The sequence below is a fragment of the Artemia franciscana genome, chromosome 2 (assembly GCF_032884065.1).
Source record: "Artemia franciscana chromosome 2, ASM3288406v1, whole genome shotgun sequence".
Lineage (NCBI taxonomy): Eukaryota > Metazoa > Arthropoda > Branchiopoda > Anostraca > Artemiidae > Artemia > Artemia franciscana.
In genome coordinates, this window is record NC_088864.1 from 24515954 (window position 1) to 24588042 (window position 72089).

The 72089-nt window shown below is 34.5% G+C and overlaps 1 protein-coding gene across 1 annotated transcript; it reads left to right on the forward strand.

The window, feature by feature from the left end:
• The first annotated feature begins 3862 nt into the window (after positions 1 to 3862).
• On the forward strand, positions 3863 to 56218 carry LOC136039202 (catalase-like). Its single transcript, XM_065722729.1, has 4 exons — positions 3863 to 4035; positions 38472 to 38707; positions 49849 to 49984; positions 55984 to 56218. The coding sequence occupies exons 2-4, from the start codon at positions 38478 to 38480 to the stop codon at positions 56089 to 56091; spliced, it is 474 nt and encodes a 157-aa protein (XP_065578801.1). The 5' UTR covers positions 3863 to 4035; positions 38472 to 38477; the 3' UTR covers positions 56092 to 56218.
• Positions 56219 to 72089: the final 15871 nt, after the last annotated feature.

The following is a 72089-nucleotide window of genomic DNA, read 5'->3' on the forward strand; positions in this document are numbered from 1 at the left end:
ACAAACATGCATATATACAACTTATTTTTTATATATATACTAACTAGGTGGGGCGCTTCGAGCCCCCAAGCCCCCTCACGCGCATAAGTCGTTGCGCGCCATATTAGATACGCGCCATTGTAGTCGTGTCCCTATGTCCCACTTGTGAATATAGATAGATTTATTTTCCCTGTGTCCCGGTCGTTATTTGTGTCCCGATGTCCAGTCTGTAATTTCTCTTTGAGTGTCCCAGTCGTCATTTATATTCCCTGTGTCCCGGTGTCCTAGTCGTCATTTGTGTCCCGGTCTGTAATTTCGTCAGTTGATAAACATGACGTCCATCGACAAACAACTTCATGACGACATACAGCTCAATCCTTATAATGACGTCAGTCGACAAACATGACATCAGACGACACACAAACATGACGTCAGTTGACAGACAGACACACAAACAAACAACTTATTTTTATGTATATACTAGGTGTTGGGGTGGCGCTTTACGCCACCCTAACACCTAGTTGGTTGGGGCGCTTGGCGCCCCCCAAGCCCCCCCCCCGCGTGCGTAATTCGTTACGCGCCATATTAGTTACGCGCCATTGTAGTTTTGTACCTGTGTCCCACTTGTGAATATAGATAGATACATATATAATATATATATATATATATATATATATATATATATATATATATATATATATATATATATATATATATATATATATATATATATATATATATATATATATATATATATATATATATATACATATATATATATATATGATATACATATATATATATACATATATATATATACATATATATATATATATATATATATATATATATATATATATATATATATATATATATATATATATATATATATATATATATATATATATATATATATATATATATATATATATATATATATATATATATATATATATATATATATATATATATATTTATATATATATATATATATATGTATATTATATATATATATATATATATATATATATATATATATATATATATATATATATATATATATATATATATATATATATATATATATATATATATATATATATATATATATATATATATATATATATATATATATATATATATATATATATATATATATATATATATATATATATATATATATATATATATATATATATATATATAAATAAGTTGTCTGTTTGTCTGTCTGTGGATCAGGTGACGTCATGTTTCTGTGTTGACTGACGTCATGAAATTAGGAATATAAATGACGACCGGGACACAGGGACACAACTACAACGGGGACGCCGGGGGGCACAGGCGGGATATATAAATGACGACCGGGACACAGGGATTGTTCGAATAGAAATTACAGACCGGGACACCGGGACACAAATGACGACCGGGACACCGGGACACAGGGAATATAAATGACGACCGGGACACTCAAAGAGAAATTACAAACTGGGACACCGGGACACAAATGACGACCGGGACACAGGGAATATAAATGACGACCGGGACACAGGGACACATCATTAGAATAATGAGGTATAGATCTGAATACGGATTGTTTTTCCCATGGACAATTATATGTTGCATGTTCAAGAGTCAGTAAACCTGACAATCTATTTATATGCACAGACAATGGGACAGCGAAGAATGTTGTATATTCGCATGTTTTACGTAGTTAAAAACATATATTTATATCTATCTCTATTCACAGGTGGGACACAGGGACACAACTACAATGGCGCGTAACCAATATGGCGCGTAACGACTTACGCGCGCGGGGGGGCTTGGGGGGGCGCGAAGCGCCCCACCAACTAGGTGTTGGGGTGGCGCGAAGCGCCACCCCAACAGCTAGTATATATATATATTATATATATATATATATATATATATATATATATATATATATATATATATATATATATATATATATATATATATATATATATATATATATATATATATATATATATATATATATATATATATATTTGTTTTTAACTACGTAAAACTTGCGAATATACACCATTCTTCGCTGTCCCATTGTCTGTACATATAAATAGATTGTCAGGTTTACCGACTCTTGAACATGCAAACACATAATTGCCCATGGGAAAAAACAATCCGTATTCAGATCTATACCTCATTATTCTAATGATTGCACTTGAGCTTTGTTGATGGTGATTGCTAATCAAACATTCCATGTGTCCCCATCGTCATTTATATATCCCCCTGTGCTCCCCCGGCGTCCCCGTTGTAGTTGTGTCCCTGTGTCCCAGTCGTCATTTATATTCCCTGTGTCCCGGTCGTTATTTGTGTCCCCGGTGTCCCAGTCTGTAATATCTCTTTGAGTGTCCCGGTCGTCATTTATATTCCCTTTGTCCCGGTCGTCATTTGTGTCTCAGTCTGTAATTTTGTCATTCGACAAACAGCTTCATGACGACATACAACTCGAGTCCCTTATAATGACGTCAGTCGACAAACATGACGTCAGTCGACAAACATGACGTCAGTCGACACACAAACATGACGTCAGTCAACACACACGTCCCAGTCGTCATTTGTGTCCCGGTGTCCCAGTCTGTAATTTCTCTGTGTCCCGGTCCTCATTTATATTCTCTGTGTCCCGGTCTGTATGTACATTCGTTTTTGAATTGGTATATGATGAAATAAATTTTTTGTTTTTTCTTTTTTCTTTTTAGTTTTTTTTTTGGTTTTTACCTTTTTTCCGCTTTTTTAGTTTGTTTTCTTTTTTTCTTTTTCATTCAAGTTTTTTTTTGTAGTTCTTACCTTTTTTATTTTTATTTTTATTTTTTTTTAAGTTTTCTTTTTCCTCCTTTATTTTTCATTTTTTTCCTTTTTTTAGTTTTTTTTCTTTTTCAGTTTTTAGTTTTTTTTTTTAGTTTTTTTTTAGTTTTTCTATTAGTTTTAGTTTTTTTTTCTTTTTATTTTTTTCTGTAGTTTTTACCTTTTTTAGTTTTTTTTAGTTCTTTAGCTTTTTTAGTTTTTTTTTAGTATTTTTTTTTTAGTTTTTTTTTCTTCTTTTGTGTTAATACTAAAGCCAAGGTTCGAACCTGGAACCTCTCGGACCTAGAACTTGGAACATAACACTTTACCAACTCAGCTACTTCGGCTTGAATACATTCGTTTTTGAATTGGTGTATGATGAAATAATTCAGCGTCATATGCGGACAGATAGACAAACAACTTTGAGGTCTGAGAAAATACCTTAAGAGCCTTTAATTTTGGTTTTGCAAATGACGTCATGTACTTTGTTAGTTCATTATACAAGTATTTTTTATGGCATCATATAAGCAATTTTTAAATAATTTCATGCATAACATAAATAAGATTATCGAGTTTCCAACTCATCACGTATTTTCCCAAAAATGAAAATTTGTGATTGCAGTTACTATAAATGAAGATTCTTTGGAATCAACGTCTGAACTATCAAACATGATAAGATGTGGAAATTGACAACCTGGGTCATCAATTGTGACAATAACAATACGGGAAGCTAAAGCAACGGCAATTGCTAAATTGTCTGAATTAATCAAAATCCAAAAACTTGTCGAAAATGAAAATGAAGAGCAAAGACAAAGGTGGTGAGAAGATACACGAAAACGACAATTAGAGCGTGTCAAAAGTGAAAATGACAATTTGTAACAATTGATTTTAGAATTCTGGAAGCTCTGCACTTGATATCATGATTTAAATATTTGTAACCATTAAAGAGTTACAAGTCAAATCTTGTATCTAGATTATGCTCTAGTCTTCTTATTCAGTCGGAAATGTTGCTATTTTAAAAGAAACAATAGTGAGTCACCTAGAATATGAATTTAACGTTCTAGTTTTACGTATTTTTTTTAGGTGTGGTCACACGAAGAATTTCCCCTAGTAGAAATTGGAAAGATTACTCTTGATAAGAACCCAAAGAATTTCTATGCTGAAATTGAACAACTAGTTTTCAATCCAGCAAACTTGCCACCTGGAATTAATCCATCACCAGACAGGATTTTACAGGTATGAAACTTGTTCGGTTATTAAGAAACCTCATTTTAAAAAATCTCAGTAAAGAAAAAATTGTGGGCAGTTGAAATATATATTCAAAAAGTGTGGAAAAAATTAATAGTTATGTCAAGATGTTGCATAAACATGTAAGGAAAGGAATAACACATAACTGAGTCTATCAAAAAGAGGAGCTTTTTTTATCACAGGATCAAATGTTATTTTTAGTTAAAGGTAAAATTCAGGTTCTTGAGCCCTGAAGCTGGTGTTTAAGTAGCAAAGGAGAGGTACCTCAGCAAAAAGGATAGAATATCTTTAAAACAACAAGTTTTACCTGAATAGGGTCAAAATACCAAATGGCAAAAATACTGAGACAGCTAGTGGGTTTGAAACTATTTACACATCTTGTATAAGAATTCGTAAAAAACTTAGAATTCTTAGTTCAATAGCATGTAATGTTTATTTAGGAATAAATTTGTTCCAAATAAATGCAGGTGAAGAGGTGTTTCTGGGTAACGAGTCAATCAAACAGATAGTTTTTCTTACCTTCGTATTACTATTAGTGAAGATGATGGATGCAGCGAATGTGCAAAAAGTAGAATAGCCAAGGTCAAAGATTTTCTTTCAAAATTGAAAAAAAAAGTTAGGAATAATAGCAAAAAAAGTATGTGAACCAAGATTAGAATTTCGGAAGGTACGATAATTACAACCATCAAGCTTGGTTCTGAAACGTGAGCAGTGTGAAACGCAGGGAAAGATTTGTTCAATATTTCTTAAAGGAATCCTCCACAGATAGTTTCAGGTACTGATTTAACTGACCGCATGTCAAACAAAATGCTGTTTGAAAGGTATGGTTCTATCCTTCTTTCTATGGCTATAATAATAGAAAGATTGAGATAGCTAGGACAGATTCTATGGATGAGGAATGAAAAATTCTCAAAGATTGTTCTTTTTGGTCATCCATCTGAGGCCAAACGAAAGTCAGGTTGTTTCCGAATGGGATGGGAAGGTCTTAAGGAAGGGTAAAAAAATAGAGCTTCATGGGAAGGGTAATGAATGAAGCTTTGAATGGATATGGGAGAAGCGTGCTATGTTGGCCTCAGGTGGCTTGATGCCACAGTGAGTTGTTAGTAGTAGTTTTAGTAGTAGTTAGTAGTAATAGTTAGTAGTAGTCATTTTAGTTCCTAACTTAAGGTATTTTGGTTACATTGTCGATCAATTTATTTAGTTGAATAATTGAAGTTTATCCGGAAATGTGGCAGTTGCTCCAGGAGCTTTTCTACACAATACCATAACCCTGCAAATTGTTGCTTAAATTTTTGCAAAAAAAACAAACATTTATAGAAGACATTAACTTATGTTGACATAAAAGCTAGTAAAATTGATCATTGATGGAGTTTACGGATAATACCTACCTTAGCTATTTGTTTTTCTGTATGAACCTAGAATCTTTAAAAGCCATATAAAGAAAACAAGCTCAAATGTCTATTCAAAAGTCATCTCCCTATATCTGATAGCCATCGGTTGAAGTTGATCATTTCTGTGAAAAAAAAAAAACAAAATAAAAAAACAGAAAAACACACAACGTCACCTCCAAAGGAAAAAAATTAAACGTTACAGTTTTCAAATTTAGAAAGCTATACCTCTGCATTCTGATTTTCAGATATATGGAGTTTGATAGTACAATACTATCAGGACACATTACTTTTTGGAGGGTTTCTTCACCCAATTAGCCAGAATTATCATATTCCCATACTTTACTAGCTTTTTATAGGCAAGGCCCTGCATGATATTTGCAATCTTTCGATGCATAAATTATTTAAAACCTCCTTTGTTAGTGTTCTATTTTACTAGTTGAATAGGGCACAAGAAATCAATATATAATTTTGAAATAACATTTTATGTAATTCCTCTGATTGTTGCTTTGATGCGATAGCCCCCCCCCCCCGCAGAAAAAACCTCATGAAGATCCTAAGGAGACACCAAATTGGTGATTTTTTGGTTATTATCTCGAATCTTTCAATGACGTTGGCTGATTTGACAACCCGAATAGGGGAGGGAGGATGAAATTAACAACTTCCTTTACCCATTTGGTTTGGTCAAGCGTATTGTAGTAACACGCTTAAATCTCTTGCATTCAAAAGTTTTTCATAACAAGAGAGAAGCTGCCGTCTATCATGACCTATTTACACTTTTGGGTCTAACTTATAATATTCCGTATAAATATTCCTGTCAATAAAGGACGTTTAATGTGTCAATTATTGAAGCCTCGGAACGTTCATGTATAAACCCATTCTTTCCAAATTTCTGTTAGAGATCCCTAAGATTAATATTTTTTTTTCGGTTCGACGGTATTTAACCCATGATCTACCTTCGTTTGAACGAATATATTTTAAAGAAATGTTCAATAGGGTAATAAATGACCCTCTTGCGGAATAAATTTCAATTTAAAATGGAAGATAACTTTCATATGCGTGTCTGCATAGAAATGACAGGGCGAGGGCATGTAAACAAGAAAGAGATTTATATATATAAAAAAGGTCTAATTTCCCCGTTGAAAAAGTAAGCAAATCACCTGTCAATTAATTTTTCGCATATCAAGCCAAAGGAATATTTCTTTTTATTCATTTTTTTAGGGGTAAGAGCCAACAGTTGTTGAAACTAGAAGACACTAAAATATATAAGAGTGCTATTATTGATTCCAAATTAAAGGTTACTATTTATTAGTGTCTACGGCTAATCTAAATTTCAAATTGAGGAACTATCCTTTAGGGAGTTTTGACGTTGGTGGGATCCCTGGTGAGAATTTGAGAGGAATTTTCCAGGGAAAATCGGATATCGAACTGAAGAGTTTAAAATTTGACAATGTAGAAGATGGATGGAATAATTTTCAAAATTATTCTAAGAAAACAATTTTCAAAGCAGAGGAGGGTGTCTTAGGGAGGAAAGTTAGAAACGATATTAGGAATAGTTGCGAAAAAACTTTTAGCTTTGATAGAAAAGAGGAGAGGTTTTTGAAAGTTTTAGAATGATAGATAGATGAATTAAGGAGGTGTGATATGGATAGAATTACCAAGACATAGAAAAAGGAAACCAGACAATACAAAATATTTTGTTTGCATGTTAGAGATTGAGGAATGGGGCCTCAATTAGTAACAAGGCAAGTGTTAAAGAGAGATGGGTTGAACATTTTGAGAATGTATTAAACTTTGATCAGGCTGTAGGAAATAATATAGAAAAGAATGGAAAAAATTTTGCGAGGAAGAATTAGAATTTATTTTGCGGGGAAGAATTAGAGATTGTGTTAAAAGGATTAAAAAGATGACAAACCCTCAGGTGCTGATAGTGCAGTTAATGGGATTTTAAGATATGGTTGTTGTGAAGCTGGAGATAGATTCTTGAAGACAATGAACGGAATTTTTTTAAGGGGAGTGCACCCAGTGATTCAGCCTAAAGACAAAAGATCAGAGGTAAAATTAGCATTCCTCAGGATGTTCATTCAATGCTAAACAATTATGAGAAGTTTCATTGTTTTTAATAGTGACTTAAAAATTCTCATGCATTTTGAATTTCATTTCATAATTCCCGGGAATATCAGACCCCATTTTCGGGGGAGTTCTTTTCCTCTATCTAAAATTTTACTAATTTTACATGTGTTAACATTAATGATGAGCAACTTTAAGGTTAACACACTTTTCACATTTAGAATCAGCATGAATAATATATTTTGTTGTTACATATATTATAATCGAATATTTCCTTTTTAGAGTTCGGGTGTCTATTAAAAAGAGCTGCTCTTTATTTACAACTTGTTACTGAAAGGTGCTTGATCCAAGGCTCCCCTAACTACTGTCCCCAATTTCAATCCCCGTCTTATATATTAAAGTTGAATATTCGATTGACAGTTCTCTGAGACTGACTATCTTTCCTGAAAAAAAAACACCACTCTGAATGATTACTCGGAAGGGGGGGGGGCAAGTATAAAAAAAATTATAGGGCTATCATTCCACGCTTTTAAAGACGAGTTCTTCGAACACGCTTTCATAATGACCCTCTCCTGCTCACCTTTTTGCATTTTGGAGCGCTAAACAACACAGAAAAATATTGTCTATACTAAAAGGTGCGCTAGCACCCTGCAGCACCAATATTACAAGTACCAATATTACCAATAATACCAATTGCACCAAGTACAAGCACCAATATCGTGATTACCAAATTTTGGTAATAACGGGGGATTGTAGATTAATTTGTACTCCTGACTCAAGCCTTTTTTTATTTTGCCTGATGGCTCAATGAAAGGTGGGAAGTCTGGGCGCAACAAACCAGTTTTAGGGGTCAACTGAACTCCCCTTATCTACACAAAAACCGAAAGTCCTTCCTTTATGATGGTTGGTGTGCAATTGTATACTTCTGTGCATAACTTTACCAAATCTCAACTTTACCAAATGTACTAACTTTACCAAATCAACTTAGTTAAATAAAGCATTAAGATAAATGTCTATATGAACTGTTTATTTTGGATGGACCCCTTCCATCTCTAGGGATGAATGCACCACAGCATGTCATTGCTGCCTTTGAATCTAGAAAGCTTTATATATATATATATATATATATATATATATATATATATATATATATATATATATATATATATACATATACTAGTTGTTGGGGTGGCGCTTCGCGCCACCCCAACACCTAGTTGGTGGGGGCGCTTCGCCCCCCCCCAAGCCCCCCCCCCCGCGCGCGTAAGTCGTTACGCGCCATATTAGTTAAGTGCCATTGTAGTTGTGTCCCTGTGTCCCACCTGTGAATATAGATAAAAGAGAAAAGATTTCTCTTTTCGGTATAGATATATATATTTTTAACTACGTAAAACTTGCGAATATACAACATTCTTCGATGTCCCATTGTCTGTGCATATAAATAGATTGTCAAGTTTACCGACTCTTGAACATGCAACATAAAATTGTCCATGGGAAAAACCATCCGTATTCAGATCTATACCTCATTATTCTAATGATTGCCCTTGAGCTTTGTTGATGGTGATTGCTAATCGAACATTCCCTATGTCCCGGTCGTCATTTATATTCCCAGTATCCCGTTCGTCGTTTGTGTCCCAGTGTCCCAGTCTGTAATTTCTCTTTGAGCGTCCCGTTCGTCATTTATATTCCCTGTGTCCCGGTCGTCTTTTGTGTCCCGGTCTGTAATTTATCATTGAGTATCTCGGTCGTCATTTATATCTCCCGGTCGTTATTTGTATCTGTGGGGCACGTTATAGTGCCCCAGTCTGTAATTTCTCTTTGATTGTCCCGGTCGTCATTTTTATTCCCTGTGTCCCGGCTTTTAGTTTTCTTTTTCTCCTTTATTTTTCAGTTTTTTCCTTTTTTAGTTTTTTTCTTTTTCAGTTTTTAGTTTTTTTTAGTTTTTTAATTTTTTAGTTTTTTACCTTTTTTTTTTAGTTTTTTAGCTTTTTTAGTTTTTTGATTCCTTGTGATTCCTCGGCACGCTTTCTTTTCTTACTTTCTCTATCAGCAGCAAGTTTTTTGGCATAGACTCTTTGAGCAGATTCCTCGGCTGTTGACATTGTAGGTTCTTCAGTAGGTATTGTATTGGTATTGTAGGTATTTTCCTTTTATTTTTTTTGTAGTTTTTACCTTTTTTAGTTTTTTCTTCTTTTGTATTAATGCTAAAGCCAAGGTTCAAACCTGGAGCCTCTCAGACCTAGAACCTGAAACATAACGCTTTACTAACTCAGCTACTTCGGCTTGAATACATTCGTTTTGAGCAGCTTCCTCGGGTGTTGCCATTGTAGGCTCTTCAGTCATTTTACAATTAAACATTTTTTCCGTCCACGATCTTCTTACAATTAAAAATTTGTCTTTGAACGGTTTTCTTAAATACTTTCAGCTTTCACTTTCTCTTTTAGCAGCAAGTCTGGTTTCGCGTTGCTCTTGTGATTCCTCGGTACGCTTTCTTTTCTTACTTTCTCTATCAGCAGCAAGTTTTTTGGCATAGATTCTTTGAGCAGATTCCTCGGCTGTTGACATTGTAGGTTCTTCAGTCATTTTACAATTAAACATTTTTCCGTGAACGAATGTCTTAAATACCTTTAATGACGTCGTCGTCATAATGACGAAATGACAACCTGATGACATGACGTCACTCGACACACAGACAACTTATTTTATATATATATATATATATATATATATATATATATATATATATATATATATATATATATATATATATATATATATATATATATATATAACTATTCAATAATATCGAATTGAATAACTGTCTTAGAAACAATACTCGATGGCTTTTTGACACCCTTTCGGGCCAAAATTTGCTATTCTGTGCCACAAAATGGCAGAAAATGCCACTTCGCTATGCCAAGATATTTTTTACTACTTAAAAAGGGCACTAATTTTTTAATTTCTGATCGAGTGGACCTTTTTCTGATTTTCTAGGACAATTGATTCACCGTGAACGACCCTGGATAAAAAAAAACGAACAAAACTTTCATCCTTGATATTTCATTCTTGGAAGAAAAGAAAATTCTACGAACGATTTTATCAGTATTGTCAATTCTTCAGTAGGGTTCTCTGATATGCTGAATTTGATGGTAAAATCAAACACTTCATAGTAACAAACTGTTATTAAAGAGCGACCCGGCTCAATAGTAACCGAAACTCTAAAAAATGGAATTTTGATACCAATAGTTACGTCAATAGAATCATTTTTTTTTACGCTGATTCTAAATACATAAGTTTCATCAAGTTTAGTTTTACCCATCAAATGTTACGAGCCTGAAAAATTTACCTTATTTTAAAAAATAGGGGGAAACACCCCTGAAAGTCAAAGTATCTTAACGAAAATCAAACCATCAGATTCAGTGTATCAGAGAAAACTACTGTAGAAGTTTCAAGCTCCTATCTACAAAATATGGAATTTGAATTTTTTCCCAGAAGACAGATCATGGATGCGTGTTTGTTTGTTTTTTATTTTATTTTTCTTTCTTCTTTTCACCAGGGGTGATCGTATCGACCCACTGGTCCTAGAATGTCGCGAGAGGGCTCATTCTAACGGAAATTAAAAGTTCTAGTGCCCTTTTTAAGTGACCAAAAAATTGGAGGGCACCTAGGCCCCCTCCCATGCTCAATTTTTTCCCAAAGTCACTGTATCGAAATTTTGAGATAGCCATTTTGTTCAGCATAGTCGAAAAACCTAATACTTATCTATTTAGGGACGACTTAATCCCCACAGTCCCCGGGGGAGGGGCTGCAAATTACAAACTTTGACCATTGTTTACATGTAGTATTGGTTATCAGGACGTGTACAGACGTTTTCAGGGGGGCTTTTTCATGTTAAAGGGGGGTCGAGGAGGGGGTCACGTGAGAAGATCTTTCCCATGAAAGGGCCGCAGGATTTTCTAGCATTATTAAAAAAAACAATGAGAAAATAAATACAAAAAAGTTTTTTTAGGTGGAAGTAAGGAGCAGCATTATAACCTAAAACGAGCAGAAATTATTATGTATACAAGGGGGTTTGTCTCCTCCACCATACGTCACTCTTTACGCTGAAGTATTTGTTTTTGCAATTTCAACTATTTATTCTACGGCCTTTGTGATTCAGGGGTCATTCTTAAAGAATTGGGTCCAAATTGAAGCTTTAGTGTAAAGAGCGAGATATTGACGAGGGGGAGAACCCCCTAAAATACATAATAAAAATATACAAATATAGAATTTCGTTACGTAAGTTCGTTTGTAAGTTATGTATATATATTACTTATAAAATGTTCATAAAAAAAAGTTCTAGTTGCCTTTTTAATTAACCAAAAATAGGAGTGTAACTAGGCCTCCGCCCACACTCCTTTTCATTGTTAAAATCGTACGATCAAAACTATGAGAAAGCCATTTAGCCAAAAAAAAGCAAATTTCATTTTAATTATTCATGTGAGGTGAGCCAAAATAAAAACATGCATTAATTAAAATACTTTCCGAAATTAAATAAAAAAGAACAAGTTTTTTAACTGCAAGTAAGAAGCAACATTAAAACTTAAAAGGAACATAAAATATTCCGTGTATGAAAAGGGTCGTCCCCTCCTCAACGCCTCGCTCTTTACGCTAAAGCTTTTTTGTTGTTTTAAAAAGTAGAGTTGTGAGAAAGAGTCAGACTTTAGCGTAAAGAGTGAGGCGTCGAGGAGGGGACGACCCCTTTCATTTACGGAATAGTTTCAGTTCGTTTTAAGTTTTAATGTCGCTCCTTACTTGCTGTTAAAAAACTTGTGTTTTTTATTTAATTTCCATTCGGATCACTTACCTTTATGGGGGTGTTTTGGGTTCCCTTTTCAAAAATGGAGTAAATTTATGCAGACTCGAAGCTTTTGGTGGGTAACCTCAAACTTAATAGTTTTAAAAGTTCAGAATCACAATAAAAGACCAATTCTATGAGGTTTATGTTATCAAAATTCCTTATTTGTGCTTTTAGTTACTACCGTATCACTTCCTACTTACCAGTGCTGCAATAAGTACTCCAAATTTTTACTTAAGTATCAAGTATTAAATACTCATTGTTATTTTACTTAAATATCAAGTAATAAGTAATTCCCAATTTCTTACTTAAGTATCAAATATCAAGTACTTGCCAAAATTGTACTTAAGTATTACTTCAAGTACTACTTAAAGTATTTATTCTATATATATATATATATATATATATATATATATATATATATATATATATATATATATATATATATATATATATATATATATATATATATATATGGGCTTGATATATTTCTGATATCAAGCCCATACTACCTTTTTTTAAAGCCATTCTGAAGGCATCTTAGCCCCTTCCCTTGCCTACAATATGTCCCCTGTCATTCCTGTCTTGGAAATCTTAACCAAGAAGCAGAATTTCCGTTTTATCGTTTTTAACCGTTTCCCTTATTCGGCTGGTACATACCCAATGAAGTCCAAGAAAATAATATTAACCAATTTTCAACACATCGGCTTGAATGGAAAAGACTATCAAAACAATTAAGTGCAGTCAAAAAACTCTTGATTAGATCAGACATATCACATGACAGGATTAACACAGTACATGTAGAGTTGAATTTCTGGCCATTAGTTTTCAAACAAATCTGGTACGTTTGAAAAAATACAGGGTTATTCTGAAACATGTGGGACTGATGAAAAAAAATATTGAAAGTATTTTTTTACCATTGTTTGGCTCGTACACACCCAACAAAGTCCAAAAAATAATCTGAACCAATTTTCAACACAACGGCTTGAAAGCAAAAGAATTTCAAAAAAATTAAGTGCAGTCAAAAAACTCTTGATTGGATCAGACAGATCACATGACAGGATCAACAAAGTGCACATAGAGTCGAACTTCTGGTGATTAGTGTTCAGTCAAATCTGGCACGTTTGAAAGAATACAAGGTTATTCTGAAACATATGGGAATGATAACAAAAATATTGAAAATATTGTTTCCCTTGTTTGGCTGGTAGACACCCAACGAAGCCCAAAAATAATCTCAACCAATTTTCAACACAACGGCTTGAAAGAAAAAGACTATCAAAACAATTAAGTGCAGTCAAAAATCTTCTGATTGGATCAGACAGATCACATGACAGATTTAATACAGTGCACATAGAGTGGAACTTCTGGCGATTAGTGTTCAGTCAAATCTGGCACGTTTTAAAAATACAGGGTTATTCTGAAACATGTCGGAATGGTGGAAAAATATTGAAAATAGAAAAATAAACTTTGGATTGGCTTTAAAACGGATAAAAGGTAATAAAGTAGTTCATTCTCTGATTCAATAAATAAAAACCTTAGCAGCAAAAAAAACTCAGATTTAAAAGTAAGGACTTTTTTAATAAGAGAAATCAAAGTTCAATAGTCAAAAATCAACTGATGGCATGTCTCGCCCTCGGCACCTATAAAAGGAAGCTGCCTCAAGTTTTCAAGTTAGATTTCAGACACGCTATGAGAATGTATGGCATCTATATCCTTTGGCTGGTTTTCACTCAAGCAAGCCGTATGCCGTGTAGTCAATTCAGATGGTCGGTAAAACTCCCTACAAACGTATATTATAAAATCATGGGCCTGCAGCAAGCCCGCTGATTCAGACGCATTCCATACGGCTGGTCAAAATGCAGAATGAATGAATGAACTTTATTATCCGTAAAAGTATAAAAAAACACAAAGTACGGAGTATTATAAATAAACAAAAACAAAAACGATAAACAGCAAGAAAAAAAAATTCAAATTAACAAAAGACAACATGGACTAATTAACCAGTATCAATATGGAAAAAAGGCTGCAGATGATCGTAAACGTGAATAGAGTAGATAGTCTTTTTACATAAATCATCACTGGAAGACAAAATCCAAGAAGCCATATCTATTAAACCAAATTGAGCAATTATTTTTCTGTCTTGGTGCCATCTAGGAAGCCGAAGGAGGAATTTGCAATATCTGAAATAAGCTGCACGTAGAGTATGGCGATTTTTCTTGCGAAACAGATGAGCCATGCCTGATAAAAACAAAAGCACAGGGGCGCAATAAGGGTTATAAATCATGCACAAACCGTTGCGGTTGTAACGGCTTTTGTTTGGGGATATTTTTCCATAAACGACGCCTAGGTTTTTCACGGCTTGATTCACTAGGGATGAAAAGGTAGTGGAAAGTGTTGGACCAAAACACAGACCAAATCAACTAACTAAAGAAGAACATGGCAGAATTGCAGTCCCAGCAACGGATGAAGCGACCGCATAAGGGCTATTAAAACAAATAAACTCGCATTTAGACGCATTAACTGACAATCCAATCTCAGATAGTTCCTTGGTTAAGATAGTAAAATTGGAAAGCAATCCACGGCGAGTCCGGGCAACAAGAGGAACGTCGTCTACATATGCAACAGAAGACAAACCAATATTACCGTAAGAAACAGAACTTTTAAGGGGACGCAGGCACAATGCAAGCACACACTTAAATATACTAGAAGACCATACGGCAGAAGTTGCATCCTATCTATTTATAGCAGCAGTTTTCACAGCATGAAGTGGCAAAAACCATGAGACTAAGTCGAAAATCTTCTGAGAAAAAAGGAATAAAACAAGAGCCAAGAGATCATATGGCACTTGTGACGAGGTCGGAAGAGCCAAGAGCTCATATGGCATGAGCTCTAGCAAAAATTATAAGAATCAATAGATTAATTTAAAAGAAAAATCAGAGGCTTAATGCCGGTCGGCATTTAAAATAGGAGCTCTGAGACACAAGGTCCTTTTAAATATAAAAATTCATTAAGATCCGATCACCCACTCGCAAATTAAAAATACATCATTTTTCTAATTTTTCCTCTCCCTTCAGCCCCCCTAGATGGTTGAATCAGCGAAACCAACTTTATCAAGTCAATTTGTGCAGATTCCTGACACGCCTACCAATTTTCATTGTCCTAGCACGTCCAGAAGTACTGAACTCGCCGAAGCAATGGACTCCCCTAACTACCCCAAAGAGAGTGGATCCAGCCCGGTTCCATCAATCACGTATGTACGACATTTACTTATTCTACCCACCAAGTTTCACCCCGATCTCTCCACTCTAAGCGTTTTACAATATTTCCGGTTTCCCCTCCAACCATCCCCCAATGTCACCAGAACTGGTCGGGGTTTAAAATAAGAGATCTGAGACATGAGTTCCTTCTTAATATCAAATTCAGAAATACCTCACGAACGGTCACCCGCTCTTAAGTTAAAAACACCTCAATTTTTGTAATTTTTCTGAATTAACACCCCCTCCAACTCCCCAAAAGAGAGCGAATCCATTTCGGTTATGTCAACCACGTATCTACGACTTGTGCTTATTCTTCCCACCAAGTTTCATCCTGATCAATCCACTCTAAGCGTTTTCCAAGATTTCCGATCCCCCCCCCCAATCCCCCCAATGACACTGGATCAGGTCGAGATTTAAAACATGAGATCTGATTTACGAGGTCCTACTAGATATACCTTATTTTTTCTAATTCTTCAGAATTAACCCTCACCCCAACTCCCCAAAGGAGAGTGAATTCGTTCTGTTTATGTCAATCACGTATCTAGGACTTGTGCTTATTTTTCCCACTAAGTTTCATCCCGATCCCTCCACTCTAAGCATTTTCCAAGATTTTAGGTTTCCCCCTCCAATGTCACCTGATCCGGTCATAATTTAAAATAAGAGCTCTGAGACATGATATCCTTCTAAGTATCAAATTCAATTAAGATCCGATCTAATTTTTCCAAATTAACCGTCCTCCTACGCCCCCTCCCCAAATGGTTGAATCGGGGAAACAACTATTTCAAATTTAATCTGGTCTGGTCCCTGATACGCCTGCCAAATTTCATCGTCCTAGCTCGTCTGGAAGTGCCTAAACTAGCGAGACCGGGACTGACAGACCGACAGACCGACAAAATTTGCAATCACTGTATGTCACTTGGTAAATACCAAGTGTCATACAAAGTAATTTTTCTCTGGGGATGGAATATTATGTTGAAGGTTGGCTTCAGTATGACTTATTTTGGAAAAAGGGTTATTTCCAGGCTTTGGGCAAGCCAAGGGTGGAAGTAGTTATAGGCCCTACTAAACTGAAGGAAAAATCGACTTTCTTAATACTTGAAACCCCCTCCCCCTCGCCCTGTTTTAGATAGGGCTTGTGATATCAGAGCTCGATATGAGCCCTGATCCTAGTCATCTTTGGTCTAGCTTTCATTTGGATCCATTGCTCCATTCGAAAGTTATACTAAATTAAACTAAAAGCTTGACTTTTTTCTGCACTTAAATCCCATTTCCCCTCCTTCTATTAGAGCTAGGGTTTTCATCTCAAAACATGATGCCTGTCACGGTCTTAGGCGTCTTTGGTTCAATCTTCACTGAGATCCATCAATCTCTCGCAAGTTACACTGAATTAAATGTAAAATTTAATTCAGCACTTTTTTTAGCACTTAAATCCCCTCCCCCTAATTAATATAGGGTCTTCATCTTCAAACATTATGTGTCTTATGGTTTTGGCATCTTTGGCTTGACTTTCATTGAGATCCATTACTTCATTCGCAAGTTAAACTGAGTCAAACAAAAAACTTAACTTTTTAAGCCCTTAAAGCCCCCTCCCCCTTGCCCTAATTAGGCTTGGGTCTCCATCCCAGAACTTAAAGCATATAATACTCTTAGGCATCTTTATTCAACTTTCATCGAAATTCATCTCTCCATTTGTAAGTTACAGTGAATTAAATGAAAAACTCAATTTTTTTTTAGCATTTAAAGCCCCATCGCCCTAATTAAGTTCAGTTTTAATCCAAATAGTTCAATTTTAATACAAATCTGACTGCCGGTTCTCCCGCTATACTCGATTGCACAGACGGGCGGACAGACAGACAGATCTCAAAAACCTATATGGATGAATATTTTCCACTATCCAAATAGGTGATGATGCCTGGATGATGATATGCTATTGTGTTCCTTTTTTTGGATCCAATGAGCCAACATGGCTACCTAAGATGTTGCAAAATCCGTCCGTCTGTCTGTCTGTGTGTCCGTCCGTCTGTTTAATCACGTATAGGGGTAGAACCGCTGGTTGGATTTGAATGAAAATTTTGATGGCCAGATTTGGTGCCAAGGATCATGAGACACATCAAGTTGAAAGATAAAGACCCTAGCTAAAATAAAACAGGGGGGAGGGCTTTACCTGCTAAAAATAGTTTTTCGTTTAATTCAGAGTAACTTGCAACTGGAGTGATTGATCTGAATGAAAATTGAACCAGAGAGCCCTAAGACCATGACACATCAAGTTTTGAGATAAAGACACTAGCTCAAATTTAACAAGGAGGAGTGGGTTTTAATTCCTGAAAAATTTCAGTTTTCTGTTTAATTTAGTATAACTAGCAAATGGAGTAACGGATCCGAATGAAAACTACACCAAAGATGCCTAAGATCAGGGCTCATATCAAGTTTTGGTATCACAAACCCTATCTCAAATAGGGTGAGGGGGAGAGGGTGTCAAGTCTTAAGAAAGTTGAGTTTTCCTTTAATTTAGTAGGGCCTATAACTTATGAATGGAGTGACAAATCTGAAGTCAGATTCGTCTGAATACCTGAATCTGCTGGAACGAGTTTGACAAAATACCACTGCATTGGATCCAGCTAGAATTGCCTAGACTTGTTTATTGCAAACAACATTTAGATGGACAAAGATTCATAGCTTCAGTAGTTTTACCAATAATATGGTCCTGAAGATGATGAAATGGTAGAAATCTGGTTCAGTTGACGAGATGACAAAACTTGAACATTAATGTCAGAAATATAAGCCCAAATGGAGTACAGTATGCAACATTTAGCACAAAACAAGGGATTTTAGCTCACTGTCGACCAGTGAATTGTGAAATAATTTATGTTTTCTTTGTTATATAACTTTTAAACAAAAATTAAACTAAGTGCTAATCCTATTATAATTTCTTTTTCGTTAAATACAAATACCTTATTTCATATCCAAAAATAAGGCATGGAGCTATATCTGAGTTTACTCTAAATCTAAAGGGTGATGTTTTCTTGTACATTGCCAAAGCGCACACACACACAAAAGCTGTATCTGAGTTTGCTCTAAATCTAAAGGTGAGGTTTCTTGTTCATTGCCAAAGCGCACACACACACAATTTTCGTGTCAAAGGTAAAGTATTTGAAAAACAAGTACATTAAAAGTATCTTAAGTAATAAGTATTTTGTAATCTTACTTAAGTATCAAGTAATAAGTACACCCTAGAGTTTTTACTTAAGTACAAGTACAAGTAATGGAAAATTTTACTTAAGTAGTACTTCAAGTAAAAGTACTTCAAGTAAATGACAGCACTGCTACTTACTATTCATTACCATGAACTGTTTAATGAAATAGACATTTAATTCAGCCTGTAGAATAGTTTAAGTGAAGGTCCTATTCTTGTATAGTGTACTAGACAATTGCATAAGTGTTTAGCGCTACGTAGGAGAACAGTATTGTTGCGATTAAGGTAGGAAGCGATTTCAGTTGCTTGTTTGGTGTTGGATCAGGAGTTTAAATGAATTATTTTGATGAAATGTTTCATAAGGAATACGACAAAGGCTATAGGAGAGTATGAAATCCAACGGGAATTTAATTCCTAAGCTTGTATAGTGTGCCAGACAGCTAAATTTAAGCGTTTGATAGATTTAACCTAGGAGAACAATGTTACTGCGATAAAGTATGAAGCGATGTCAGCAGTTCGTTTGGTGTTGAAACTTGATTCAGGAGTGTATATGAATTGTATGAATATGAAATGTATATATTATATGAAATGAATTATATGAAAGTTTGTATGAATTTTATTTTGATAAACTTTGTCCTAAGGAAACATGGCAAAGGCTATGGGAGAGCATGGAATTAAGCGGGAAGGTAACTTTTAAACTTAGGTTATTCAGGTGATTTAAGTATCGTGGATAAAACTGTTGGTGAAATTAACGAGTTTATTGAGATTTTGAAAGTGCAGGGTATAAGACTAGGTTTTAAATTAATGTTAAGAAGTTTAAGTCATTTAGACTAGGTATATAAAAGGTGAAGAGCCGATGTTGGAGAACAAGAAGGTCAATCAATTGGATAGCCTCACTTATATGGGTAATACTTTAGTAAGAATTTTGAATGTACTGAACCCATAAAAAGTAAAATAGCCAAGGCCAAGGGTGTTTGTCACAGTTGAAAAATGCCTGGAAGAATAGGACATTAGTTCTCTCACCAACATTAGAATATTAAAAGCTGTGGCTATGACATTAGTCAAGTATGGTTCTAAAAACTTGGGTGCTTCGAAAGGCAGACAACAGTTTGTCAAGTGTTTTTTAGTGGAATTTTCTAATGATAGTTTTTGTTACCCGTTTGACCGACTATATCTCAAACAACAAGCTCTGCAGAATTTGAGCAGGGATCAAACGAATAGCTGGTCATCGCCGAACGGGGTTGGAAGATTTTCAGAGAGAAGTATTTAAAGAAAATCTAAACTACATGAAATGATATAAAAAGTGGAGGTTTGAATAGATTAGGACGGAGGAGGAGAGTGTGCAGCTGTGTTGACCTCAGGCCTGTGATCTAGTGATTTATTTTTAAGGCCGGACGCTCCTCCAAAAATTATACTGCCTGTTAGTTCTTTTTCAATCGCGGCATATCACACAAATACTCAAGGTTACCAGATTCCACTGCCATCATTAAACTCAAGAGGTTTCTCACTGAAAATTACGACTAATGTATATTCATTCTTCGTAATTCGACAAGTAAATAGGAATATTTATTTGGAAAAGAACTATTATTCGAGGAGAAAATTAGAGAAATTATTATTCGAGATTTTTTTTGGAGGAGGGGGGTTCAGCTCTTACGAAAGAAATACCAGGAAAACACAGGAAAATTAAACATTTCGCTTACAAATTAAGCATTATACAAATTTAAGGTGGGTGAATCCCTCGCCTGCGTGTGTGCCTGTGGTCTTGTCATCATTATTTGCCAGGAGACGCGGTATAAAATTGTGGAAATTACAAATAAAAAGTACATATTTTCGGGTTTTTACTTCATGCAGACCTATTTAGAAAAATATAATTTAAATAATTGCTCGCAGCGAAGTGACAAATTTATTTCATTTTATCAAAAAGTTCGTGGTAACGAACTGTACTAAGGAGCGACCCGGCTCAATAGTAACCAAAACTCTAAAAAACGGATTTTTGATACCAATAGCTACATGAACAAAATCGCATTTTAATGCTGACTTTAAATATATGAGATACCTATCTAAAATTACGAGTCTAAGAAAAATTGCCTTATTTTAGAAAATAGAGGGAAACACCCGATAAAAGTAATAAAACCAAAATTACACCCATCCGAATCAGCCTATCAGGGAACCCTACCGTGGAAGTGTTAAGCTTCTATCAGCAAAAATATGGATTTTTTTCCAGGGGTGATTATATCGAACCAGTTGTCATAGAATGTTGCGAGCGGGCTCATTCCAACGGAAATGAAGTTATATACAAGTGAATTATATATAAAAAATGAAGTATATAGTACCCTTTTTAAGTGATCTAAAAAATTGGAGGGCACCTAGGCCTTCTCCCACGCTAATTATTTTCCCACAGTCACCCGATTAAAATTGTGAGATAGCCATTTTATTCAGCATAGTCGAAAAACCTTATAACTGTGTCTTTGGGGACGACGTATTCCACCAGAATCCCCGTGGAAGGGGCTACAAGTTACAAACTTTGATCAGTGTTTATATAGTAATGGTTATTGGGAAATGTACAGACGTTTTCAGGAGGATTTTTGGTTGGGGGGGGGGGTGAGAACAGGGGGTTATGTTGGGGGAACTTTCCATGGAGGAATTTATCATGGGGAAGAAAATTTCCATGAAGGGAGCGCAGGATTTTCTAGCCTTATTTCAAAATAGAACAATACAAAAATAAATATGAAACAGTTTTTTCAACTGAAAGTAAGGAGCAGCATTAAAATTTAACACTAACAGAATACAGAAGTTCGTTACGTAAGCTAACTCGTAAGTTACGTAGATCTTTTACTAGCAAAAACGTTCGCAAAATATTAAAAGTTCTAGTTCTAGTTGCCTTTTTAAGTAACCAAAACATTGGAGGGCAACTAAGCCTCCTCCCCTGCTCCTTTTTTCTCAAAGTGATTCTATCAAAATTATGAGAAAGCCATATAAATATGAAATTTCGTTTTAATTATTCATCTGTGGAGAGCCAAAATCAAAACATGCATTAGTTCAAAAACGTTCAGATATTAAATAAAAAAAAGACATGTTTTTAACTGAAAGCAAGGAGCAACATTAAAACTTAAAACGAATATAAATTAATTCGTATGTGAAAGGGGCTGCTCCCTCCTCAACGCCCCGCTCTTTACGCTAAAGTTTTACTCTTTCTCTCAATTCAACTTTTTAAAACAGTAAAAAACTTTAGCGTAAAAAGCGGGGCGTTGAGGAGGGAGCAGCCCCTTTCATATACGAAGTGATTTCTGATCGTTTAAATTTTAATGTCGCTCCTTACTTTCAGTTAAAAAAAAACTTGTTTTTTTTTATTTAGCTTATCCATACGGGTTCATTAAAAAATATTCTAAAGTTCGATTGTTGCTTGAGTATTTGTATATCTGAATTTGTATTCGGATAAGACTGTAATGACACATGATAACTACCCATACCTAGCACAGTTGGATTTATATAAACGGTTCTCGTATCTCCATACTTCTTGGCAACCTTCCGTCGACAATTTCTGGTAACAGTGCCTCAAAATAAAATTTTTGTAGATTTGGCAGCATTTTGTTAGACCAGAATTCACGTTCACGACCAATCTTTTCATAATATAATTCCTCTTCCCCTAAAAATATTACAAAGTATACAAAATCAATGTCACAACATTCCAATTGCATTTGAACTTGGTAATAGTAGTCATGTGTTCTTTTCAGCTTTATTTCACTATTAACTTTCTTTTCTGGACATGTATTTTGTTTAAGCGCTATCCACTCTTCCAATGTAAGCCCTTTTGCTGTCAAAGGGCACTTCACCTCCAAAAGAGCCTTCTCACCCGAAGGAAAAATTGCTATCCCGTCCGGACTGGCCCCTAGAAACCCATATTCCTTGTGAATGAAAAGCCCAGCAGAGTTCACAATGCAACCCATTTTCTTTGCAAAAGCTGCAATAGCTACAGGCTCATACATCTGACCATGCTCCATTGCATTTGTTTGGCGGTTTCTGGGATACAGCAGCAGCCGAACTAATGAGCCCACAGTCTTCAACCGCCTTTTACAAACAGCACCAGCTACGGAAGCTGTAATTCTGTTTTTTCTGTATTCTATCCAGCTATTATCGATAGAATTTCTCTGAAGCCTAGTGGCTTTTTCGATACGAAGGATATCTGTTGCAGTACATTGGAGACGAGTCAAAAAATCTGTTTTTGCAATTTCGAGCGCACTGCAATCAAGATCCGGAGCAGTTGCGTTCGAGCCGTAGTTTTTGTCTGCTCCGGTTAGCTCCCTGATTTCTTTTGAAGGGAGTTTTGTAGAAGCAATAGTGAAAAGGCGCTTTTTAGCAGACAGTTTTTTACGTCGAGCAGTAGTCATGGCCCGCTGTTGTGCAAGTTTTTTCAACTGCCTACTTGGTGTAGATCCTACAGTTCTTCGAAATTTTTCAAGGCGAGCTGAGTGACCTTTCGTAAATCGGATTCCTGCTGCTTTAACACGGGTAGTATATCGCGCACTTTGGCTAACCATGATGTTTTTGCCACCTATAAGCCTTGCAACTATGCTCATAAAATATTCTGCCAGGTTGCTCGTGTGGTTTCCTATCAGTAGACGAGCCCTTCTGGTCAGCGTATCAAAGGCTGAATACACATGGCTGAGAAAGATGTTGCTAGGGGTGTCTTCAGGATTGACCTGTAGAACTTTCCCGGAGAACGAGCAGCGTGTAGGACAAAATCTATGGTCGCCACGGAAAAAATGTAGAGGAATTGCCTTCAGCGCACTGATGAGAACCTTCACGCTTTCCTTCTCTGTGGTGGCAAATACAATTGCATTTCTGGCAAAATCACACATTTTCTTTATTATTGCAGCACTAAAATCTTCTGCATTCGGCATTTTCATGCTGCTTCATATATAGTCTGTTTTTCAAGCATTTGCACGCATGATTAGCACACTCAATTTTTTCTACATTTCTGCCATATGGTACCCTTGCTATAATCTCAGAATGGGTACTTGAATCGCCGTCGGCAACAAATCGAGTATATCTTAGATTGTGCATGGATGTTGCTATTCGGAATGCGTCAACTAATATATCCGACTCCATACCTGTACTGGGCCCCTGCCAGTTCATAAAACATGTATGTTCAGGAACAGATCTATTTACTTGATGCCTGTATTTCACGCAAGTACAGCAATATTTGTTCCTAATTCCTAGATTTAAGAGTTTCTTCGAATAGAAACCTAGCACCACTCCACAGCCTGAGAGTGCACGATATCTATTCCCATAACTTCGTGTACACCAGCTTCCATCAACTATAACACATGTCTCTACAGCTCCATTTGGGTGAATTTTCTCACCTGCTTCCAGTTCCATCCTTCGCTCGGTTTTCCCATTTTCGATAAAATAGTCACAGAGAACTTTTTCCAATTCTACGCAAATTTCTTTCTCAAATTTCGTAAAGACTTTTTGAGACGGGGTATTTATTCCAATGGTAGAGAAAAGTTCTTGAACCTGGGCGTGAGTCATTCCACCATTTATTGCACCAACCACTACCTCTTTGTTGACACTTGCTGTTCCTGTTTCTGTTTTGTGTTTCTTTCTGATAGTATTCACACTATCAAAATCAGTCCTTTTCCGTTTTTTGACTACGGTTTTCGTTGAGTCTTTTTTTTTTTAAGCCTTCTAGGAGCAAGGGGTTTTTCTGTGTGAATTGTGGCTTCCTCATGACATGATTTGCATTTGAAGATGAGTCGTGAGCGCAATCCAGCTCTATGTTCTTTAGAAAACATCATATTTGAAACCAAATTGATGTCTTGGCACCTGTAAATAAAATGCTAATTGGTTGTGAGGAAGTAAAATAGTAAAGTAGCGATTTTATTGTTTTGGTAGAAAGGAAAGTGCTATAGCTTCAAAAAGGATAGGTAGTATGTAGAGTAGTGAGCGATGTAGGGTAATTAAAATATGAAATAAAATATAAAATATAGCTAGAAATGGGCGAGAAGTGGAAATTATACGATCTAACCGAAAGTTTGTTGTATTTCATTGTCAGATTAAACCACCCAATTTTATTTATGTATGTAACCAAGCCAAAAACTGTCCTGGAACTACCAATCAGGAAGGCCAAGTATTTCAAAACTTTACAAAATACTTTGGGGCATGACAGGAAATGCCCTCTAAACAGACCCGTGTCGATTTACCAAATTCCAACGGAAATTACTAACCAAATTCCAAGAAGTCTCACTTTTTATTCGAGTAATTCACAAAGTTCTTATTAGTACGATTAAAAATACCAATATGCTTTTATGAGTTAGGAGGATCAAATTAGCTAGTTTATTTCTCAAATTCTTTAAAGCCTTTGCAGACATTCTTTCAGAACCTTTATCCGTACTTTTTAATGATTAGATAAAAGAACAAGCATTTTAAATGAAAGTAAGGAGCAACATTAAAACTTGGAACGAACAGAAATTATCCCGTATATGAAAGAGGCTGTTTCCTCCTCAACGCCCCACTCTTTACGCTAAAGTTTGACTCTTTCTCTTAACTCTACTTTTTAAAACAGTAAAAAATTTAGCGTAAAGAGCGGGGCGTTGATGAGGAAGCAGCCCCTTTCATATACGAAGTAATTTCTGTTCGTTTTAAGTTTTAATATCGCTCCTTACTACTGTTTAAAAAACTGTTTTTTTTTTATTTAATTTCTGAACGTTTTTGAATCAATGCATGTTTTGATTTTGGCTCTCCGCAGATGAATAATTAAACCGAAATTTTAATATTTATTTTTTTGTCTAAAGTGCTTTCTCATAGTTTTGATCGAATTATTTTGAGAAAAAATGGAGCGGGGGAGGATGCCTAGTTGCCGTCCGATTTTTTGGTTACTTAAAAAGGCAACTAAAAATTTTAATTTTTTACGAATCTTTTTATTAGTAAAAGATATACGTAACTTACAAATTAGCTTACGTAACTAACTTCTGTATTCTCATGTTTTTATTACGTATACGAAGGGGCTCACCCCCTCGTTAGTACCTCGCTCTTTACATTAAAGCTTAAATTTTGTCCCAATTTCTTAAGAATGACCCCTGAATCACAAAAGCCGTAGAATAAATAGTTGAAATTACTAAAAATACTTTAGCGTAAAGAGCGAGGTATTAGGAGGAGGTGAGCCTATCGTATGCTTAATAATTTCTGTTCGTTTTAAGTTTTAATGCTTCTCCTTACTTTCAGTTGAAAAAAGCTTTTTCATATTTGTTTTTTCATTATTTTTTTTTTAAAATAATACTAGAAAATCCTGGGCTCCCTTCATGAAAGCTTTCTTCCCCCATGACAAATTCCTCCAAGGAAAGTTCCCCCAACATATCCCCCTCTTCTTCGAGTTACGAGTTTGGAAAATAAGGGGAAACACCCCTAAACGTCATAGTATATTTTTTTTTATTTTTCAAATTGGCAAGTTTTTTTGTTTTTTTTTTTAATGGAGAGTTGTGAGACAGAGTCAAACTTTAGCTTAGAAAGCAAGGCGTTGAGAAGGGAACAGCCCCTATCATATACGGAGTAATTTCTGTTCGTTTTAAGTTTTAATGTTGCTCCTCACTTTCAGTTAAAAAAACTTGTTTTTTTTTTATTTATTTCAGAATAGCGCGACTAATTTTTTCCGCCGATTGATTAGCTTTCGTCATAAATTAATACAGAAGTAAAAAGTGGGGCTATTTCAAAATGTAATGGGGAAATATATAATGGGCTATAAACTGTCGCTTAAAGAGGGGCGAGGGGTGGGGTATAGCGAAGCATTCGCTCTTAGGAATAGTATAAGTAGCTACTTATGGTTGTTTTAAGTTCTTTTCTGAATTTTTAGGCCTTCCTTCAAATGTGCCCCTCTCCTTATTTTTTACCAAAAATATAATTTAAAAGATCTACTGTTTAATACTGTAAAAACTTTAGCGTAAAGAGCGGGGCGTTGAGGAGGGAACAGCCCCTTTCATATACTGGGTAATTTCTGTTCGTTTTAAGTTTTGATGTTACTCCTTCCTTTCATTTAAAAAAAACGTTTTTTATTTAATTTCTGAATGTTTTTTTAGTTAATCCATGTTTTGATTTCGGCTCTGCGCAGATGAATAATTAAAACGAAATTTGAATTTTTATTTTTTTGGCTAAACGGCTTTCTCATAATTTTGATCGAACGATTTTGAGAAAAATGAGCGGGGAAGGAGGCCCTGCTGCTCTCCAATTTTTTGCTACTTAAAAAGGCAACTAGAGCTTTTAGTTTTTTACGATTGTTTTCATTAGTAAAAATATACGTAACTTACGAATTAGCTTACCTAACGAACTTCTATATTCGCAGGTATCTATTACGTATATAAGGGGTGCTCGCCCACTTGTCAATACCTCGCTCATTACACTAAAGCTTAAATTTTGTCCTAAATCCTTAAGAATGACCCCTGAATCACAATGGCCGTAGAATAAATAAATGAAATTACTGAAAAATACTTTAGCGTAAAGAGTGAGAGATTAGGAGGAAATGAACCCCTTATATGTGTAATATTTTTGTTCTTTTTAAGTTTTACCGCTGGTCCTTACTTTCAGTTGAAAACACTTTCATATTTATTTTTTCATTGTTTTTTTAAATCATGCTAGAAAATCCTGCCCCCTCCCATTCATGGAAAATTTTCCTCCCCATGACAAATTCCTCCATGGAAAGTTTCCCCAACATAACCTCCTCTTCTCAACCCCTCCTTCCAACCAAAAAATCCCACTGAAAACGTCGGTACACTTCCCAATAATCATTGCCATGTGCAAACACTGGTCAAAGTTTTTAACTTGCAGCTTCTCCCATGGGGACTTTGGGGGAGTAAGTCGTCCTGAAAGACATAGTTATAAGGTTTTTCAACTATGCTGAGTAAAATGGCTATATCAGGATTTTGATGGCGCTAGAACTTTTCATTTCCATTTGAATGAGCCCTCTCGCAAAATTTTAAGACCACTGGGTCGGTACAATCACCCTTGGAAAAAAGAATTAAATAAATAAACACGCATCTGGGATTTGTGTTTTTGCAAAATATACAAAATACTACATTCTTGTAGATAGGAGCTTGAAACTTGTACAATAAGGTTCTGTGATACGCTGAATCTGATGGTGTTACTTTCTTAACTTTCTGTTTTGGGATGAAAATATCTTTAAAAGTTATCGAACATTCTTTCTCTATAGCAGAAAAGACAATTATCAAGAATTAATAAGGTACAAGTTGTATTAATTGCAACCCAGAATAATTCCCCATCCTAATAATTTTGATAGCAGTAAATCAATGACGTAAAATGAAAGACAAAGAAAAAACTTACATGGGGCGAATCACGAGCTTTTCATAATTCTCAAAAAGGTAAGGCAGATCCACAATCCAGCGTGAGCCTTTTAGAAGGTCTGACCCCAAATTTCTTCCAGAAGTGATAACTTTCAACACAAAAGGGGAAGTTGTTCCAATTCCTTCGGAACTTGATTCGTCGTGAACCGAAGCATCCGTTAAGTCTTCTAACATATATTTTGGTAAACGCGGTCTGCCTCTAGCCCGATAATTTAATTTCAACTTTTCACGATGGGCCTGCACATTTGGCAAATGGAGCCCTCGTATATTTCTTTTTTTTCCCATGTTACTGTGGTCAATAACAAGAACTATATAAGAATTTTATTAGGTTTTTGACCATTTTTATCGGGGTTCACTTACTAAAGGGTTGAATTGTTTCTTGAAAAGGCCTTGGACTTGAGACTGGTCATTTGACTGCTTTAGTATGGGTAATTTTTATTTGGGTTTATTTACCAAGGGGTGGGATTGTTTCTTGGAAAGGCCTTGGACTTGAGACTGGTCATTGACTTCTTTTGTAGTTTGCTTTGGTAGTTCTACAGCAAGACTCGGGTTTTGCTATAACAAATTTAAATATTCTGGGGACATTTTGTTTCGTTCATTAGTTATTTTGTTTCATTCATTAGTTATTAATTAGCTTGTTTTATATAGTTTTAATTCTTATTTCAGTACGAAGATTATGCAAAATTGTACTTATACTACAATACATAAATTTGTCCTGAATTTATTTTAATTAAACCAAAACGATAGATCAATCTTTTTAAAATAAAACCATTGCTTCTTATTCGGCCCTTGTGCTGTGTTCAATTTATCTCTAGGATTAGACGCAGCTTATCCTTAATTATTTATACAATACAATTTTCTTATATATTCATTTACCGACAGTTTGGTGTCTGCACCTTACTTCTTCTCTAGACTCTGTTTAAACAGGTTAGAACTAAATAATGCTTGACTGAATCGCTCCTGAACAATCCGAGTGGTTAGCCCCTTGGTGTAATTTTTGCATTCTTAGATGCTCCGATTACAGCTCAATCTAACCTTTTGAGGGGAAATTTTGATTTCGGAACACAAATATGTAAAGTATTTGAAGGGACTGCAGCCAGGAGGTATATATTATAGAAAAAAGCTTCTTATTGATGAATAGAAAATTGTTTGCTCTATTTTTTGATACCCCACAACAACAATGTCAAGCATAGCAATCTAGAATGCAAACCCGAAACAGGTTTTATAATTATTTTGGAATTATAAAAAAAATAATTGTCGGCTTTAAGATTTGATTATGCCCAAATATTCACCAGATTTTTTTACTTCTATTGACATAAAAACCGCCAAAATCACTAATTCAGGAACGTCAGGCAAACTCCAAATGTTTAACATGGGAGGTATAGGAAGATTCTTTGCGAGTCCGTCCAGCCTTAATAGGAGTTTCTCATAATAGTTTATATACTTACAAGGCTTTCTCACTTCTTTGCTACACTTGGGAGGGAGACAGGGGCTAATAGATACTTAGTAGGGTGATAGGTGTAATAGATACTGATTGTTTGTTCCCTGACACTTTTTGTTCATAAATGAAAAATAAACTGTAACTTCCACTTGCAAAACTGTTGCATCTGAGAACAAACTAGGAAAAACCGGAGTTCGATGTATCGTCGTCATAAGATGATTAAGAGAATTGAGATTGTACACTGCTATCTAACGCTGAACATCTTCTTGAAGAGGGTGCTTGGAGTCCTGTGTATCATGCAACGAATGCCTTGTCTGTTCTTACAGGCTTTCAGTGACAGAGTTTGGACTCTGCTGCATACAAAGCCCTTTCCTTTAGCTACGAGTATTTCTGAATCTATCTTTTCTCGCAATTCAGTCGTGGCAGAACTTTTAGCAGGTTTAGTTTTATCAAACCAAGGTAGAAGACTTTGATGGGGTGTGAACTTTTTAATTGATTTGCACGAATTAACTTCGTGTTTTTACTGGCTAATTGATAAAATTAAAATCGAGGACATTTTAGGGGATTAAAAAAAGTTCAAATAGTGCGTCACTTTTATAAATAAACTTTCTTGTGTGTCTTTTCAATTGGTAGTTTTTCATCAAATAGGTCAGATAATAATTTAAAACGTGGAAAAATGACTTTTCAAATACCATGTACTATCCCGATTACTCTTAACTGCATGTAATGATTTGTCATAGAACTTTCTTTCTAGAGGGAATAAAGTATAATAATCAAAGAAGTCACGAGAAAGGAGAGGGGGAGACACACAACCAAAGAACCTCCTGTTTACGTGATGTAGGCTGTTTGTCATTTTTTATATCATTATTGTTGTTCATTACTCAAACCCTCCCTCTAAGGTAAATAAAAACATACCTACCTTTGTATACACTTGTTGAGCCGGAACAGGGTGATGCGGTCACTGCGTCGTCTCCTAGCCATTTTGGTCTCATTCCATCTTTGCTAATCTGTATGCAAAAGCTTGTATTTGTGTTCAGCCTTTTCTTAACTCTTGTAATGAATTGAATTAATTGGCGAGCAACAGTAATAAGGAATTGTTTTTTTTTGGAATAATGTCACTGAGGCAAAAAGTGCTAATAAGACTGAAACAGAACGTTGTTTTGATTAGGGTACTCATGTTAGTAGGCCATTGAAATCATGCTCACAAGTCTTGAATGGATAATGGCTCGGAAGAAAAACAAGAGAGGAAAGCTAAATTTATTTGGTATATCTACAAAAATAAGTTTGAATTTCAAGCTTCTAAACGAAAAACGTAGGCTCTGTTGCCTTTGTTCTGAGGGTAGTCTCTTTAGCCCCTCTTGGTTGTACACTAAATTTTCAAGGAAGGTTCTTGAAAGACATAAATTAGATTTTAACATTCAACAGCAGCTTATAAAAATAAGAATAAAAGGTATAAACGTTGAATCTGGACATTAATTTCAAGACTACTTAATGCATTAGACTCTTTATATTGTCGGATGAGTTTTAAACGTAAGCCGTTTTGGCGAGAATAATTCTAGTCTCTAAAACTGTGAGCTTCAACTCCAGGTTGGGATCTTTGTTAGTGCTGATGCAATTCCAATTTCACAGTTTAGATTGAAAATGCCCCGTGATTGGTATTTTCAAAAGAAAAAAATGAATTTTTTTTAATTTCTTATTCACTAAGTAATTTTTCCACTTCGGGTGTATCTGGGCATCTTTTCAATTATTCTATTTGTATGGTACGTTCGCTTCTTTCAGTTTTGATATTTTATGTGCTTTTATTAACTTCTCCACAGTTTTCATAGAACATTGGTAATCTACTTATTTTCTAATGTTTTGTTTCCACTATTACATATAATATTAATTTTGGCATTGTAACAGTTGATCTTGCAGTGCTAAGATACTTTTATGGAACCAAAAATGTTTCACTTAAGAATATCCCCGAGACTGATGGATGGTAAGGTAAAATGATAGGAGGTAAAAATGGTTGTATTCAGCGTATACCAAAGAGGTGAGGATGTTTAAACTAAACATACAATTTGGATCGAGGCAGTGAAACAGCATTTCACTTCAAAAATCCAGCTAACGTCATTAAGTCAATTTGCAGGGTTCAATGCTTAATTTTCTCATTTTTGCCTCCGCACAACTTAACCACGACAAATTCAGTACTTTTTCTGATCTTCTTGCGATGTATAAGTTCCAAACATGAGTCAAAATACTTTGTAACTTTGCTATTATTCTTACTATATCATTTGTTCATGATATAATTGGTCAGCCTGCACAAAAGCACTCAAAATCAGATAAATGGTATGAAATTAAAGGTAAGTGATTTGGGCTTTAGGACACCTCGGGTATTACTGTGGCGAATGTTGCATGTGGCGAAAATACATCTTTTAAGGCTTACGCTAGCTGTGAAAAACACGATTTTGTGACCAGCATGCCACTTACACAAAATGACAAGATAATCGTATTACTGAATACATTGGCTTCAGATATATCTACTCACCAAGCAAGAATTACGAAATTACTAAGGCTTTGTATTACAAATGATCTAAATTTGTTCAAAATAAGCAGTTTTTAATTATTCACCGTTTTTAAACCGAGATTCAACTCATTTTTTAATGTAAAGAAAATCGAAGTTTTAACAGATGTATGTAATTTTGTACATAAATACACATCATTGGTCTCAGCTATTGAATGATAGTAAATCGGCATTTTATGTTGAAATATTAAACTTGGGACTGTAGAAAAAAAACAATCTATCAAAATTTCCAAAGAAAACATAAAAAGTTTAGGTTCAGATGAGTTGTACTATTTTATCGGCATAAGCTAATACTTCACATTTTTTGGAACTCTATCGGGACTAAATGTTACTTTCAGTGGCTCTAATTCATATTTGGGAGGGGGGCAAAGTGTGTTTCAAAATTTAAAGGGGGGTGTTTTTCCACTAAAAATACCAAAAAGCGTATTTTTTCAATGAAGCTAGCAGAAGAGATGTTTTTTTCAAAATATAGTAGGGCCAAAAAAGTCTAGATAGTCATGTCACTGGTTAGCGCTACATGAGCATCAGTGGTTAATTTGTCAAACTTCTTTTTCTAATGTTGAACTATTATGACCAGCTTTTGAAGATAGATTACGCTATTCTTATTATTTTGTTTTGTTATAGTGATCGGTAAATTCATCAAAAGTAGACTAAACTTGTTTTTTGACTAAGCAAAATCAGCATTATGCAATGAAGTTTTCAAAGACTTGAATTTAGTTGACACGCTACGTACCATACTACGTCTTTTTGAGCTTTCGTTTAATTATAAATGTTTAAATTATAAATGTTAATTAATTATAAATGTTAAATGTTATAAATGCCGAGTAAAATCGGCATTTTATGTTGAAATATTAAACTTGGGACTGTAAAAAACAATCTATCAAAATTTCTAAAGAAAACATAAAAAGTTTAGGTTCAGATGAGTTGTACTATTTTATCGGCATAAGCTAATACTTAGCTCTTCACATTTTTTGGAACTCTTATCAGAACTAAATGTTACTTTCAGTGGCTCGTAATTCATATTTGGGAGGGGGCGAAGTGTGTTTCAAAATTTAAAGGGGGGTATTTTCATACTATTATGACCAGCTTTTGAAGATAGATTACGCTATTCTTATTATTTTGTTTTGTTATAGTGATCGATAAATTCATCAAAAGTAGACTAACTTGTTTTTTGACTAAGCAAAATCAGCATTATGCAATGTTTTCAAAGACTTGAATGTTGTTGACACGCCACGTACCATACTGCGTCTTTTTGAGCTTTCGTTTAATTATAGATGTTGTTAACATTTTTTGCTCTAGATCAGTTCTGTTCAAAATAAATTGCATATATGTATTAGCTTACAAAGCAAATATATATTTTCAAAGAAGTCAAATGCTCTGATACCTTCCTTTGCTTCTGTTTCTATGACGTTTTTTAAGATATCTCTATTTACCCTATATCAATTATATCATCTCAATGAAGGAAGAATAAACTGAAGAAATATAAAAAAACATAATTATAGTGTGAGACATAAGCCCTTTTACATGACTACACTTTATCGAGAGCTAATTTTAGTGTTCCTCAAGGGAAAAGTGGTTACCGAGATCCCCCGTATCTTAAAGGAAGAAGAAATAAATGCACGTTGTCAAGCTTAGCGTACATTTTCTTTTAATATTAGTCTACTGAAAGTTGATTGGAAACATTACCATTAGAATAAACACTATTTCCCTAAAGATTGTTTTACATTTCTTTTCTTGGCTCAGAATCTGTCACTGAAAGACTGTGTCTTATTAAATCTCTAAAGAATTAGTCAGTAGACTTTCTATTCACCTAGAATCAGTAAATATTTTCGAATATATATCCATGCTTTCTATTAAGTAATGAGGAATGCATAATTGACAAATATGACAATCAAAATAACATCTTGGTAAAAGTAAAGCACTGGCTGTTTGTGATATAAGATCAGCAGCAGTAGTACTGAGATTGGCAAAAAATTGTGACATTTCAGAAATTATTGCTGTTACGGTGCTTAAGCAAGTCTAAACAGCTAATGGGATATTAATTCCAGTACTCAGGAAAGAGCTGAAAAACCATATCCGGCACAATTATTATCTACTAAGCAGGGATTACGAATTTATGTAGGTAGAGGAAAAAGTAAGTCGCAAATTAAATAAAACACAATTTTAATATTCGTCCACACACTGAACTTGAACGTAGAATCTATCTTTTTTGTAACTTTACCTATATAATTTCTTCTTTCACTGTAAGTAAACAATTAGCTATTCACCCACCTAAATACACCTCGTTTGATGTCATAAGCCCCTTTTTCTTGAAGTGAGGTTTGTGTTATGATTGCTAGTACTAAACACAAGAATAATATAAGAATAATCTAGATTGTTCAAGAATAATCTAGTATCAATTAATAATATAAGAATAGACTCTAAGAACAGTCCAGTTTTGTTGTCCCTGCTTTTTTCACGCTTTGTTTTAAATTCTTTTCTTATGTCACGCTTGATGTCCATGCATATAACTAATCTAGTCCACTTGGTCTTTTTTTTTAGCTTAATACTAGACCTACGTTGCCCGGGTAACGTGAAATGTTGTGGGAACCTTTCTCCGGCTTCGCCGAATAAAGTGTTGCGAGAGCAACACTTTGGTTTTGTTTCTTTGCTATTGGTTAAACGCTGAAGTTGTCAGCTTATCGAAGCTTTTAAAACGTTATGTTCAAAGAAGAACACGATCAGTAATCACATGATCAAAGGCCATTCCTCAGCGTTGAAAAACAACAACGAAATAGTATTCAAAGAAGGGACTAAATAGACTTTGCAACCAGTTGAATTTCATCCTTTTCATCGTAGATATCGTGACTGATGAAAACTTGGAACAATATCTTATATAATCTAGTTGGTATTATAAAGCTATCCGTAACTTTTCAGGATTAAAATACCATAGGTGACACTAATTATTACGAAACTACCTCATTATTTTACGTTATCGTTTGTACCCGTTCCGTAAACACGTAATTCTAGGTTACAGTGAATATGGGTAGGCTACACCAACTAGCAAAAGTTACAAACCCCTCTTCACTGAAGATGATTGTTGCCTAATAGACGATTATCACTTACAAGTCCCCTGCACGTCTTACCACTGGAACCAAATTGGTCTTACCATCAAATACGCCGGAAACAAATAAAAGGTACTTAAGTAAAACAGTTCAAAATAGGGATGAAACCTTTTAATTGACAGTGAACCGATATACAAATTTTTAACTGGATATTTCGAACACACGTACAGTGTTCACCATCAGCATTAAAACTAAAAGACATCAATATAAACAAACAAAATTTATACCTAATAAACTAATTACATATAGTTTATTGCTCTTATTTTTTTTCAATGCAACAGCAGAAGCGAATCTCTTTGACCTTTTTGGTTCCGGTTCATTAGATTTATCTGACATAATACGTGGCCAGAGGTCATAGCTCTTAGGTGAGGTGATATTTAATTTATTTGACCTCAGTAAATTATCATAAATTGAATTCAATTCAAATTCACCTGGATCTCTGTTTATAGAATTATTCTTGAATAATTTTTTTTTTAATTTCGATTGTTTCCCTGAAAATTTGCTTTAAACCTTGGTCCCTAGAAATCAAACATTTTCCAACAAAATAAAATAATTTGGATAATTGAAAATATGTTCCGAAAGGGCCGATTTGAAATCTTCAGGTTTGGTATTTTGCTTTAAAGACGATGAAATAGAATTATGATGTTGTTGCTATCTCATTTTTAAATTCTGGTTAGCACGTCCCACATAAGAGCTTCCACAAGTACTTGGAATTTTATAAACCCCACTTTGTTGCTCTACGGAAGTTCGATCCTTTCCAGAATAAAAAAAAAATAGCCAAAGTATTACTACCTCTTAAAGCTACCTTTAAGCCATTATTTTGTAAAATTCTCGATGAAGTTTTTCACCTAGCCCTGGAACATATGGTAGAGAACAAAAAAAATCTTTCTTTTCTGTTGTTTCCAGAATGTCGTCAGAAAATTCTAGAGTTTTTGTTTCTTTTCGAAAAAGTCTGGTCAGTTAACCAACCCGGATAATGGTTACTTATTAAAATCTCTTTTAACAACAATAATTCCTCCTCAATGAATTTTGGAGAGCAAATTTTAAAAACACGGCCATTTAAGGATATGATTAAACCAATTTTTACTTGGCGAGCACGACCGGAGAAAAACGACAAAAATCTGTTATTGTTAGTAGGTTTTCTGTAAATCTGAAAATCCAGACTATTTTCATTTTTTAAAAGAAGATTCATCCAGAAAAGGAAGTTTCTTAACCTCTTCTAATTCTATTGTAAATAATCACCTCCCCAAAAATTAAGATGTTCTAAAAAACCTTTTAATTCCTCCTCCCCATAATTCCATACTGAAATTATGTCATCCATATATCTCCCCCAAAATTTGTGTTTAAAAAAATATGAATCTAACGCTAGTGTTTCAATATTTTCTACAAAACAATTTGCTAATAAAGGACTTAAAGGGGCCCCCATGGGTAAACCATTTACTTGAATTTGAAATTAATGAATTTGGAATTTGAATTTTGAACAATCGAAATTAAAAAAAGAATTATTCAAGAATAATTCCATAAACAGAGATACAGGTGAATTTTGATTGAATTCAATTTATGATAATTTACTGAGGTCAAATAAAGTAAATATCACATTACCTAAGAGCTATGACCTCTGTCCACGTAATATTTCAGATAAATCTAATGAACCGGAACCAAAAAGGTAAAAGAGATTTGCTTCCGCTGTTGCATTGAAAAAAATAAGAGCAATAAACTATATGTAATTAGTTTATTAGGTATAAATTTTGTTTGTTTATATTGATGTCTTTTAGTTTTACTGCTGATGATGAACACTGTATATGTGTTCGAAATATCCAGTTAAAATTTTGTATATCTGTTCACTGTCAATTAAAAGGTTTCATCCCTATTTTGAACTGTTTTACTTTCGTCATGGAAAGGCAGTGTGGTTTTCGAAGTTATCTAAATAATAGGTACACAAACTAGCAAAAATAGCAAACCCCTTATTGCCGAAGATGATTATCGTCTAACAGCCGATTGTTGCTTATAAGTCCTCTACTTGTCTCACAATTGGTATCGGCCCATTTTTGGTTTCAGTGTGTACCCTACTATTGAAGTTGTCAACCCCTTGAAACTTTCGAACTAGTATATCTCATGAAGGAATTTTTGTATAAAAAAATTGATGACATATACTTTGATCAGCTCATCAAGAGCTATCGATTGCCGTCGAAAAAAGTCTATCTGTCTTAGTTCAAAAGTTTTTTTTCTGTAGGCAAACTTTTTAACGTGACCACTTAGAAAGGAGAAAGGGATAAGCTCCAATTTCTTTAGCAATGACAGAACTTTTAAAGCTTAAGAAGTACATCTGATAACATTTCACTATCTCAATCCCAAGTCCGAAAAAACAAATGATAAACCCAGCCGAAATAACGGCAGCACTTTTGGACCCGTGGGAAAATGCCGCTTTTTTGCTTCTGTAAATTTTTCTATTTATCACCCAAAGAAGATATATTGGCTGTGGGGCCGGGTAACTGCCGCATATGTTTAACACTTATAGCTTTTAGTCCATTTCCAATTTGAAAGTGGCGCCTGCCTGCTTGCCTTCTAGAACGGAGCTTTCCACTCGAAAGCAGAAGCATGGTTTGATGAAGCGAAAGCTTGGCTGCATAACTTCAGATTCCGGGAATAAGCTGCCGGGAATCCGGGAATAAGCTGAGATCGGCGGCATAGGAAAAAAAAACGGGACAAAACCAAAGGGTTGCTCTCGCAACACAATGAACAGAACTTATACCTTACATGAGAGGGCTGACCCTGTTTCAACCTTGGCTCTTTACGCTAAAGTCTTAAAGTTCTTTAAAAAAAAAAATCTCATGGTTTTTACAGAGGTTCACACTTTCCGTAAAACCCCACAGGTTAGACCCTTACCAGTTTCCAGGAATAAGCCGATATTGGCGGCATAAAAAAACGGGACAAAACTAAAGTGTTGTTCTTGCTACACAATTATTTATAATACGTAGTTAAGCTTTCTAACTAGTTTAAATAGGCTGCAGCTTTGGCTTCTGTAAGTTATGCTTTCTATTGTTTTGGTTTCTATTTCAAATCCAAAAAAATTCAGAATACAATAATCCGTGCTTTTAAATTAAGAATATCATTAATTTCAGTAATATGGATTAATAAAATTGGTAGACCGTTTCGCTTTAGTTGATCTTATTTAGCAGTTACTAATAAACAGAGAGTTTTTGGAACTTATTTACTTCTAGGGACGTATGCAAATATATCGAGAGTCAGGACGTCATCGAGTTGGTGTAAATTTTATGCAACTGCCAGTCAACTGTCCTTATAGAGGACATGTGTCCAACTATCATCATGGCGGAGAAATGTCGTTCAAATATGATGACACAGGAAAGCCAATTTATCATCCCAACAGTTTTGGTGGGCCTAACCCTGATCCAAAATATAGAGAACTACCTATCGAAATTTCTGGTATGATAGACAGGTAATTCGTTTTTGATCTTATATTGCATGTGACTTTAATTCATATGTAAGGCCTGACAAGAACAGATGAGTAATTTTTTTTTGTGTCTGAAGCTATCTCAGGGAAGCTGGGATACTTACGAAACATCGCTTCAATAGTCCTTCAAACTTACTTTTGATAGCCAGTGAAAAGTGAGTGATGATTAACTACCACTGTTAGACTGAGTGGCTGCAGTTTGGTATGTGGCAGAGTAAAGGAAAAGTATAGTATTTCACCTAGGAACATTTCAAAAAGGGGTGCATTTTCCCAGTTTTCTTGAACTCTTGGGACATATAATTCCCCTTGTAATATTCTTTGATGCTGTTTATCTTAGATACTTTTGAATTTTAATATGCTGATTCAAAAAAGGTGATATTCAGTAGTGAGGCCATAGGGCTTCCAACAAGGCCTGCAGGAGATCTACTATTGGAACTAACAAGCCTCAAGACGTTTTTACGTTCATCTGGGTCTTACGAAAAGCTATAGTACAGCTGTAATGGTATAGAACATCTGTTTGTTACATAATAGGGACTTGTTTTTTTACTTATGCAATGGTTTCTTTGGTTGTGTAATAGGAAGTGTTTTGTACACGAACCAGGTGTTTTTAACGTAATAGGAGTTGCGTGATATGTTAAATTTTTGAGAATGACGCATTCTCGTGTAACGTATTTCTTCCGACCTCTTGGGGAACCCCATTTGCAACTGAGAACAGCACAGACACAGATGCTACTTGACGGCAGTGTAGACGCTACCACATGGGATGCTACGTAATAATTTAAGAGATTTTTTCTTCAATACGTTCTTTTCAAAATTGTTCTTTTTTTCTCATGGAACCTTTATAATTTAAAGATTTCTGTCCACTTTAGGAATCGAAAGAGATTTACCCCTATGTTACTGTGCGTTAGATACCTGGACCAGTGATCTGTTCCTAATATTATGATTTCAGAATTAGATTCTGCGAAATAACCTATTCCACACACGGAGAATTCTCTGCACACTTTCTAGGTTGATTAAGCAATTGATTAGATCTTTCCATCCTTTCCACTCGAGAGCACGCAAGAATCCCAATGCTATTGACTATTGATTTATTAATCGCACCTGCTTGCTAAATTGCATTAATTTTCTAATGACCTAGACAATGCTTTGTAAGACACAAACTTTACTTTACATAAACATTTTATTAATAAAAAAATTATTATAAAATCATGAAATCACAGAAAAAAGCGGTCAAAGCTCAACAAGTGGAAAAATAAAACGTGAAAAAGCTAATAAAGGATAAAATGTAAGGAAATAAGGCGTGAATTAAAGAAAGTCGGGAACCCTAGCAAGCAATTCCAGAGAGAGGGGGAATGTCTTTAGAGGTAAATTTAAGCCATATTAAGAGATATTTTTGAGAGGTTTTAATGAAAATGCCACGTTTTCAGCCAAGACTATGTATATTCATGCCACCATGACAATATGTGGCTGGCCCGTGACATCCCTGTTATACATATTTTCAGTTTTATGGAATTACCTTAGATATTTTTCTGAAAAAAAAATTATGCTTTAACTCCCTTTGTATTGTTTTTTAAGCAAGCCAACCCCTTATGATAAGCCATGTCAATTCATGTCATCGTGGCAATATTTGGCAGGGCTGTGACATCCCTGTGATAAATATGATCATTCATAAGACATTTTTCAAATATTTTCTTGATTAAAGCTATGCTTTAAATCTATTGAGTTGTCTTTCGGAAGCCACGTCCTCATGATACACCATATTAATTCACACCACCGTGGCAACATCTGGCTGACCCATGAGATCACTGTGATACATATTAAAACTTCTAAGGCATATTCAAATATTTTCTTGATATAAATCATGATTTAAATCCATTGACTCGTGTTTTCGTAAGCCCTCCCCTCCCTGTGTTTTATATATGGCTGTTAAGTTTTCACATGGCTCCTTATACTTAGCGAAACGTTCCATGTACTGTTATACTTTTTTCTTTAGTTTTATATTCCCTCATGGTTTAAAAAGGCATGCATTATAAGGCCTAAAGAATTTTTCAGGCATTTTCCTGAAAATTTACTTCTTCACACTGTAATCAATTGTTTAAACTTAAAGAAAAATCACAAATAGTATTTCTTCTGATGACTCTTGGCTATTGAAACCAAAATGGCATAATGCACCCGCCTGATGACACCCGCTATTGCATATTACCACTTTAAAAATAATAATTATTGAAGTGATAGTGATTTAAAAGTGATATTCATTATAACCCTAAAGCATTTTAAGTCTTATACCCACAAAAATATGGCAAACGGCACCCTTTGGCTTACATTATCACATCTAAGGCATTTTCAACCTTTTCCCCACAAAAATTTGGCACACGCCACCCTCTGGTGTACATTAATGAACATTAGGCATGTTTTCAGGCATTTTTTTGCAAAAATGTTCTGCTTACACTAGAATCCATAATTTAAACTTAATGAAAAACACCCAAGAGCATTTCTTCCGGTGACTCCTAGTAATTGAGGCCAGCGTGACACAATGTAACCACCCAATCTCTGGTGCACATTATCGCACTTAAGGCATTTTCATCCCTTTTCACACAGAAATATGGCACGCGGCACCCTCTGGCATAAAATGCCAGATTTTCCTGCGAAAATCTCCGTCTACAATAGTTTCAACCCTTTAAACTTAATGAAAAATCCCCAAGAGCGGTTTTTTCTGATGTCTGCTGGAAATTGAGCCCAGCGTGGCACAATTTACCTTTCTGATGGTGCCCCTGGCATATATTATCACTCAAGGCGTTTTCAACTTTTTTCCTACAAAAATTCTTACAAACCAAAATTGACCATTGTTTTTATTTGAACAGGGAGAACTTGCAATTTCATTTTTAGATTTTATGCTCTTTGACATTTACCCCCCCCCCTTCACCTTATTTCTAGTGATTTTGTAAACAATTGCCCTTTATTGTTAAAAAGGACTTAAGAGTTAAAAATATTTTCTTTAATAAGCCTTTTCCTTATTCCCACAACATGCAGAATGAATTCAACCACCATTTTTGCCCTCCACAACCCCGATTACAGAGTCCCAATTGCATCAATTCTGGTCTGAGTTCCGCCGAATCCAGGATTTTTAATGTGGCTGCTTCCGTGGTCATATATTGTTGGTCATCGAAAATAACTAATTTTTTGAACGTTTTTGAGCAGTATTACTTGTAAATTGGAAGGATAAGCCCTCACATCTTACTTTGAAATGTAAAGATGAAATATTTGAAGAAAGTGCACGATCCTGATAAAGTTATCGTAATATTCAATTCTGATATGGAAAAGTATTTGAACTAATGAAATAAGAATTAACAGGGATTTTACTGGAGATATATGCGTGTGTTGTCATGAGTGAGGAGATAAGTTCTTTCGGAATGCCCAAGAGTTTCCTTCGTCAAAATTGCGGATATACCAGAGTAAAATTTCCATAGATGATAGTGCCTAAAGATAATGCAAGCCTGAAACTAATAGTTGATGCTGAGGGCCAACTATTTGCTAGTGGTAGTGTTGATAAATCAACACAGCATGATGAATGTTGATAAATCATAACATCATGTTTCTGGTATTACCACTCAACGAAATCTGGATTAAAGAATAAAAAGCACACTCATCTACTAGTTTCATGAGCCATATCTTGTCTATGTGTTGGATCTGTTATCTACGTAAAAAAAAATGATGTATTAGACAGTGAAATCAGGGACAAAATAAAAACAGGCATTTGCAGATAACAGCGCCAAGGATATTCAAGACAATTCAATGAAAAGCAAAGCATCGTCGAACGTTAAAACTATCACTAGTGGTTTACCAGCATTTACTGTCATTGAACAGAATAATAGCAATAATTATAAAGATGAAATACTTCAAGAAAGTATGTGCATATGATAGAGCTGTTTTAGCTTTAAATGCTTTCAAGGACAAATAATTGAATCACAAAACAAGCACCATGAAGATACCATTGGAAACTTATGCGAGCGTTCTCATGATAATGAGAGATTAGAATTTCTTTGGATTACCGAAAATTCAACACTACTAATGGTTGATATACCAGAATTAAATTTTCAGAGATGAGTGTGTTTAAAAATAATGCAAGTCTAAAAGTAATGTTGACAACGAGGGTTAACTTTATTCTCACAGCGTGGGTAACAAGTTGCCTATTGATAAATCCTACTGCCATCTCTCAGGTATTAGCATTCAACGGAGGTAAACAAAGGTTGGACATACCGCTGCACTAATTTCATAAATCATATCTTATGACAGTGCCAGAAATACTACCTGTGTAAATTTAATGTAATATTAGACATTGTAAAATCTGAAAAAATAAAATGGTCATTGGCAAAATGGTCATATCACCAAGGAAATTAAAGACAATTCAGTCAAAAGCAAAGTATCGGTGAATATTACTACTACCATCGAAAGTTTAACAACAGATACGAACAATGAACCAAATAATACCAGTGATGAAATGTGTTATGAGATAGTACCTGAAGCCATTTTAAAACTTCTATATTATTCAAAAATGGACTGAATGACATCTCAAGAGAGAAGATAATGAAGTGATTTATGGGATGGATTCACTGCATTCATTTTTTATTTACTTTTGATGATGACATTCTACAAGCCATTGTTTCAGTTAAAATATTTCATTACATTACTTTCTTATGTCTCCATTATTTTAGGCATAGACAATTGAAATGATTTATTAACAAATGGTTTGGTCAGTCGTGTATCATTTGAAAGGGCTATAGAACACTGTGAGTTTAAATTGAGAAAATTGCACGGTTAAATCAAGGATTTGTCATGCAACCAACTTCTTTATAAGCAAACTTTAATTTTACATGCTAGAGAAAACCGTGAATCATGGAATATACACTGAGAAACCTTCAATTTCGAACTTTAAAGCTATTATTAACAGATACATATTAAAATTGGACATGTTTTACTTGTGATGAGGTTGATGTAGGCAATTGAAATTATTTCTATGTAAATTTGATAGGTTATTAGCAAGTTATTCTGTAAAATGAATATTTTTATTTTCAAGGGAGAATTATATGCCAATAGGTTGTTCAATTGGTAAAAATGGCAGACTTAAATCAAGGATTTCTGTGCATTCTGTTTTTTTGAAGGAAGTGTCTGATGTTTTGGGCTAGAAACAAGCTTGAGTCAGCGAATGTACCCTGAACATGTCCATATTAGAGGACATGGTCTGTGTGGTATGAGGTTGACATAGACTATTTAAAGTGATTTCTACGTAAAGTTGAGAGGTTATTAGCAAGGGAAACATAGGACAATAGGTTGTTAAATAGTAAAAATATCAGAATTAAATCAAGGAATAGTCTTGCAACTGGTCTGTTTTAAGGAAATATTTAATATTATATGCTATAAAAAGACTTAAATCAAGGAATGTACCCTTAGAGACCTTCATTGATCTTAAGAATTGAAGGGATTTTTATATTGTTCATGTAAGAATTGGACATGGTATGCTGCTATTGAGATTGACCCTAGAAAATTTGATATGATTTCCTGGTAAATTTGACTGGCTATTAGCAAATAGCTTTGTCACGTGAATATTTTTGGAAAGAAACCATGGGACAAAAAGCTATTAAATTGAAAACAAATTGTAAACTTAAATCAATAATTAATCTTGCAACTGGCTTGTTTTATGGAAATGTTGATGCTACATGTTATAAAGGAGCTAGATTCCAGGAATGGGTCCTCGGAAACTGTCCTCGATTTTGAAATTTGAAGGGGTTAATAACATATTCATATTAGAATTTGACATGGTACGCTGGTCATGACTTTATCATAGACAGCATGAAATAATTCTTGTAATTTGACAAGTTATTAGCAAATGATTTTGCCAAGTGAATATTGCACTTTGAGGGGGAAAGATAGGACAATATGTTGTGAGATTGGTAATAATTTCAGACGGAAATCAAGTATTTGTCATACAAATTTCTTGTTTTAAGAAAAATTTTGATCTTACATGCCAAGACAGGAACGTAAATAAAGGAATGTTCCCTGAGAAACCATACTTGCTTTTGAAAATTTTAAGGGGTTATTAACAGGTTCATATTAGACTTGACATGGTATACCATGGTATAATGAGGTTGATATAGTTAAAGCCAATGGTAAACCGTCGATGTTACTAGTAATATTCACCGATGCTTTGTTTTTATTGAATTGTCTTTGATTTCTTGGTGATATTATTTGCCAAATGCCCTTTTTACTTTGTCAGAGATTGCACTGTCTACTACCAACTTATTTTTACACATTGTAACAGTTCCGGCACTGAGACAAAATATGATTTTGACATTAGTGCATCGGTACACCCGTCTTTTGTTTACCTGGTGCTGAATGCTAATACACAAAAGATGACAGTAGGATTTACGAATAGGTAATGTGTTATCCACGTGTTGACCCTCATTGTCAACTATTCTTTTGGTACTTGCATTATCTTAAACACTATCATCACTGAAATTTTATTTTAGCATATTCATAGACAGTAATGGTGAATTATTTCGGTGATCCAAAGAAATTTAATCTCTCATCATGACAACGCTTGCATACATTTCCAATGGTATCACTATTAGTGCTTGTTTGTGTTTCAAATATTTGTCCTTGTCTACATTTACTGCTGCGAAAGCTCTATTGTGTGCACACACTTTCTTGAATTATATCATCTTCAGTTTTTTGGCATTGCTATTATTCTCTTCACTGATGGTATCTGTTGGTAAACGACCAATGATACTAATAACGTTCAGCGAAGCTTTGCTTTTCATTTAATTTCATGGTTAATGTTACCTTCCAATGCCCCTTTTATTATGTCCTCAATTTTACTGTTACGACACATAGATAAAATTTGGCTTATCATATAGGTAGATGAGCATGCTTTTCTTCTTTCTTTTACGATCGATTGAATGGCAATACTGGAAAGATTCTAATATAATGTATCAACTGGTAACTTGTTACCACTACCGCTTGAAAGACGTTGGATCTCGTCAACTATGAGTTTCTGGCTGGCATTATCTTTAAGCAGTATGATCCCTTTAAATTTTACTCTGGTATATCGTTACTAAGGGATGTGAAATATCAAGGAAACTAGTAATCTAACAACGAGAACGTAAGGTCCCACTGTTCGAATAACAACAATGGTCAATTTTAGTTTATAAACTGTTTTGTGGGAAAAAGGTTGAAAATGCCTTAGCTGTGATAATTTGCGCCAGAGGGTGCCATTGGGTATTTACATTGTGCCACACTGTTCTCGATTGCCAGGAGTCATCAGAAGAAACGGCATTGGGGATTCTTCATTAAAAAAGATACGTGATCGACGTAACCGGAATGGATCCACTCTCTTTGGTTGAGTTAGGTGGTAGGATTCAGTGCTTTGGTGAGTTTGGTGCTTCTGGACGATGGAAATTGGTAGGCGTGTCAGGGAGCAGCACAAATTGACTTGATAAAGTCGTTTTTCCCGATTCGACCGTCTGGGGGGCTGAAGGGAGAGGAAAAATTAGAAAAATTGAGGTATTTTTAACTTACGAGTGGGTGATTGGATATTAATGAATTTTGATATTTAGAAGGACCTCGTGATTCAGAGCTCTTGTTTTAAATCCCGAACGGCACTAACCCTCTGATTTTCCTTTTAAATCAATCTATTGATTCTTAGAATTCTGCTAGAGCGTATACCGTATGAGCTCTTTGCTCTTAGCTCTTTTTGCCTCGTCACAAGTGCCATATGAGCTTTTAGCTCTTGTTATAATGTTTTTGATGTTTGGAAATCAGGAATACATAGTCTTGGCTCAAGAAAAAGTGGTTTTTCGATTAAATCCTATCAAAATCTATCTAAATCTGGCTTATTATATATCTCTAATAGCAGCTCTTCCCATTTCCCCTGGAATTGGTTGCTAGGGTTCCCAACTTTCTTTAATTCACACTTTTTTGCTTATATTTTATCCTTTGTCAGTTTTATTACGTTTTTTTCTGTTTGTTGACTTTTAACTAATTTTTCTTCTGATTTTATGATTTTACAATGCTTTTTTATTAATAAAACTTATGCACAACAAAAAGTATTTATTTTACAAAGCATTGTCGAGGTCACGTAAGAAAATTAATACAATATAGCAAGAAGATGCCCTTAATAGATCAATAGTCAATAGCTTTGGGATACTTGTGTGCTCTCGAGTTGAAAGGATTTGAAAAAAATTTAATCAATAGCTTAATCGATGTATTTTTACATTTGTACATCAAAGCGTATACATCACTTCCGTGTGCAGGCAATTCTCCGTGCGTGGAATAAGTTATGTCTTAGAATATATTTGCCGAATCATAATACTAAGAATAGATTGCTGGTCCAGGTGTCTAACGAACAGTATTACTATGGAAAAATATCTTGAAGAAAATGAAATGTAAAAAATGCAATGAAGAAAAAATCTTAAAGCATTAAATATTATTTCTTTCAAAATTGAGATTTATGTAATATTGTAATGTAGTACGTGACTGAAATTAAATACACACGATTTTTTTTTATGAGAAACCTTGGCAATGGAGAACAATATAGCACAGATTACGGAAGTATTAAAAAACAGTGATAAAAAAAGACCTATTAGTTGAAAATGAGGGATTGCATTCTCAGTTTCAGGGCAAAATGCTTTGCTCGGAAAAAATATAATCCTATGAATTATAAAGAAATACCCCAAACCATGCCTTTAGAGTTACGTTGACCTGTTAAATCAATTCCTGTTTACAGTTTTTTTTTGGAATTTCAAATTTCAACGAGCCAGATCTCTTGCTATTTACAGGTGAATAAGAGTTACTTTGGTAATCTAAAAAAAAAAAATATATTTTCACGAAAAAATATCGCGAAAAAGGCAACAAAATTGCTCGCCTGAGATTTTAGAAAATTCTTTCCCCCTCTGCATTTCTGTGATCTAGTGGCAATGGAAGGAAGAATAGGTAGTAATAAAAATCATGAAGGTTGAATCTATGAAAAAATTTTCAGTTAAAACTGAAATTATCATATTCCTTTCATAAGCTCTTTAATAAGGGTCATGGTTGCAGTGACAGCTGCCACCTTGCAAAGAACAACTCACACCCCATAATAGCCAAAAGTTTCAAAATGTCTTAAAAAACTGCCTGGTAAAACAAATAACCATTTTTATTTGATTCAGGCATGGTAACTTCTATTTTGATTATTCTTATTAGTGAAATTTTATTTGGAAAATAAGTTCGCATGCGTTTTGAGAAAGAACCTGGAACCTCTTGAAATTAGAATCGGATCGAAGTGAAAAGCACAGCATTGCAATTACCATTGTTGAAAATTCTAAATAGGAAACTTACAGCCATCCACTTTGAACAACAAGAAAAATCATTTTTGCGTGGATAGTGTCTAAAAAGGTCAAATAATGTATACTTGTTTACACCAACCAATTGGTAACTTTTGTTAAAGTGTTATGGGCTATGTTTTAGTTTTTAAAAGATAATATTAATTTACAAAATATGGTCATTTCAATTCAAGTTTATATAATAGACTACTTATAATTAATTGTTTTGTACAGCATTCTATTTCACCTTAACAGTTACCTTTTAGCATCAAATGTTCCGAAAGCCTTGGAACTTTATTCTTTTCACTTTCCTATCTCTATTCATTAAACACTTTGGCCTATGTCCAATTGACCCATGACAAACTGTTCTGAACAACCACGAAAGAGTTTCTTATAGCCTTATTTTATTACTCTGCGCTTTTGGCTAAGAGGGCCATAAGATAGGTTGTCTTTGTCGGGAACTAAATTATTTACCCCATAAATTTCTTCTCTATTATTACTTTATGATTGCATCTAATGTCTTTTCCATTTGAAAATACGTGTATTGATAAATTATTATTAGAAATCAATTAGAGATGTTTTTTCTTTTCACAATGTTTGTAAAGTAAGACTATGAAATAAAAGAAAACAACATTAGATTTCTATACAAGAGCAGCTATGTCACATTCTCGGTAAAACCCAGTAAAAAACTTTCTATTAAACAGTTTGTTGTTTGGGAGATTTGAAATGAATTCCAAATTAAACAGTATATATGAATGGAAAGGCTAAATATTTTTCAGTACAATAAAGTAGGTCAATGAAAAGTTTATTTGAATAAACAAATTTGATACATTCAAAAATTAAATAAAAAAATTATAAGGAATACCTCGAGGAAAATAATGTACACTGGTAAAATTATATTTTCAGTGATGACGGGGTAGGGTAAAATTATCCTATAACATGAAAATATTTGTGGTTGTTGAATAAATTTGTTAAATAGTAATTTTGAGAGATAGTGTCATTATTTGAGTCACGACTCTATTCGGAGAACAATATTTGACATAAACTGGGTCTTTTTCAATCTAGTAAGTGTTTTCATTATTGGTTTTCTGCAGGATTCTTTTCTGCGTTTCCTGTAATTTCTAATCTTTGCAAATGAACTACCTGACTATTAGAAAGTAAATTTGCTGCATTATTATTCGCCGGTGATACGACATCAAAGATTAAAGAATGGGTGTAACAACATTGTTTGATAATGACATAGTAGATGTGAATATCCTCCTTGGGGGCATTTTCTTAGTAATAATCTCGCCTTTTACTTTAGATCCTCCAGCTCCAATTATGGTGTACAGGATATCTAGCAATAGGGTATCACTAGTCCTTAAGCTGTGCCACAGCCCACGGTGACAGTCTTCCCACTCTGTTATTGGGGATGTCTCAATTGTCCTTGCTAGTAAACTTGCTCTAAATTTCAATAAAACGGATAAATTTCTTCAAATTTTAAACTAAAGTCTCCAGCCTTACGAGGTATACTCTCTATTGGGGTGTTTTATTGTGTTGTGTCATATTTTTCATTACCAATATTTACTAACTCTCTATCGACACGTCCATGCATGTTTTTAACTTTTTAATACCCTGTGATATTTTGTTTTAAATATAAAAATTCGAAGTTTCATTCTAATAAGAAAATGATAGAAAGGAAATTAAAAAGATAGAAAATCTAATTGAAACCTTCCTGGTTTTTAAGTTGATAAAATCTCTTTTTATTGCGATTTATGTTATATGCTTTTCTAGATACGATGTCGGAGCTTTGGAAGACAATTATAAGCAGCCGCAAGTGTTCTTTGAAAAGGTATTGGACGAGAAAGCACGTGTACGTTTGATTGCAAATATCGCCGAGCATCTTCAGCATTCGTCACCTAACATTCAAGTAAGCTTTATTTTCCTTAGTCGAGGTTACTTATTAAATTTGTGGTTGCAAGGTCCAGCCTTACTAGGGAACCCAACAGCCTTACTATGCTACCCCCCCCCCCGTAAATAATCTTTTGAAAATGGACAGCCACTACAAGAAAGCTCTTAAAAAGGTATTGCATTTATTAATTTATCCATATATCTTTTTCTTTTTATCGGAAAAATAAGAAAAAAGGTTCGGTCGTTAAAAAACAACAAATTTAATTGCATAAGTGTTATCGTACCTTATTTTATATTTTATGGGTTCATGTGGAGAGGTTTCAAGCCCCTATCTACAGAATTCTGCAATTTTTCTGAGAAGAATGATTATAGATGTGCGCTTATTTGTTTTTTTCCATGGATTATCGTATCGACCCAATGGTCCTAGAATGTTGGAAGAAGGCTCTCTCGAACAGAAACTGAAAGTTAATAGAAGCTTTTCTTCTTCATTCGACCATCCCCATTGTTCTGTTATTTTAATTAGGTCTGTCTATTTTGTCAAGCATGATAGCTATTCGTATAATTAAGGTTGCAAACTATTATGCAGCGAATTTCACAGTGTGTTTTAACAAAAGAACCTGCTTTCTTTTTCCACGGAAAAAGGGATTGATAAAGTAATATGACAGCTTTTTAAAGAGCTTTCTTGTAGTGGCTTTTCATTTTAAAAAGATGTTTTATCTAGATTGGTTCAAGCATTAGCTATCTAAACAAATGCGAATAAAAATAACGGTGTTGCACGTGGCATAGCCTCTGGATTTCTCAAGATAAATAGTGCGGGGATAAAAAAAATAGAGACACTTAAATGATGGTAGATTTGAGTTTGGTGAAAAGATATCAGGAGCGTCAGTATTGAAACTATATGAGAGTTTCAATACACTTATGATATTGAGCGCAGAAAGTGTGCTTAATCGGAATTTCATACCGATTTAATCAAACTGGCCTTTAAAAAGTAATTTAGTATTCACAAACCAACGTATTTTAGAAGTTTTCGGAATTAATCTTTGTTTTTCATTGAGTCCCATCGTCAAAACACAGATTGATTACCACAGAGTGACTGATGTAGAGTGACTGGCCGCATAGGGCTAAAGGATTTTAAGCTGAAGGGTTCAGGAGCCCCTTTCTAAAGTAGGATCAGTTCTATCTATTTGGGTTTCAATGTTGCTTTGATCATAAGAAAAAAATTAAGTTTTTTGTAGTATCATCTTGTATGACCTTTGGTGATCACAACAAATTTGTAAGAAATTTATCATTTACGTGTGATTCTATCACTAAAATTTAACTCTCTAATAGCAAAGCTATCAAGCATAGTCCCCAAAACAGGCCAGGAATAACATGCATGTACATTATTTTAGGAAAACCCTAACTAAACCCCTGTATAGGAAAGGTGATAAAAGTGAGTGTAGCAATTATTGAGCCACCAGCCTGATTTTTGTAGGTAGCAAGGGCTTAGCAGGATGATATTTTTAGAAATAGAGATGCTGTAGACAAAGATTTAAGAGAAGAATTAGGTGATTTTAGGAAGCAACCAAATTTTTTTTTAGGTTAATAATCGAGAATTGCCTGAGTCAGCAAACACCATTAGTCTTCAGTCTTATTGATTTTGAGAAAACATTAGATTCAGCTGATGGAAAAGCCTTAACGAAAGTCTTACCCTTGTATGGTATACAAAACGTACATGGAAGTGATTGAACGAAATATACGAAAATATCACTGCTGTGGTTAAAATAAGAAATGAGGTTAATCGCTGGTTTTGTATTAAATCAGGAGTTAAGCAGGGTTGTCTTCTATCACCAATTATAAGATCATTTTGATGAAGCTTGTCTTAAGGAGCACAGGAAAGGCAATGAGAGATAACGGAATCAAATAGAGAAGAAAAACTTTCTATACTTAGTTTATGCTTATGACTTAGACATCCAAGATGAAAGTGTGAGCCAAATGAGTGAAGTTTTATGTTTTTCTAGCTCAGGATGCCGGAATAAGTTTGAAAATTAATGTTAAGAAAACTAAGTCGCTAAGGCTAGGAATAAGTGACGATGAAAAAGTGACGATGGGTAGCGAAAAGATCAATCAAACGGACAGCTTCAATTACCTTGGTAATTGAGCAAAGGCTCAGAATGTTTTTCCAAAGTTGAAGTAAGTTTGGAAGAATAGGAAAGCAAATCGGCGAACCAAGATTAGAATATTGGAAGCCGAAGTGATGACAATGGTTAAATGTGATTCTGAAGAATGGACGCTCCGAAAACCGAAAGAAGCTTTGCTAGATGTTTCCAAGAGAAATTGCCTACGGATTGTTTTGGGCACCCGGCTGACTTACTTTATTTCAAACAGTAGGCTCTACGAAAGCTATGGTTCAATTCCACTCTCTAGGGCTATGATGAGAGAAAGTTTAAGATGGTTAGGGCATGTTCTAGGATGAAGGATGACAGAATAGTAAGAATTGTCCTTTTTGGCCAACCCTCTAGAGCTAAACAGAAAACAGGATGTACATGGTTTAGGTGGGAGGGTGTCGTAAGGAAATACTTAATGGAAATGAAAACTTCCTGATAGGATGTAAAGAGGCCGGCTTAGAACATATTGGAATGGAGGAGGAGTGTGCGTAGCTTTGTTGGCCTCAGATGGCTTGGTGCTCTGGTGAATTCTTAGTAGTGCTAGTACTAGTTATAGTAGTAGTAGTATTGCCTTTGAGAGAGTTTTTCATAAAGCTCAAACCCCCTTAATAAGACTTGGCTGCCTCTGTTATGTCTTAGCTATTCTCATGAATAATTTGAGTAGACTAGGCAATACCATTTGTCGTTTTATTAGTTCAAAATCTCGGGGTATTATTAGGTAATATTACTCGGTCTTTGGGCCAAGATAAACTAAATATGCGACCTTGTTGAGATCCCCCTGAAATAGGACATAGAAAAGGACCAGGAAACCGCTGGTTTTACCGATTTATTTGAGTCCTTAGGCTAAAGAGATCCAAATAAAGAAAAAAAATACTAAAAGAAATATGTTGGGTTTCCCGAAAACGGGGTCTACAAAGATCAAATTGCTATCTGAACAATGTTAAACTTAAAACCTATTTCTTTGGCCCATGGGGAAGCTTATGTAGAAAAATAGCTTGTTTGTATTCCCCTTCCCCCCGCCCCGACAAGTCTTTCAGCCGAAAGACGGCTGAATTCTTTTCCTTATCAGCTTAATTGTATTTATTTAAATCGTTGTACTCTATAAAAAGCGAAAGAAAATTTGGTTTTCCCAAGGGGGAGCCAAAGGGCTAAAGATATTTCTTTAGTTGGCACAAGGGTCCCTAAATATGCGACGTAAAAATTTTAACAATACCTTTTTTCCAAATGGCCTTCTGACTTCTAATAATAGCTGCCCAGGCTAAGGGGACCAAACATTTCGTTGAGAAGGAAATGGGTGTTATGGGAAATCGAGATGGCCTAAAAGCTTGTTATCCGCAGTCAGAGACAACCTTCCAAAAATTAAGCACAAAAAAGCCAAAAAATTGTCTGATCTTCTCAAAACTAAAATTCTTACGCATAAGGGCCAAGAAGATCCCAGTGAACAAGAGAAAGTTGTATAACATATCTAAAAGGCCTGGAGCCACTGGAACCCCGAGTTAGAAAAAAAGTAAAAAATATTTGTTTGACTGAGTTTAGGCCCGAAAAAGGGCAAACACCTTTTTTTATCTGAACACGTTGAAATTTAAATCAGTGTATGCAATGGCCAAGTGGACTCAAGTGCAAAAGGAAAATTTTTCGTTTGCAGGCACGGACCCCCTCAAAATCGTAACCCCAAAAAAGACCTCAAGCCTTTTTCCCTGATTGGTTTGGAACTTTGAAGTATTGCTTCCTTAGCTATGGGGAGTACATATTTTCAGTCGCTAGATAAGATACCAGGAAGTAAATATAGGTTTTCCTGAACATGTTTTAACCTTTCGCAAGTCCCCGACCCAAGACAGTTGTGATAACTAAAAGTGCGACATATGCCATATCTGTAACTTCTGAGGAGAGCCCAAAATACAGAACAAAATGTGTTGTCTGTAGTCACTCTGAAGGATGATTCTAATGTGGATAAAGAAATTATGTTCCAAACCAACCTTTTATGCTCTTTTCATCTTAAATTAAAATATTCCGAATTCAAAATTGTTCCATTTTATGGCACTTATCTCCTTTATATTTGACAAAAAGGAGACAAATGCCATGTTCCCATGTTATAGCTCCAAGAGATAATTCTTTTCTGTCATTCTTAATTGCAACAAAATCGGAAAAAACACGCCACTTAGAGGCTTATGTCTCTTTATCTTCGTAACGGTACAAGATAGGACAATTCAAAACTGTACAAAACTGTACATGTACATGAGCAAAACTGATTTTAGATAAAACGGCAAATGTCGCACTTTTAACTATCACAGCCAAAAAAGGAGCCAAATATAGAAAACAAGAGCTATGAGCTCATATGGCGCTTGTAACGAGAGATTGGATCCGGTCCGTTTATGTCAATCACGTGAATTTTTGCTTATTCTGGAACTTGCCAAAGCCCTAGAAATCCCCCCAACTCTCCAAAGAGATCGCATCTGGTCCTGTTATGTCAATAATGTATCTAGAACTTGTGAATATTCTTCTCATGAAGTTTCATCTCGATCTCTACACTCTAAGCGTTTTCCAAGATTTCTGGTTTCCAAGGTTTGCGTTTCCTCCTTCACCTCCCAATGTCCCCGGATCTGATCCGAATTGATAATGCAGCATCTGAGAAATTACAGCTTTCTATTTATCAGGTTTCATTAAGATCCGATCACCCATTCGTGAGATACACATTTCTCAATTTTCATGATTTCCCCTCCCTCCAGCCCCCCCAGATGGTCGAATCAAATGACTGTTATCAATTCAATTTGTGCAGGTTCCTCACACACCTACCAATATTCATCGCCCTAGCATGTCCGGAAGCACCGAACTAGCCAAAGCACTGAAAATCCCCCGGTCAGGATTAAAATTAAGAGCTTTGAGGCACATGGTCCTTCTAAATATCAAATTTCATTGAGATCCAATCACCCGTCTGTAAGTTAAAATTACCTCATTTTTTCTAATTTTTTTCGAACTAACTGTACTCCCACTCCCCCCCCCCAATGGTCAAATCGGAAAAGCGATTATTTCTAACTTAATCTTGTCCGGTCCCTCAAATGCCTGCGCACTTTTAGCACTCGCTATATTGATCACGTATCTAGTTTCGGATCTTCTTCATGTAAAAAAGGGGGTAGCCCTAGATCTGAACCCGAACCTCTTGCACCCTAAGTGCCAATCATACCACTAGACCAGCAAGTCACATCTAATTAGAACAATCATTTGCTTTATCGGCAAATGAAATTCTTCTCAACTATTTCTTTCGCTTGCTCTGACCAAATGTTCGAATTGGGTAAACGACTTTTTCTAGTTTAATCTGGTCTGGTCCCTGATACGCCTGGCAACTTTCATCTTTCTAGCTTATCTGGAAGTTCCGAACTAGAAAAACCGGGACCAACAGACAGACAGACAGACAGACTGACGGACAGAAACTGCGATAGCTATGTCACCTGGTAAATACCAAGTGCCCTAAAAACTAGTTGGGGTTGGTACTGCAAATTGGACCCAAAATTTGAGGCCAAATAGAGCCATAAAAGGGTATAAAATAATTTAAATTCAGATTCAGAAAACCACGGATGGGCATTTCCCGATTGGCTCTAAAGCTACACTCAAAGAGACTACAAAAATTAATTTTGTTTTAAATTAGCCTATTCCCAACTAATATAACTCCTTGGAAGAGGGGCCACCTATTTACTCTTTGTGCACTTCCCTTTTCTTACACATTTCCATTTTAATAATAAATTTGTTCATCATTTTTATGTCATGTTTTTAATCTAAGGCCATCTTACCTTGGGAATCATTTCTCTGCTGAAGCTGCTCCTATTTATAGTTGTTGCTGCTTTTATTTATCATAACTTTGTACTTTTTTTTGCAGAAGAAAATGATTGAGCATTTTACAAAAGTTCACAAGGACCTGGGCAACGGTGTCAAAAAGGAGCTTGGCAAACACTTGAATGAAAGTATGACTGCTCCAGCGGAATAGCTGAAAACCAGCTGCAGTTAATTGAATGAACGGTTATTATGTTCGACATATTATTTTATATTATTTTTTTTCTTTGTTATTTTTGTAGTTTTTGTACGCGAAGGAATATATTTTACTTTCTGTTCCACTTTATTTTAAGTAAAACGCAGGGCCTAACGTCATTCCCCCCGCCCCCTAAATGCCGTTTAAAAGTTGTATACGAAATAACAAAAACTAAAAACAAACGTTTAATTTGTGCAACATGTTCGCATTTGAAACAGGATGTACGAAATGTTGAATAAAAAAACTTTTTTTTTTTCAATTTGCCTGCCAAAACGTTTCTGTAATAAAGTTAAGTAAATCCAAATAATAATACCTTACATTTTTCTAGGGAAAATAAAAAATAATAACTGAAGAAACTAATGTTTCCAAATGAAGAGGCTCATGAAAATCTAAAGAGTATCGTAGGTGAATCTGGCTGAGTCAATGTTTACCTTGACAAGGGCTGGCGGAGCCAAGGATATAGTCATGTAGCCCATGGGCTTTTGATTTCAAGCTGGACAAGGATGAACGCCGGTACTTAGTTATTTTTTTATCGATTATGTATCATCGATATAGTAAGGCACTGCAACTAGGACATGAAGAGGACAGTATATGCTGGTGTGTTTTTTATTCATCAAGACTGATTAAACTCATCCAATTACTAAAGCATAGACGGTTTTTTTTTTTTTTTTTTTTTTTTACAACGTCGTTCCGATAAAATTTATTCAGATAATATTCTGATAAGGATGGCGCCCATTGCTCATCTCTATTTTTTTAGCCCCACTTTGCGTTAAATAGTCACTGTGCATATTAGTACTTCTGATTTCTTGGAAGTTGATTTCTATAGTCTCAGTTATAGGTCAATTGTGATTATACATGAGTTGAATTGCCACCTATACTGTAAGGTCCAATGATCTACGCACATGTGATAAAATAAATCTAAGGACACTAAGTGTTAACATGTTATTAAAATGGCGTATCTGCAATTTCTTGGGTGCATTTTGGGCATCATGTTGAAACCATTTTGGAGTGTTGAGGGGGAGGCAGGGGAGGGGGGCTGGTCCATTTTATATTTTTGGTTTGGGGAAGGGGATGTCTTCAATCAAAATACACCATGTGCGATTCCTCAGGAGTGTCTCGGAGAACAGATCTGAAACCTATGGGTAGTGTGGGAGAAAAAAAGCCGGGAAAGGCAGGAGAAAATTTAAACTTATGCCAGAAAAAGATGCCAAATATGTTATGTGTCTGGTTAATCTAAAAGTTTTCACACTGTAAGCTGCTCTAGGACTTCGAATTTATTCTCAGTTAAGCAAGTTGAATCAAAAGACACTTTTTGTTGCCAGGTTATCAAATTTTTGTACTTGCACAACCTTAAGAACGGCTTGGTACATAACTTAACAAAATAGGGTTTATGCAATATTTCAAGAAGAGCTCAGAAGATTGAAAGGAAACTTCCAGCAGGTGCTGTTGAGTCAGGTAGACCTCAGTTTTCTACTTGCGAGAGTGAGCATATGGAAACCTAAAGACACTGCTTATCCTGGGTATCAAAATTGCATATCTGCAACACCTTGGGAGCAGCTGTGCTGATGCAGTTCACAATTCAGGTTTTTTGGGGTTCAACGGGACTCTAAATTTAGCATTTGGAGAGGAAAGGGAGAGGTCTAAAATTGTTGTCTTCAACTTATCTGAACATTTTTGCCTTTTTATCTCAGATGGGAATCAGAATTTTTACCAAAGTAGCAAGGTAAATCAAAAGACTATTGGGGACGAGTTTATATAACTAGCTTTTGCGTAGTATCTCTGGAACAGACTAGGATTTTAAATTTAGACTTCTTGTGAGCTTTATAGGAGTTAATTTAACCCCAGGTTTAGACTAGGGGTGGGGCAGAGGGTTGGTAGAACTGAAAATATCTTCCGATAGACCGAAGGGTTTTTGCATTTTTATTCAATATGAGACCCTAAATCCCTTCATAGTTAAGAAACAAAGTAAATAATAAACACAAGGTTTCCCGGTGGTGAAATTAGCGTATTTCGCAACAAGGTAATTATTTATCAACATAGCGTATCTGCATCATCTTAGGAGTAGTCTAGATGACTGAGCTGATATTTTCAGGGGAGGGGGTTTTGGGCGGCGATGTGGACCTTGAATTCCAACTTGAAAGAAGGGCAGAGGTATATCTAAAGAAACTCTGTATTTAGGTTGCAAAATTAGCATATCTGTAACGTCTATGGAACGAAATGTGAAGATCTATATGAAATCTTGAACATTTGTGGGAGGATATTAGGCAAAGAGCTTATAAATTTTGTGTTTAGTGTTAGGAGATTGGGGAAAGGAATGAATGTCTCCAATACAACTAAAGGTTTACAAACTATTAGACCCAGTGTGGCTTTTAACCTATTTACATGGAAGTGGTGAGGTAAATCGAAAGACAGTAAATTCCTTGTGGCTAATAAAACATGGCGTCTTTGATATCTCGGGAGCGACTAAGGGGCTAAGTTAAAACTTCCAGGGAGTATTTGGGAGGGTAAAGAGACAAAAGTTTTATGTTTAGGAAAATGAATAAGAATATAAAACCTTTTTGTGCCCTATTAGTTCCTCACAATAGGGCCAACAATTTGTCTTGAAATCTTGAAACATGCTTCTGTAACCCATTGGGCTAAGAGAATCCTTGTGCACATTAAAAGCCAGAAAAGAAAATTTCGCCCGAGAATATGCCCAAAAGCTTTCAATCTGGTCACCTAAGATTCAGATATTCTGTTTCTATTTTGCCTCTTCAATCAACTTTAGGATGACGACCAATTTCTTGGCCAGGTGAACCACTGTGCAAATAACAAATGTGAAACTTATTTTCACTGCATTATTTTGGAACGTCCCAAAATGGGCTCAATTTCTGAAGTTAAATAGGACACTTGAAACTGGACCAGCAAATTTTTTTCTCCTCTTGGTTTAAACCTATAGGGCAAATGATTGATGTTCCTTCTAAGTTTTAGTACTGCTTGTTACTTTCAGTTGAAAAAACTTAATTTTTTTTCCTGATCATTTTTTAGATTATGCCCAGGTCTAACCAAGATATCATGTGGGGTACCTGCTCCATCAACCCCATATTTGTTGCTGTTACATTGTATATATTCCAATAACTGTAAATGAATTCTTAGAATCCCAAGTTTTCAGTTTTTACGCTCTAGAATTAATATGTTTAAACGTAATTAAAAGTTTTGGGCAAATTTAAACATTTTGTTTAAATTGTCCATGAACAGTAGTTTTTGTTGAATTAGTCGTTAATAATAGTTTTACTATAAAATTTCGAGGGGACGGAAAAAGGTATTATTGTTCATATTGAGGAAATTTGGCTCTGTTTTGGTTTTCTACACGGCTGAAGCCATCGCAACCTCTACAGCAGAGTTCTCCGATATCAAATAAATTGTATGCATATGCTTAAATACATTATAAATTTGCATATGAATGAGAAAAGAAAAACATTATGATTTTAAACGGCTTAAACAAGTTCCTGGTGTCACTTGCTCCTCCCCCCTCCCCAATTAAATTTACTGCTGAGAATATGATGCCCTACCTTATTGTTTCATCTCTGGGTTGATTGGCAATTAAATTTCATATTTTTCGGTAAATAGAATTTTTTTGGCGAAGGGTGAAGAACTATTATCCTCTCTCTTAGCACCAACAGTTAAGGCAGGACAGGCTCTCAAGGAATCTTCCTATACCTCCCATGTTGAACATTTGGAGTTTGCCTGACGTTCCTGAGTTAGTGATTTTGGCGGTTTTTATTTTAATAGATGTAAACAAGTCTGGTGAATATTTTGATCTAACCAAATCTTAAAGCTGACAATTATTTTTTTTATAATTCAAAAATAATTATAAAACCTGTTTCGGGTTTGCATTCAAGATTGCTACACTTGACACTGTTGTTGTGGGGTATCGAAAAATGGAGTAAAAAATATTCTATTCAACAATCAGAGACTTATTTCTATAATAAATACTTGCTGGCTGCAGTCCCTTCAAATACTTTACATATTTGTGTTCCGAAGTCAAAAATTCCCCTCAAAAGACTAGATACAGCTGTAATCGGAGCACGTGAGAATGCATAAATCAGACCAAGGGACTAACCAGTCAGATTTTTCTTGAGCGATTCAATGAAGTATTAGTTAGTTATAACCGGTTTAAACAGAGTTTGGAGAATAACTAGCGTGCAGACACCAAACTAATGCCCCCTTCTCCCTGCATAATATATTTATTTTTCATTAAAATTAAGAGATATTGACTAAATTGACTGCATTTAAAGTCACGATTCCCTGTGGGATGTTGGACAAGCGTCTTTTTGAGTATAATAATGAATTATTGTGTAAGGCCCAAAGTGTTTACAATTTATTTTTTAATGAATTATATTTTTCCATATGAATATATTTTATTTATTTTCTTTTCTTTTCCATTATTTTTTCTTCTATATAACTATTTTTGCAACACCCTCGTTTTTATTTGAAATGGTACGATGGATTTGCATGAATGATATCCAACCAGTTGCTTTTTCAGCCATTATTTTTGCTTAAACATGTTTTGACTTGTTCTTATACCGAGTTGAGATAGTTAAAAAAAACTGTTTGAAAAAAAGCTATTTGTTGAGGGATCTATCAAAAGATGACTGAAAATATTAAAGTTATGGATATAAAGCTGCTTAAGATGTATTCAGCAAAGGTAAAATATAAAACAACACTTAGGTATTGTTCACACTCGTGTAGTAGGGTACAGTAAGGCGAAATAGATTAAGTAAGAGAAATAAACTTCAATTCTGTTTTCAATTAGGCATAACCAATCAGAGTGCTAAGTTTGTTGCGTCAACACGTCAGTGAATATGTCGGTGAAAATGAATGAATATTTATTTTTCATGGTTATTTTTGGGGTAATTTTGGTTATAAGGCCACACTGCTTGCCACACCAATAGGAAAAATATATTAGTTGACTCAGAATACGGTTATATTCACAATAAAAAAGCAAAATCAATTTTTTTTCAGACTCAAATTCAACACGTTTTTCCTTTTTTCCAATGGTAGCTGAAGCTCTTGACTCTTTCATATGCAGCAGTAACTGCTCGTCGCCACGAATTCAACTGGTGCTTTCTCGGACCCACTTCATTCTATGTTTTGTTTCATGAATCCCACGTAAAGTTTCTGTTTTAAGCTTGTTCCGTATGTCCGTCTTTAAGATTTTAACTTCACTGAAAACCTTCCGAAGACAACTTTGGAGAAAGCACAAATATTACTGTCAATTATAGATTTGTGTATAGCCCGGTCCCGGAAGAATTTTTCTTGGAAAAAAAATAAAGACAAGTAGGTAGCCGCATCAAAATTTTCCAATATTTCCAAGATTGATGAGATTTTTCCCGTTAGATTTTTGAATGAAGGGTTGGAGGAAATCAGGCGGTAGTGACTGAGCTGATATAGGATCAACGATCTCTGCATATTTGTAAATTCATCATCGAAATAAAATGGAAGTTGAATCTGCTGCACAGCTTCGATGTAAAAGAATTATGCAACTCTAAGAATCTTTGGAATCGCATCTTAGGGCGCACCAGTATCTGTTTTTAGCACCAATAGAGAGTTTTGCCACTAACTTTTAACACTCGGGTCTTTCTCATTAAGTTGGGATACACTTGTTGACTTAACATAGTCCTTCTCAAATACAGTTCCTTGAAAACCAATTCATGCGATAAGACAGTGGTTTTTCAGCTTGAAAAGCAACATTGATTTCAGTAAGCAGCCCCAATGCAAAGGCAATAAATTCAAACGTACTTCATGACTGAGTTTGAATTTTGGTATCACCTTGTAAAGTCCTGTGGTGGTGCAGTGGATTTGACCTTAGCTTGGTAATACGGGACCCAGAGATCGAATCACGCTGCAGAAATGCACTGCAGGGCCGACGCAGGGACCTTAGTAGTCAAGAAGCGTCGTTAATTCTTAAATAAAATAATAAATGAATTTTGGTATACAGACACTTGAATTTTTGAATTTTTTAAATTTTTGAATTTTAGTAGACGCTAAGAGCACCCACTGTTCCAAATTCTACCTCAGCAGCTTTGACTGAAAGTCATCGAGTCTTTCCAGACTGCAGAATCCTATGCATGTCAATTTGGTAGAACTTTTGACATCCAAGGATAATATGTTATCTCGTGTGACTAAGATCTCCTCTAAGGAAAAAAAGAGATTGACGTTTTTGGTAGACGTTTTTGGTAGATTTCTAAATATAGTAGCTGTTCCATTTTGTCTTTCTCAAGTTTGTTTTCAGCAAAGTAATGTAACCTATTTTCATGTGACAAATTCACAGTTATATAGTACAGCAGACAGGAGGCTATCAATGAATATCAGCTGGATTTCAATCACCTTAAAATAATCATTTTGTAAACGAAAACATCCCTTATTGGCAAGAAAGTCATGATCCTATGGGAAGAACAAAATGTTTGAAATGTCAGTACAAGGTGATATATCACCTGGTATCCCAAATTTATTGAATTTTGGTGTTTTTAGAGGTTAGCAGCAGCTATTGATTGCAGTTCAATTATCAAGAATCAAAATGAAGCAGGGAGGCTGTGGAAACAGGAGAAGGCAGATAAGTTTCAATGAAAATAACAGAAATTGCTCTTATTTGGATAACAAACCAAGTTTTCGGTAAAGGCATAGAAAAGGGCAGGAAAAGAGACCCCTGATATAAACATTTGATTTATTACTATATATTATTCAATCTAATGTGCTCTAAAGGTGCATATGGCTGTCCAGTAGAAACAGGATAGAAACAGGAACAATTGTTTTCTCACTGCATGTCCTGGTTTTACTGAGCAATACCTGCGCAAATTTGCTGCAAGGGCCTCTGATTCACATCTTTACCAGGTTTTTCTTCAAATTATTAGCAACGTCAAGAAAATTTTGGACCCCTCTTCTCCTGACTTCTAGGTCAATTTAGTTGTTATCTTTGTCTTTTTGAATGCTATATCCAGCAAAAGCAAACAATTAAAATATAATGAACTTCCGAGTAGACAGTGCAAAAGACCCTAAACTCACTTTATGGCCAGTCCAGACAATCGGCTTTTTCGGAAAAATGGGAGAGTAGTCTTCTGTCCCATTTTTTCGAGTAGGAAGGAGATTTTTTAGGGCCGAGAACCTAAAAATTCCTCGAAAATCCAGAGGACTTGTTAAAATTCCCAAATTCCTAAATGAAAAGTTTGCCCCTAAAAAAATTCAAAAATCCCCATTATTGGGGTGAAATCTCTAGAATGAAACTGCCCCTTCCCCCTTACATAATGTAAGCAAGAGGGTATATGTGCTCTTTTTTTGGTTCCATGAAAGTACCATGTTTTGGACTAAGCACGGGATTATTAAAGTCAAATTTAATGGGGGAATATGATGAAACTAGCTTTGAGTTATTAAAAAAACTAGAAAAAATTTTATACAGGAAATTGGAGGATACGCTTCTAAGCTTAAATACTAGACAATGATACAGAAAAGGAGAAAAAGTAAGCAGTTCCGAGGGGTACGAAGGCAAAGGGAAAGATGCATTTGGAAAACTAAAATGTATTTATATATTCAAAAAAACCTGAGCAAGGGGTTCCTCCCAGTAAGAAGCTGAGAGTGTGCAATGATGTGGCCCATAGCAAAGATACAACCACCTCTGTCCTACAAACCATGATGTGGTCCTTTCTGTGGCCTCATTCAAAAGTGAAGAAGAGAGGCTTTCTGCCTTCCCTAAACAAGGCAGTAAATTTGCCGGGGCTTATCTATAAAATGGTGAAGATATAAAGATGGTCAATCCTATCTTAAGTCAAAATATATAAGAAAACTTAGATAGTAATGTTGTTTTTTTTAGCTTGACGGTTTATTATCTGTTTTAGTGTTAAAAATTTAATGTTTTTTTTTACAAGGCAAGGCGTTAAAAAAAGTAATAAATTTATCCAGATAATAGGGTATTAACGGGCCCTTGTGCTTATTATGCGTTTTGGCACCAACAATTTAATTTTTACGCAAGACAAGAGGCTGAAAAATTAATAAATTTGTCTGGATATTACGGTATTGAAGGGCTCTTGTGCTTATTCTGTGTTTTGGCACTAACGTTTTAATTTTTACGCAAGACAAGAGCATGAAAAAGTAATAAATTTATCTGGATAATAGGGTATAGATGGGCTCATGTTCGAGGGTCCAGGATCCACCTAAATTTACCGACTATTAATCACAGTTCCTAGTTGCAAGCTAGTATTGGGGCCCCCTGGCCCTAAAAATAAAATATTTTTTCCACAATGAAAAAAGTATATTCTTTAATCGATTAACAATACCTTTAAAAAGGAAAATAAGATTTTATTAATATTTTTAGAGGATATAAAGGGGGTCTTGTTTGAGGCTCAATGACCCACCTAAGGTTACTGACTATTAAACACAGCCCCTAGATTGATGCTGCTGTTGGAGCCCCTTGGCCAATCCTAGAAATTAGTTTTATGAAAATAAAATTTTCTTTTCAAGAAGACAATATTTTTTACCAAATCAAAATTGAGAACCCTCGCCTTAATATTAATATTGTTTTCATGATGATGCAACAATATCAATGCTTTATCAATGTCTTATATGATATTACCAAATTTTGCTAGGTATTTCAAATCATTTGTTGCATTATCTAAGTCTTTTCTGATATTACTAGTACCCTCTATGGTATTACATATGTCTTGGCAGCTATTAACAAAATCGTGGACGGAATCATAACAAACTTACCTGATATTAACAAAAAAAATTTCAGTTACTATCCACTATTATCAACATCTAAAGTCACACTATCAATTTCATTTCTGTTACTTTCAAAATCGTGCCAAATATTATTATAATCTTGCGCGATATTATAAAAATCTTACATGATACTGACAAAAACCTTTAAAGCTAATTAAAAAATCAAGCATGGTGCAAGCAAAATCATACAAATATTAATAAAGTATTTCTGCTGTTATCAAAACTTTTTCGTTGTTATTAAACTCTAAGATGCTGTTATCAAAATCTTGTCTGCTATAAAATATTATCAAGGATTACAAAATCTTGCATTATATTATAAAAATATTGCCTGATATGATCAGACATATTACGCTACATTATCAAAATCTCACATTATATAGAGAATCCTTTTGGAACATATCAAAGCTTTTCGTGCTGTTATCAGAATTTCGACTGGTATACAGAGAAATCTCTATGGTATTATCAAAATCTTAAACGATATCATAAAAACTATGCAATTCATTAACAAAATCTAACATGGTAGCATCAAAATCTTAGCTGGCATTAACAAAATATTTTCTGGTACTATATTATATTGTCGAAATCTTACTTCGTGCTGTTGATGTATGTCTGTTATTATGAAAATTATACAAAGTATTATTATAATCTTCCATGACATTATTAAAATCTCACTTGATACTAAAAATTTTTTGAAAATTATTAAGGAAATTTAGCATGGTAATCGCAAAATCATACTGATATCTGTAAAATATTTTCTGCGACTGCCAAAACCTGTCTATTATTATTGAAATCTTGCACGATGCTATGAAAATATTGTTTGCTACTACCAGAATATTATCAAGCAGTATTTCAATAATGTCGTGCAAGATTATGATAATAATTGGTAAGATTTTAGAAATAACACATATGAAATTCATGGAACGATGTTAGATTCCGATAACATCAGATAGTAACAGAAAATATTTTTTTTTTAAATCAGGTAAGATTTTGATAATACCTTGCATGATTTTGTTAACAACTTGCAAGACTTAAAACCAGAGAGGATGTTCATAATATCTGATAAGACTTTAGTAATGCTGACAATTTTTTTGTAATAACTAGCAAGATTTAGACAATATAAGACATATTTTGATAGTGTCAGAAAATATTTGGTTCTTGGCAGATAAGATTCTGACAATAACATGTAAGATTTTGTTAATAACTTTCAAGATTTTAATAATACTATGTAAGGTTTTGATAGCATCCTAGAGGATTTTCATTATACCATGTGAGATTTGCATAATGTAGCATAAAATGTTGGATAATAACACAAGATTTTCATAATAGCTCACAATATTTATTAAAAATGGCAAGATTGTGATAATAGCAGACATGATTTTAATAGCGACATCCTAGATTTTGATAATAACGGACAAGTTTTGATTGTAGCACAAAAAGGTTTTACTAATATCATTTTACATTTTTAGTACAAAGCTAAATTTTTTCATAACTTCCAATATATTATTGGAATCAATCTAACACAAGACTATGATAGTATTGGTGTGAATTTGATAATAATAAACATGAAACTCACAGCACGATGTTAGATTTTGGTAATATCAGATAGTACTTGAAAATATTTTGTTAACACTAGGTAAGATTTTGATAATAACCTGCAGAATTTTGATAACAACTTGCAAGACTTAGGTAATACCTGAGAATACTTTAATCTCCCGATAGCATTTTGATAATCTTGATAATTGAAGACACGATTATGATAGCACGATGTTAAATTTAGTTTATAGTGGAAATGATTTTGATAATGCTATTTAAAAATTTGTTCATAGATTGCGGGATTTTGATGATATCATGTAAGATTGCATGACCATAGAGAATTTTCATTACGCCAGTCATGATTTTGATGATATATTGCAAGGTGTTTGATAATATGAGAGATAATTTTGATAGCACCATAAAACAATTTGGTAATATTTGGGAAGATTCTGATAAAATCTGATCCGATAATAGCAGACATTATTACACAGTACTAGGTTAAATTTTAATAATAGCAGGCTTGAGTTTGATAACACCATTTTTGATTTCGACAATATCAGACACGTTTTGATTAAACCATAAAGTGTTTTGTTCGTGGCAGGTAAGATTTTGATAATATCATGAAATAATTTTTCAATTACCTTGAAAAATGCTGAGAATATTACGTAAGGTTTAAAAAGCATCATAGATGATACTGTTTTTATCATGCGAGATATTGATAATGTAGCGTAAGGTTTTTGATAATATTAGACCAAGATTTTGATAATTCCATACAAGAATTTGGTAATTCTTGATAATATTTTGATAGTAGCAAACATGATTTTGATATTATCATGCTAGATTTTAATAATAATGGACAATTTGTGAAAGTAGTAGAAATATTATTTTTTTAATATCAGTGTGATTTTACCAGTATCATGCTAGATTTTGTAATAACATAAGATTTTGATTATGTCATGCAAGATTTTGATAATACTTGGTAGGATTTTTATAAAAACAGACACGAAATTAATAGTGCAACGTTAAATTTTGATCACATAGATCACATGGAACCAGAAAATATGTTGCTACTGTCAGATAAGATTTTGATAATAGCTTGCATGATATTGTTAATAACTTTTGAGACTGAGGTAGTACCAGAGACGGCATTCATGAAATGTGACAAAACTTTGATAATGCAAGACACAATTTCGTAGTAATTAGCAAGATTTCGTAATATCATTTAAAACGTTGATAATTCAATGAAAAATGTTAAATATGTCCAACAAGTTTTTATATCTGATAGGATTTTTGTAATCTTGATAATAGCAGACTTGATTTTGATGACACTCTGATAAATTTTTAGCATAAGATAATTGAAATTATCGGGCAAGATTTGATAGTATCACGAAATATTTAGTAATGAATGATAATATTTTGATAGCATCAGACATGATTTGAATAGTATTATGTTGAAATTTAATAATAATAAACAAGTTTTAATTGTAGCCGAAAATATCTCATTAATATCAGTATGATTTTGCTAGTTCCGTGCTTGATTTTTTTTTAAATAGCTTTCAAGATTCTGTTAGTATCATGTAAAATTTCGATAATTTCGCGCAAATATTTAAAAAATTCTATTTGAATCAAATAAAGAGGAACTACTTCGAATGTATTATGTTTAATTACCTTGAATACAAACTATCAAAAAGATACCATTTGTTGTGAAAAATCATTCTGACCGTATGAAACGGTTTATTAGCTATGAAGTGAATTTTGCAGAGGAACATATTTCCGGATAACAAACACTTATGTCACTAACATTGAAATTTGCATAAGTAGCATTAGACGCCATTGACAAGGTCGTTTGAATTTTCATGTGTCTTTGTAGCACAAAATCGTTAGCGCAACATTTCAATAATGCTTGCTATAATTTTGACAATAACAGAGATGAAATTGATAGTGCGAAGTTGATAACATCAGATAGTACATGAAACGATTTTGTTAATATTAGGTAAGATTTTGATAATAACGAGCATGATTTGATAATCTCTTGCAACACTTAGGTTACCTGAGAGGCTATTCATAATATCTGACAAGATTTTGAAAATACCACGCAAGAATGTGGTACTACTTGGCAAAAGTTTGATAAAACAACATACTATTTTTATAGCACCAGACTTGATTCTGTTAATATCGGAAAAGTTTTCGTAGTTTCAGAAAATATTTTGTTAATATCAGGCCGGATTTTGATATTTCCAAGCAAAATTTTTGATTTGCATAATATCTAACAAGATTTTGATAACACCAGACAATATATGGTAATACCACACAAGGTTTTGATAATGCAATGCAGTATGTTTGATAATATCAGACAATATTTCGATAATACCATAAATTTGATAACACTCTGTTAAATTATGTTAATAGTGGATGTGATTTTGACAGTATCATATTAGGTTTTGGTAATAGGAAACAAATTTTGATTGTAGTTTCGTGCATAGTTTTGACAAATACTCAGATAAGTATAGTACATATTGCTAGAACGATTTTGCTAGCAATATTCTAGACTTTGATAAAAAAATTGCAAAATTTAGGTAATGCCAGAAAATGATTCACGTAATATCTCACGAGACAAAATTTTGTAATAATTAACGAGATTTGGTAATATCATGCAAAACTCTGATAATATCATGGAACCTACTGATAATATTTGACAAGATTTGATAATCTTGATACTTCAAGGTACGATATTGATAGTACCATGTAATTTTTTTTTTAGTATTTAACATAATTTTGATAGGACCCTTTTTTATTTTTGGAATAGCAGACACGTTTTGATTGTAGCTGAAAACCCCTTCGGAACAAATTTCTTAATATTTGTCCCAATTTGTGAAACGGTGTTTGTAAGACCAGATCCTCAAACACAGTACCTCGAAGGAAGAGACCGTCTAAAAAACAGTTGCAGATCATCCGGATTAGGGACGTCCATAAGTATCGCGGTTATTTTCAAAATACAACATCTCAAGTATTACTCTCTGGGTTTGCTTATTTTTGGCCTTTGAAAATCTCTCTTGGACTTTAATAAACGTCCTCTTAACCTATCTCAGACTCTAATACACCGCTTGTGAGCCCTGTAGTAGTGTCTATGCGTGAAAATTCCTGTTCTTGCATCTTTGAATGTTGAATAAACATTCTAAATGTTCAATTTACTAACATACCCTAAAGATTAATGGGAACATATTATAGTAGCGCTCTGAGATATTTTCATGGAAAAAATGGCATATATAATTTTACTTGTTATTGATATCCTCAAAATGTTTTTGGATGTTTCAAATTCGTTCTATAAAAATATTCATCATATTTCTCTTGACATGGTAGTTATTCCATTTTGGGATCATACACGAATTTTAACATGGTTTCAACGACAGGTCTTGGTATTATTGGGATTCATTGACTGTATCTGTTAGGTACACTGTCGGTGGTACTAGTAACGTTAGCTGGTGCTTTTTTCATCGATTCATCTTTATATTCCCTGGCGATATTACCTGCCAATTCCCATTTTATTTTGTGTGAAATTTTGCTGTATATTAACATATCATGTTTACCTTCGTAACGTTCCAGCACCTAAACGAGATAGTGTTCATAATATTGGTGGAAAATAACGCCTGTCTTCTTAACAGCTTTTGTAGAATGCTAATACTAGAAGGATTTCAACAGAATTTATCAACGAGCAGCATGTTTTCAGAAGCAGCAGCAAGAGGTTGGCCATCGTCATCAACTATTAGTTTCAATCTTGCATTCTCTTCGAGCACTAACTTCTCTGGAAATGTTACTCTCGCATATCCACAATTTTGACGATAGAAATTCTTGGGTACTCCAAAGACATTTAATCTTTAACTATAATGACAATGCACGCATACATTATCAAAAGTGTTACCACTAGTACTTGTTTCATAGTTCAAATATTTGTCTTTGTCAAAATTCAACACTACGATAATCTTAGGATGTTCACAAATTTTTTTGAAATGTTTCGTCTTCACTTTTTAAAGTCAGATGTGAGTGTTTATCCTTCCAAGGCATTATAAATATTGATCGAAAACATTCAGTAAACAAGCTATTGTCGATGAACAGCCGCAGAGTAACACGAGGTCAGTCGCATAAAAAAATTCTAGATTTGGTGGTTTCCCACTTTTATTCCGTGCTGGGTTTCCCACCTGACTAGCGTCTTGGAAATTGCTCTTGAGGTTTGCCGTAACTCTTAGTGCACATGCAAGATTTTTCTGTCTCAACCTCGCCTTCCGTGAGTTATTTTTTTATCTTCTTATGTTTCACAAATCGATGAATTAATACGAATATTTAAAACATCTATTCGAGTCAAATAAAGAGCAACTATTTTGAATTTGTTATGTTTAATTACCTTGAATGCAAACTGTCAAAAATATACCACTTGTTTGAAAAATCATTCTGACCTTGTGAAACGGTTTATCAGCTGTGAAGTGACTTTTGCAGAGGAAAATATTCCCGGATAACAAACTCTTATGTCATTAACATTCAAATATGCACAAGTAACAATAGACGCCATTGACAAGGTCGTTTTAATTTCCATGTGTTTTTGTCACATAAAATCGTTATCGCTGGATTATAAAGATCTCTGGAACCAAAAAAAGTATCACTGTCCCTCAAAACCCGTTTTCAGTAGATTACACAGGTTTCTGGACACAAAAAAGCGTCGTTGACACTCAAAACTACATTATCTGCACAAGTAAAGATTAGACTTACGTGTTGAGAGGGTGCTAAGATCATTTTTTACATTTGGAGGTTCCACACCTGACTAGTGGCATGGAGAACGCTCTAAGGGTTTTTCTTACCTGACCCATATGTTTTTGAGCCTTTATATGTGTTATACCCTATGTCATCCTAATTTGAACTTGTTTCTACATAATAATGTCATTGACCTGTTGGTTCAGTTGATTTAGTGCTTTGTTCCTATACCATTGGAAAGGTTGTGAGGGGAAAACATCTCGAAGAAAAAAAAAATGATGAAAAAACATAAATCAAAAAAAAATCTTGAAGCCAAAGTTTTGAAGAAAACATCTCAAAGAAAAATTTTTTGAAGAAAAAACCAAAAAAAGATTTGAAGAAAAGAATTCTTGAAGAAAAACATCTCGAAAAAAAACTCTCGATGAAAAACATCTTAAAGAAAAAATCTAGAAAACAGTCTTGAAACCTCTTAAAAAACCGTCTTGAAAATGTCTTGAAGAAAAACGTCTTGAAAAAAGAGCGTCAAATATCTAGCATAAACCTGCATCATCTGTATTTAAATTTGCAATTAGAAAAGAGTAGCACTTGTTAAAGTATGTTTAGTGAAACATAACAACCATAACAAACATTGCACCTGTGTGCAATAGACCAAACACATGTAAGATTGTGTGCAGTGAAACATAGCCAGCATCTGTGCTGAATAGGCCAAATAATCAATGGCTTAAAAAAGTGCAGGTACTAGGATTTGAAGGGACAGGGCCCTGCTCAGAGCAATCCATAGGATACTACTAGCAACATAAAAAAATTCGTGGCAATAAACTGTAAGTAAGGAGCGAATTTAGTCAATAGTAACCAAAATTCAAAAAACGGAGTCTTGATAAGAATAGATACATGAAAAGAATTGAATTTTGAGGCTTATCTAGAATATA

Coding starts and splice junctions, on each gene's coding strand:
- LOC136039202 (XM_065722729.1), top strand. CDS start 38,478: ATGCAAATATATCGAGAGTCAGGACGTCATCGAGTTGGTGTAAATTTT. Junction 38,708..49,848: donor ATTTCTGGTATGATAGACAG/GTAATTCGTTTT, acceptor ATGCTTTTCTAG/ATACGATGTCGGAGCTTTGG. Junction 49,985..55,983: donor ATTCGTCACCTAACATTCAA/GTAAGCTTTATT, acceptor TTTTTTTTGCAG/AAGAAAATGATTGAGCATTT.